Here is a 72089-nt window from a genome sequence, read left to right as displayed (position 1 = left end):
CAGATTCTGTATGTGTCATTGGCACATCTGACCTCAATGCATTTGGTCTTCGCACAAAGAGAGAAAAATCATAGCATGTACTAGCAAGAGGCCCGCCATAGTCATATTCATCCAATTTTGATTTAAAAAGGATCATGTAATCTTCTTCTCACCATACAAACTATTACTAGGAATGAGATACCAGAAATTTCTGACATCTCACAGAGTTTCTCTCTTCCTTGTCTCATCTGTTGAAATATCTCATCACCTGCTCTGCAGCTTACGCTTGTTTTGTCAACTAAGGTCAAAGAGTGAAGGAACTAAAATACAGTTAAAGAGCTCAATATTGTCGACCCACAATGCCAAATGCACCCGTGTGATGTATGTAGAATTAGCAAACCTCAGAAATCATTTTCATTCTCCATTAAAGTTACCCATGTGATGACTCGGCCCGACTCCTCAGGACTCGCCCAAATTTGGTGTGATGAGTCGGAGTGAGTCAAATGTATTTCTTGTAGTGGGGGTGCCACCTGGACCAGTTCCAGCCAAAACCGATACGACTCGGCTGAAACAAGTCGTGTTGGATGGCGTTTTAAACCACGCCCACAATCTTGGTCCAACATTATCAGGTATCAGTAGTGGGGAATTCATTTTTATAACAGAATGTCTCTAATGGTAATGTCTTGTCTAGGATTCTCTTCTTCTTCCACTCATCAACAGTATTTCTTAATGACTACCAGTTAGTCCTGTATTTATTAGTGGAAATTGGCATAAGGATTCCCTCTTTTAATGTGATGCCATACCAATTTTCCAGAAATTGGTTTTGGCAATATTTTCAAGACATGTTCAGTGATACATACAGACTGCAGTAAAAAATTTTAAAAATAAAATAAATAAAGGCACCTTATTCTATGTTGTGCTTTCTGGTGCATCTCAACCTGACATTTTGTAGTGTTTTTCATGAACTCAGTTTTTTCAAAGGGATGATGGCTTACAAAGGGACGCATACCAGATTGCACTCTTCTTGGCGGTTCTATATTTTGTTGTACAGTTCTTGAGGACAACCCTGTGAATGTGAAAACCCAACAACTTCATATATTCTCCCATTTTGTAATTATTAGGTTTTATTTTGTATACCCTATTCATCACCAATGCTTGTATTATATCTAGATTCAAGACTCCCATGATTAGTCAAACTCATTCTTATCCTGTTTGGTGGAAAATTACCATTTCTTCACCTTTAAAAAAAATGCATTTGGCAAAATTTTATGATCTTTATCTCTTCATGTTTGTCTACCATGTGGGCTGGCATTTGGTTCCCTATCCCTCTTGATTGGATGATCTAGTTATTCAATCAATGGGTAGCGAAATGAATGGTCCACATTAACTATAATAGAGGTCTGGCCATTGACCTGGACTCCCCATAAAGTGGGGTCCACCTTTGATTGCCATTTTTGACATGCAGGGTTGGTAGAGAAAAGATTAGATAGGATGTTGGGAGTGTAATTTATGTTAGCGTCTTGTTGCATTATTTTATAAAATACGAGTGGAAAATGATGAACTAAAAAGGGAGGTCTATACCAAGTTCAAATCCTCTCTCTCTCTCTCTCTCTCTCTCTCTCTCTCTCTCTCTCTCTCTCTCTCATTGTTGGATATTATTAGATCTTATGGTATGAATGATATTTTTCAAGGCTCTCTCTCTGTCATTGTTGGATATTATTAGATCTTATGGTATGAATGCTCTTTTTCAAGGCGCGTGAATCATTGTGGATTTCTTTTCCCCTTTTTTCTCTTCCCATTTGGGAATTTTTATTTTTTTAGGCCATTTGAGCCATCCTGATTAGACCATTGGGGTGTTTGGTTGCACAGTGGTTGCATCATGCTCTGAAAATCTCTTTCATGCTTTCAAATTGGCGGCCATGATCAAACCATTCAAACATTAAGGCCCTAATAGAGATTTAGCACAGGTCCTATCTGAAATGGGTGGTCTAAACTCTGAAATCGGTCCATGAAACTAAAAAGAAAGGCCTAACATTGGTATCTAGGGCTTTCAATTTTGGAGACTTACTTTTAGGGCAGGGCCCATTTAGGGTAGACGAATAATGTTTGGACCGTTGGTTTTTAGGGCGACACCATGGGTGGACAATCACATAAAAATCTCCCAGATCCGATTACCCCATTGATGGTTTTTAGGGCGACACCATGCATGGACAATCACATAAAAATCTCCCAGATACGATTGCCCCATTGATGGTTTTTAGGGTAACACCATGGATGGACAATCACATAAATATCTCCCAGATAGGATTGCCCCGTTGATGCCATTTTCAGGGCATTATTTGCCTTAAGAGGGTGGCATGGATCAATGAAATGGACAACAATCCATTGACCCACGAATGCATTGTAGGGGTGCACATGGTTCGGTCCGGTCCGGTCCGGTTCCAGGGTGAAACCGGAACCGAACTGTTCCTTACGGTTCTAGGATTTTTAGAACCGGAATTGGACTGTTAGCACCCTAGAACCGAACCGGAACCGGACCGTGAAAACCGGATCGGTTCCACGGTTCTGGGCTTTTTATAATATAGCCCAATTGCATGTTCTATTTTATAATTTACCCATTTTCATTCATGTTGTGATCCATTTGATGAATGGTTTAGATATTGTATATGGCGTGAAAAAATACATTTATAAAAACAATCAAAGGATGCATTGTAAACCATAAATCACGAGTCAAATATACAACTAAAATATATTGTAAACTCACAGTTCCAAGTTCGGTTCCACGGTTCGGTTCGGTTCTACATACCCCCAAACCAGAACCGAACCGAACTAAACGGATCTTTAATTTTTGGAATTAGAATCGATGCACCCTATAACCGGACCAAATCGGACTGTTTGGTCGGTTCTGGTCCGATTCCATGGTTCTACCGGTTCGATGTGCACACCTAATTCTTTGCATGGTCAGACCAAAAGAAGCCCAAACAAAAGTGGAAGTAGTCCGTCAGATCCAAGCCTCAACTGTAACTTTCAATCTAAGCATCGTCACGAAAAGCACAACCTATCGATCTTTTATGTAACGATGGTTTCGGGGTCATCCGACCTACACGGCAGGTCACGTCCGTTTGTTTGGTAAGAAAACACATCCTTCCATTCAATAATTTTAGGAAAATTATTTATTTTTAGAGTTTTCTTTATATATATATATATATATATATATATATATATATATATATATATATATATATATATATATATATATTTCTTATTTTTAGAGTTTTAGAATTTTTGTCTTTTTAGAAATTGCTTGTAATAATACTAGAAATGCTTCGGTAAGGTTTATTTGGATGTTTTTATTTGTGGCAAATTAGTGTTTAGAAGAATTTCTATTTTAGGTAACTTTTTAAAAAATAGAAAATTAGGCTTTTGAAGAGTTTCTATTTTGGGTTACTTCTAAATGAATTAGGGTTTGGGTTATTTATTTATTTATTTATTGGTGGTGTAATGGGACATTATTCAATAATATACCTGAATTTTCTCTCTTATTTTCGTATGGATTCAAGAACTTCCCTTGTAGATTCAAGGCTTTAATCACTTGAGGAAGACGTTATCTTTCTTATTGTTTCACATTCTTTTCTGCGTTAAGTGATAACATAGAGAAGTTTTTTCTTGATTCAATAGCATCTAATAATGATTCGAGCAACAACCACATGGATGATGCTTCGGGGAATAATTCTATAACGGCAGTGGCAATAGAATTTGAAGCTTTCCAACGAGAGAATCTGTGAGCCATGCAAGGGCTGTTGGCAGCGATCGACCGTTTTACAAGAGCTCTAGGACAAACCCGTGTTCATAATGATAAGCAACATGAGATTGGTGATGGAGCTTACAATCATCATATTCATGGTGTGACACCAGTGATGAATTGCAAGCTACCACCCTGATCGTAAGGAAGTTATTGTATATGCCGATTGAGGAGATAGATCCGCAATAACACAACATCCTTCGAACGAAGTGCACTGTAAATCAAAAGATCTATGATCTAATCATAAATGACGGGAGCAATGATAATATTGTGTCGAAGACTATGGTAGAAAAGTTGTAACTATCGACAGAGAACCACCTATCTTTATACACGATTGGATGGATCACTAGAGTCATTAAAATAAAGGTAATTGAATGATGTCGTATTCCTTTCTCCATTAATAAATATTATAAGAACAAAGTAATATATGACATGGTTGATACGGTGGATTGTCACATTGTAATGCCCCAGATTTCATAGCACGAGTTTGGTACTTGTGTATAGAAACCAGGATGTTAGCTTTGAATACTGCATTTTTATTCAATTATATTTGCAAACATTCATTAGTGGCATCAAATTCAAAGTATCAAAACTATGTATAAAGAAAGTATAAAGTCCACATCCAAACACAATCAAGTAAATGACCATAGTGCTTATACAACGCAATATGAAAAACTAATAGGGAAATGTGTCAGTTAGGTTCAAAAGTCTCCAGTGAAATGAAAGGTTCATTACGTCTAATTGCGGCTTGTGACTCGTCAAGCTCCTCTTGGGACCAATAGGGTCATTTCTGTCTAGCATCAACAATCGATTCCACTTCCATGGGTGTTACTTCTTCATCTACAACGCCTATGGTTGGTGCAATTTCACAATAGTATCCATGAGTGGTCATCTCAATAAGAAACTCCCCTCGATATTACAATCAATAATAGCAGTTAAGATTATTTCGAAGTAAACATTCAATCAAAGCAACATTTTACAAGATAATTTTGTTAAATGAATGAATGCATGAAATGCACCTTAGCCAGTGGATGCACATCCAGTTAACCATTGAATGGGTCTTTCAAATAGTTGGCTCATCTATGTAAGAGAATAAGTCTTTCAAACAGTTGATTCATTCAAATGAAATTAGGGTCATTCAAACAGTCAACCAGGTACTCGATAACGCCCACATGCCATGTATGCATGATTATTAGTCCGGTTTACAAGCAACTATTTATGTAAATCTTTACAACTAGTGGCCATACTATTTACATAATTCCCAAGTAATCCTACCATCCAAATCATCTCTGATAATATTAATCCACAATCCCTCTAGGGCAACAAGTTCATTCTAGAATACCGACTCAAAATTTAAATAAAATGCTACTTGAGCATAACAAGATTCCAAGATGGTGGTTACAATAATTTCATTTGAATTCTACATAATGAGGCCACTGGTTCGAGGAATATTCTCCACACATTTCTCCACAATCCAATGACAATTTCTTTATCCTCTGATAGAATCAAAACAATCTATATTTGCCATTTAATTTTACAACTTAGGTCACAAATCAAATAATCTTTTAACATTTTCTCGCGACTTACAATCAAATCACAACACATGCATGCATTACCATACCACTTGCACACATTCATACACTATTACACACATTCGCACTCTCTTGCATACATTAACTCACCACTACACACATTAACCTACACTTGCACACATTAGCACATTATTTCACACATTCACACACACTCGCGTACATTAACTCACTACTATACTCATGAACTCATACTTGCACACATTAACACACTATTTCACATATCAAATGTTCTATGACAAGACTTTAATACTACACCCATCCAAAACATGCAAGTGCCACATCATTCACACAAATGACACACAATGTGGTGCGGGAAATTTGCGACTGTACGACCCATTTATGGCCCATTTAGGAGACTAAGCCCACCTCATTTTCCTTTTCGAGAATATGCCCCAGCTGTACGGATGGCTTGCCAAAGGTCGAAAATGCCCCTGCTTGTTCCTTCAAGCGGATAGGTGGTGCTCGAAGACGAGCGCTGACACTCCTCGAACTCTGAGTTGTACGAACGGTTCAAAAGATATCAAAGTTACATGGCCCCACAGTTACGTATTTATTATATCCACAACGTTCATCCATATTTCGAGATCATTTGGGAGCATTATCCAAGCAAAAAAAAATCATATCCAAAGAGCAACTGAACCACACCACAAAGAGCAGCAGAAAATTGATTTTCACCGTGGAAACTTTTGTAGGGCCCACCATAACATTTATTTTCCATCCAATCTATTCATAATGTCACAAAGACCTGGATGAAGAGGAAAAACAAATTTTGTAATGATCCAAAACTTCTGGAACCCCTAAAAGGGTTTCAATGGTAGACGTTCAATCTTCCACTGCCTTTTACAGTGTGGTCCACTTGATAGCTAAATCTATCTTATTTTTCTTCCCAAGCGTTAGTACGAGTTCGCCAAATAGATGGACGGTTTGGATATAACACATACCTTATAAAAGGACCCACAAAGGCGGTGGGGATTACAACAGGGAAAAAAAAGAGCCTGGTATCTATGGCTACGGATTATAACCCTAGAGATAACCGCAGCCAATGCTTTTTCAATATGTCCTCTACTATGCATTGAAGGTCTTTCGATATGTACTTCGATATATCGAATGTCTTTTGATTAATCGAAAAAAGTCCAAAACTGTCCAGCAACTTTGCATAAAAAATCCTGCAATTTTTGATTAATCGAAGTGTATTCGATATGTATCGAAGATATAGCTACAGATTATAGCTGTAGCCATAACTGCAGTCCGTAAAAGTCTATGCAAATTTTTTTATTTTTTATTTTTTATTTTTTACATGGAGAACTTTATTCTACCTGCAATTTTCTCTAATACATAGTTATATAAATATGTATATATAAGCATATAAAAAAAAATTCTCTCTTTTTTTCATTTATTTCTCTATTCATTTAACAAGAATATCTTCTAAACCAAAATTAGTTACTTGATGTACCCTATATGATTTTGGGTAGGAGAAGATACTTTAGCCAACTAACCTAGTTATTTTCCAAGATTCCATCAGGTTGATGGTCGAAAATCCATTTCATTCACTTTGCGGTCAATTTCAATCAGTTCGTGGTCATTTCCATGCATTTCACCATCAATTACCTCCACTTCACGAACAATTCCATGCATTTCACGGTCATCCCAAACTATTTTGTGTTGATTCACGGTCCTTTCCAGGCATTTCACGGTCATTTCCCTTCACTTCACGTCATTTGCATGCATTTCACGGTCAATTCGCATCAATTCATGATCATTCCCATGCACTTCACAGTCATCCCAAACTATTCCGTGTTGATTCACGGCCGTTTCGAGGCATTTCGCGGTCAATTCCCTTCACTTCATGATCAATTGCATGCAACTGACCGTGAAGTGAAGGGAATTGACCGCGAAATGCCTCGAAACAACCGTGAATCAACACGAAATTGTTTGGGATGACCGTGAAATGCATGGGACTGATCATGGTTTGATGATTTTTGAGCGCGAAATGCATGCAAATGACCGTGAAGTGAAGGGAATTGACCGCGAAATGCCTCGAAAGGACCGTGAATCAACACGGAATTGTTTGAGACGACCTTAAAATGCATGGGAATGATCATGGTTTGAAGCGATTTGACCGCGAAATGCATGTAAATGACCGTGAAGTGAAGAGAATTGACCGCGAAATGCCTCGAAACGACCGTGAATCAACACGGAATTGTTTGGGATGACTGCGAAATGCATGGGAATGATCATGGTTTGAAGCGATTTAATCGCGAAATGCATGCAAATGACCGTGGAGTGAAGGGAATTGACTGCGAAATGCCTCAAAACGATCGCGAATCAACACGAAATTGTTTGGGACGACCGTGAAATGCATGGGAATGATCATGGTTTGAAGCGAATTGATCGCGAAATGCATGCAACTAATCGTGAAGGGAAGGGAATTGACCGCGAAATGCCTCGAAACGACCGTGAATCAACACGGAATTGTTTGGGACGACCGTGAAATACATGGGAATGATAATGGTTTGAAGCGATTTGACCGCAAAATGCATGCAGTTGACCGTGAAGTGAAGGGAATTGATCGCGAAATGCCTGGAAACGACCGTGAATCAACACGGAATTGTTTGGAATGACCGTGAAATGCATGGGAATGATCATCGTTTGAAGCGATTTGACCGCGAAATGCACGCAAATGACCGTGAAGTGAAGGGAATTGACCACGAAATGCCTCAAAACGACCGTGAATCAACATGGAATTGTTTGGGACGACCGTGAAATGCATGGGAATAATCATAGTTTGAAGCAATTTGACCGCGAAATGCATGTAAATGACCATGAAGTGAAGGGAATTGACCGTGAAATGCCTCGAAACGACCGTGAATCAACACAGAATTGTTTGGGATGACCGCGAAATGCATGAGAATGATCATGGTTTGAAGCGATTTGACCGCGAAATGCATGTAAATGACCATGAAGTGAAGGGAATTGACCGCAAAATGCATCAAAACGACCGTGAATCAACACGGAATTGTTTGGGACGACCGTGAAATGCATGGGAATGATCATGGTTTGAAGCGATTTGACCGCAAAATGCATGCAAATGACCATGGAGTGAAGGGAATTGACCGCGAAATGCCTCACAACGACCGTGAATCAACACGGAATTGTTTGGGACGACCGTGAAATGCATGGGAATGATCATGGTTTGAAGCGATTTGACTGCGAAATGCATGCAAATGACCGTGGAGTGAAGGGAATTGACCGCGAAATGCCTCAAAACAACCGTGAATCAACACAGAATTGTTTGGGACGACCGTGAAATGCATGGGAATGATCATGGTTTGAAGCGATTTGACCGCGAAATGCATGCAAATGACCGTGGAGTGAAGGGAATTGACCGCGAAATGCCTCACAATGACCGTGAATCAACACGGAATTGCTTGGGACGACCGTGAAATGCATGGAAATGATCATGGTTTGAAGCGATTTGACTGCGAAATGCATGCAAATGACTGTGGAGTGAAGGGAATTGACCGCGAAATGCCTCAAAACAACCGTGAATCAACACGGAATTGTTTGGGACGACCGTGAAATGCATGGGAATGATCATGGTTTGATGCGATTTGAGGGCGAAATGTATGCAAATGACTGTGAAGTGAAGGGAATTGACCACGAAATGCCTCGAAACGACCGTGAATCAACACGGAATTGTTTGGAATGACCGTGAAATGCATGGGAATGATCATGGTTTGAAGCGATTTGACCGCAAAATGCATGCAAATGATCGTGGAGTGAAGGGAATTGACCGCGAAATGCCTCAAAACGACCGTGAATCAACACGGAATTGTTTGGGACGACCGTGAAATGCATGGGAATGATCATGGTTTGAAGCGAATTGACCACGAAATGCATGCAACTGACCATGAAGGGAAGGGAATTGACCGCGAAATGCTCGAAACGACCGTGAATCAACACGGAATTGTTTGGGACGACCATGAAATGCATGGGAATGATTATGGTTTGAAGCGAATTGACCGCGAAATGCATGCAACTGACCGTGAAGTGAAGGGAATTGACCGCGAAATGCCTCGAAACGACCGTGAATCAACACGGAATTGTTTGGGACGACCGTGAAATGCATGGGAATGATCATGGTTTGAAGCGAATTGGCCGCGAAATGCATGCAAATGACCGTGAAGTGAAGGGAATTGACCGCGAAATGCCTCGAAACGACCGTGAATCAACACGGAATTGTTTGGAATGACCGTGAAATGCATGGGAATGATCATGCTTTGAAGCGATTTGATCGCGAAATGCATGCAAATGACCGTGAAGTAAAGGGAATTGACCGCGAAATGCCTCAAAACGACCGTGAATCAACACAGAATTGTTTGGGACGACCGTGAAATGCATGGGAATGATCATGGTTTGAAGCGATTTGACCGCGAAATGCATGCAAATGACCGTGGAGTGAAGGGAATTGACCGCGAAATGCCTCAAAACGACCGTGAATCAACACGGAATTGTTTGGGACGACCGTGAAATGCATGGGAATGATCATGGTTTGAAGCGAATTGACTATGAAATGCATGCAATTGACCGTGAAGGGAAGGGAATTGACTGTGAAATGCCTCGAAACGACCGTGAATCAACACGAAATTGTTTGGGACGATTGTGAAATGCATGGGAATGATCATGGTTTGAAGCGAATTGACCGCGAAATGCATGCAACTGACCGTGAAGTGAAGGGAATTGACCGCGAAATGCCTTGAAACGACCGTGAATCAACACAGAATTGTTTGGAATGACCGTGAAATGCATGGGAATGATCATGGTTTGAAGCGATTTGACCGTGAAATGCATCCAAATGACCGTGAAGTGAAGAAATTGACCGCGAAATCCCTCAAAATGACTGTGAATCAACCCAAAATTGTTTGGGATGACCGTGAAATGCATGGGAATGATCATGGTTTGAAGCGATTTGACCACGAAATGCATGCAAATGACCGTGAAGTGAAGGGAATTGACCGCGAAATGCCTCAAAACGACCGTGAATCAACACGGAATTGTTTGGGATGACCGCGAACTGCATGGGAATGATCATGGTTTGAAGCGATTTGACCGTGAAATGCATGCAAATGACCGTGAAGTGAGGGGAATTGACCGCGAAATGCCTCGAAATGACCTTGAATCAACACAGAATTGTTTGGGATGACCGTGAAATGCATGGGAATGATCATTGTTTGAAGCGGTTTGACCGCGAAATGCATGCAAATGATTGTGCAACTTAAGAGACTAGAAGAAATACACTATGAACACAACTTAGATAATATGGAGTGTGTACCGACATGGGTGTGTACTAACAAGCTAACTTAAAGAAGCAAAACAAAAAAAAATGTATAAAAAAAATAATAAAAAAAAACACATTAGAAAAAAAAACGGAAAAATTACACTATATCGAATAGAACACGATATATCGAAACTTTTCGATATAATCAAAACGTAATCGATTAATGGTAGAGTAAGTTGTCGATTATATCGAAATCTAGTCGATATAGTAGTAGTAAGTCATCCTTACAACCGACCGATATATCGACTATTATTCGATTGATCGAAAATGGTCACTCACTGTCCAGCGACAAAATACTTTTAAAATTGTATTATCGATATAATCGAGTAGATGTCGATATATCGGGGTATCGATATATCGACTAAATTTCAATATATCGGAAATTGTCAAAAAATGTCCAGCGTCGAATTGCTTTTTTAGTGCAATTATCGATTATATCTCCGATATTTCGATATATCGAAGTAAGTATATATCGAGTAAATATCGATATATCGAAAATGTACCTCAATGGTCCAGCAACCAGAATCTTATTGACTAGGGAAGGGTTTCAAGTGGAGGAGGTGGGCCACCATTCACTGATCGAGAAGCTCGATTTAAATGAAGAAGGGGGAGGAGATGGTGATGGAATCGAGGGTATGTTGTTGTATGGGTCAATTGAGAATGATTGCCCATCATCATCTGGTAAAGAATCTCTATTGATCGAAGTGCTCAAAGAAGGATATGATAATGGACTGGAGGATGTGATATTGCATCTGTCAATAGAGAAATCATCAAGTGAAGGATTTGAAGTGGAAGTGGACCACCATCCACCAATCGAAAGGATTAATTTGCATGAACAAGGGGTATGAGATGATGACAAATGCAAGGATATATCATTTGATGAGTCAATAGAGAGAGGGCCAGTTTCATCATCTGGTGGAGGATCTGAAGTGAAGGAGGTGGGCCACCATCTTAAAATTGAGGATATCTATTTGCATGAAGGGGGAGAAGGAGATTGTAGTGATTTAGAGGGTGTGTTATTCCATGGGTCAATAGAGAACGAACCACTATCATCATCTCAAAAAGTATTTGAAGCGGAGGGAAGCCACCATCCACCAATCAAGGGTCTTGATTTACATGAAGGGGTAGAAGGAAATTATAATACATTGGAGGGTATGTTACTCCATGGATTCATAGATAAAGGGCCGTCATCATCTTCTGGTGAAGGATTCCAAGTGGCGGAGGTTCCCTACCATCTGTCTAGCAAGGAACCCGGTTTACATACAGATGGGGGTACAAGAGATGTCAATGGGCGAGAGAGTGCATCATTCAATACATCAAATGGGAAAGGATCCCAACCGTTGCCTAGTACAGGAAGTGAAGTTGACAAGGTGGGTCATCATCAGCAGATTGAAGAACTTGGGTCACATTTAGCAACCACAAACGGTGTGGTAGCATAGCCAAGGAAATGTTCCCAATCTGACCAACAAAGGCATTGGATGATAGGAGGTAGTCGATCACAGACAATTTCAATTTCTTTCAAGTGTGGGAAGGTTGGACACTCGAATGCACGGAATTGTCGGAATTGACCGTGAAATGCATGGAATTGTCCATGAAGTGAAGGGAATTGACCGTGAAATGCATGGAATTGTCCGTGAAGTGGAGGGAATTGACGGTGAAATGCATGGAAATGACCGTGAAGTGAAGGGAATTGACGGTGAAATGCATGGAAATGACCGTGAAGTAAAGTGGAATCGTCGGAATTGACCATACATTGCATGGAAATGAGCGTGAAATGATATAGTAATTGATTGAAATACTTGAAAGAGAAGTGCCCAGTGTATATTCTCTCAGGTCAGACTAAGCGTTTGCTAGGGTGATGCCGTTGAAACCAATATCGATATCTGTACAATTATTCTATAATCTTAAGAGAATAGAACGATCACCACCTACAACCAGTAGTACGCCACAGCTACTTTTTGCCTTCAGAAATTTGTATGTGCATATGTATCTCGGTTGCAGGTGATCAGTCCTCTAAAAATAAAGGGAACTGATCGCGAAATGCATGCAAATGACAGTGAAGTGAGGGGAATTGACCGCAAAATGCCTCGAAACGACCTTGAATCAACACGGAATTGTTTGGGATGACCGTGAAATGCATGGGAATGATCATGGTTTGAAGCGATTTGACCGTGAAATGCATGTAAATGACTGTGAAGTGAAGGGAAATGACGGCGAAATGCCTCGAAATGACCGTGAATCAACACGGAATTGTTTGGGATGACAGCGAAATGCATGAGAATGATCATGGTTTGAAGCGATTTGACCGAGAAATGCATGCAAATGACCATGGAGTGAAGGGAATTGACCGCGAAATGCCTCGAAACGACCCTGAATCAACACGGAATTGTTTGGGATGACCGTGAAATGCATGGGAATGATCATGGTTTGAAGCGATTTGACCGCGAAATGCATGCAACTGACCGTGAAGTGAAGGGAATTGACCGCGAAATGCCTCGAAACGACCATGAATCAACACGGAATTGTTTGGGATGACCGCCAAATGCATGGGAATGATCATGGTTTGAAGCGATTTGAGTGCGAAATGCATGCAAATGACCGTGAAGTGAAGGGAATTGACTGCGAAATGCCTCGAAATGACCGTGAATCAACATGAAATTGTTTAGGATGAGCATGAAATGCATGGGAATGATCATGGTTTGAAGCGATTTGACCGCGGAATCAGCGAAATGACCGTGAAGTGAGGGAATTGACCTGAAATGCCTCGAAAACGACAGTGAATCAACACGGAATTGTTTGAGACGACCGTGAAATGCATAGGAATGATCATGGTTTGAAGCGAATTGGACCGAAATGCATGCAATGACCGTGAAAGGAAGGGAATTGACCGCGAAATGCCTCGAAAGGGATAGTGAATCAACACGAAATTGTTTGGGACGAAGTGAAATGCATGGGAATGATCATGGTTTGAAAGCGAATTGACCGCGAAATGCATGCAACTGACCGTGAAGTGAAGGGAATTGACCACGAAATGCCTCGAAACGACCGTGAATCAACACGGAATTGTTTGGAATGACCGTGAAATGCATGGGAATGATCATGGTTTGAAGCGATTTGAGCACAAAATGCATACAAATGACCGTGAAGTGAAGGGAATTGACAGCGAAATGCCTCGAAACGACCGTGAATCAACACGGAATTGTTTGGGATGACCGTGAAATGCATGAGAATGATCATGGTTTGAAGCGATTTGACCGCGAAATGCATGCAAATGATCGTGAAGTGAGGGGAATTGACCGCGAAATGCCTCGAAATGACCGTGAATCAACACGGAATTGTTTGGGATAACTGCGAAATGCATGGGAATGATCATGGTTTGAAGCGATTTGAGTGCGAAATGCATGCAAATGACCATGAAGTGAAGGGAATTGACCGCGAAATGCCTCGAAACGACCGTGAATCAACACGGAATTGTTTTGGATGACCGCGAAATGCATGGGAATGATCATGGTTTGAAGCGATTTGACCACGAAATTCATGCAAATGACCGTGAAGTGAAGGGAATTGACCGCGAAATGCTTCGAAATGACCGTGAATCAACACGGAATTGTTTGGAAAGACTGCAAAATGCATGGGAATGATCATGGTTTGAAGCGATTTGATCGTGAAATGCATGCAAATGACCGTGAAGTGAAGGGAATTGACCGCGAAATGCCTCGAAACGACCGTGAATCAACACGGAATTGTTTGGGATGACTGTGAAATGCATGGGAATGATCATGGTTTGAAGCGAATTGACCGTGAAGTGATGGGAATTGACCGTGAAATGCTTCGAAACGACCGTGAATCAACACGGAATAGTTTGGGATGACCGTGAAATGCATGGGAATGATCATGGTTTGAAGCGATTTGACCGTGAAATACATGCAAATGACCGTGAAATGAAGGGAATTGACCATGAAGTGAAGGGAATTGACTGTGAAGTGATGGGGAATCGCCGGGATTGACCATGAAATGCATGGAATTGATCGCGAAGTAAATGAAATGAATGAAATTGACCGCGAACTGATTGAAATTGACCACGAAGTTAATGAAATGGATTTTCGACCATAGATCTAATGGAATCTTGAAAAATAACCAGGTTGGTTGGCTAAAGTAGCTTCTCCTACCCCAAAATCATGTAGGGTACGTCAAGTAACTAATTTTGGTTTAGGAGATATTCTTGTCAAATGAATAAAGAAATTTAAAAAAAAAAAGAGAGAGAAATTTTTTTTTATATGCTTATATATACATATTTATATAAATATGTATTAAAGAAAATTGTAGGTTGAATAGATTTATCTATGTAAAAAAATAAAAAATAAAAAAATAAAAAAAATTCATAAACCAGCATAGACTACAGTTATGGCTACGGTTATAATCCGTAGCTATTGGTCATATCATCTTTGATACATATCGAATACTCTTCGATATGTATTGAAAATTGCAGGATTTTTGAGGCAAACTCGCTGGAGAGTTCTGGAACTTTTTTGATTAATCGAAAGACCTTCGATACATATAAAAGGACATATCGAAGTAGCAAGGGCCACGGCTATGGCTACGATTATAATCTTTACCTATAGAAAACACCATACCCATAAGTTCCTGGCCTATTTATTTATTATTATTTTATTTTTAACTTTTGTAATCCCCATCGCTTTTTGTGGGTCCTATGATGAGGTATGTGTTATATCCAAACCGTCCATATATTGGACGAACTCGTATTAAGGCTTGAGACAAAAAATGAGATAGATCTAGCTATCAAGTGGACCACACTGTAAAAGGCTGTGGATGGTTGAACGTCTACCATTGAAAACCTTTTAGGGGTCACAGAAGTTTTGGATCATTATGAAATTTTTTTTCCCTCTTCATCGAGGCTTTTATGACCTTATGAATAGATTGGATGGAAAATAAATGTTATGGTGGGCCCTACAAAATTTTTAACGTTGAAAATCAATTTTCCCGTTGCTCTTTGTGGTGTGGTCCAGTTGATCTTTGGATATGATTTTTTTTTTGATAATGCTCCCAAATGATCTCAAAATATGGATGAACGTTGTGGATATAATAAATACGTAACTGTGGGGCCCATGTAACTTTGATATCTTTTGAACCGTTCGTAAAACTCGGAGTTCGAGGAGTGTCAGCGCTCGTCTTCGAGCACCACCGATCCGCTTGATGGAACAAGCAGGGGCATTTTCAACCTTTGGCAAGCCATCCGTACAGCTGGGGCGTATTCTCGCAAAGGAAAATGAGGTGGGCTTAGTCTCCTAAACGGGCCATAAATGGGTCGTACACTCATAAATTTCTCAATGTTGTACTTATAAACCCATACAAATGAACTATGCAAATGACATACAATGCCACATAATTCTCTCCAATTACAATCCTAGTCCATATATTTCCCACATTGTTCACTCCCCAAGTATAGGGTTGTGATGTAGTAATAAACTCGGTAAGACCGAGGTCGAATCCACAGGGACTGATACCTGTACGTGTCCTGAAACTAGATAGAAATAGAACTAGGCTAAGATGAAATCTAAACCAAATAGAATTTAGGAAATAATTGTGAAATAATTATTTAAAACTTTAAGGAATTCAGAGGAAGAGAAACTAGGGATTCAGAGGATCCACTTGTAGAGATCAGGGAGGTCTTATGCCTGCATTAATATTTATGAAAATCGAACTGAACCTACTTGATCTGATTTTCAAGAGATGAAAGATATATGAATTAGAATGGATTCCATCATCTAACCATGCCCAGGAGACAAAGCAAACAACAGAATTAAACTAATTACCAACCAATCAACCATGTATGAGGATCAGGAAGGGTACTGTCATCCGACCATGCCCATGGAGCAATGATGAACAACAGGGCTTCCTGACTTCATAAACATAAAAAGGAGAAAGGAATACTCAAGGCCATTGCAGATCCATTGTAATTTTAGTCACAACTGACCATTAAAGACAAAAAGAACATTTCCCGAATAAAATTAAATCAAAATCAATTCAGTCTAAACAAAGGCGCAAGCGAAGACTTATCCCATCACGCTACAAGCTTCACCTCTTAGCCCCAGCTAAGAGGTTTAGCCACACATGAATGAGCTGAACAAATCAAATAAAAATAATAAAAAAAAAGAAAAGAACAAGAAGGAAAGAAAACAAAACCACCTAAGCTCCTGGTAAACTCCACTGGTCCCAAACCTCGCTTCACGTTTCAGCCACTGTTGCTCACGTCCTCTCCTGCGTGCTCCACGGCTCCCCCACACGCTGCCTCCCTCTGAAAAACCGATCCCTCTCTCTCCTTTCTTCCTTCCTTTTATCTTTCTTCTCACCTCCCTTCTGTGGAGTCCTGGCAGGACTCAGCTGCGGAAGTTTTCACGAGCCGGAAGCAGTTAAGTAAAATCCCGCTGTTGCTCTGATCTTACGCAAGGAGTGCTTGCGTTCGGCCCGCGTTCGGTGCGGTTTGGCCCACCATTTTGACGATCTGACTTCTTGGGCGTAGTTATATCAGAACTTTCACAAGATTGGACGGTCTGGAGCATGTATCCGACCATCATCATGGATGCATAACGGCCCGAGAGAGCCGGGCGGCTTCCGGTTTTCACGGACGTACGCAAGCAGAGCAGGCGCTGGTGTGTGGTGGGGTCCACTTTACTGGTGTTTTTTTTGGAAATCCATGCCGTCCACCGGAATCTACTCACAAAACCGTTCGGGTATGGTCGGTTTTGGATCGACACTGAAGCGGCCCACCTGATTTTTCATATCACCGTTCAACCTAAGTTTCGACGGTCAAAATCCGCTACCCGCTGCTTCCTAGAAAAATTCCACCTAGGCATTGGTAATGTGGACCAATATGATCTAATGGACGGTTTAGATTGGTCTTTGGGACCGTGATGGCGGCCCACTTGATCGAACCGCAATCCCTGTTTTTTTTTTCGCTGGAGAGAAGTCGAGTCGGAGAGGGAGAGCTCGGTCAGCGCTCGCTGACCGAGATTCTGAATTTTGGTGCGCGCCCTGTGCTTCACCACCCCGTATACACGCTTCACGTGTTCGGGTTCCAAGGCGATGTATGTGTACAATCTGATCCGTCCATCCATTCACTCATCTTATTTTAACCGTGGGGACTGAAGATGAAGCGAATTCATACAGCAGGTGGGCCCCATATCACTGTTTTAGGGGCTGATCTGTTCATTGGGCCACTTCCACAGTGATTCAGGAGCTGAATTTTTATGTGTACGGTTCATTTATGGTCCTTAGGCCACGTATGAAGTTTTGAACTGATCAGATGGTGGGAACCCTATGATCTTGCATTCTGGACACTTTTCAGGCCACTTGAACTTCAATTCCTCGATTTTCTTGGATCCCTGACGTGCAAATCAGTCGATCTTGATCTCCTGGGGTCCATCCCATGCTTTGGTGTCATCAGAGCGTTAAATCAATGCTTTTAGTAGCCTTTCCCAGTCCAGGCCCGTAAACACACCCTGCATTACAAACATGATTAAATTAGTCTGATAAACAGTATCATGCGTGTAAATCTATGCAATAAATGGGTCTGATATGCAATATTTGACCCTCAACACAACCCCCAACCAGCATTTTGCTAGTCCCGAGCAAAGTATGCGAAAAATAAGTTGATAATTACAGGAGAATTTCTATGAACTCGAGTGATTTTGGAAAACAATCTAGATATTCAGAATTCAACAATTCATGAATGTTGGGCCTTACTCTCTCCTAGACTCAAACACACGATAAACTTCATTCAAAGTATTAGTCCCTTAATTAGAAATAATCCTAAACATTGAGTTCCACAGATGTAAAGTGTAATCCCAACTTCCAACATTAATATTCAATTCTTTATTTCAGGATATCGTTGGTAATCAACAAGAGAATTTATAATAACCAAAGCTTGCCTCAAAGATCATCTTTTCATTCCTTCAGTTTTTTTTTTTTTTTTTTTTTTTTTTTTTAAAAACTGAAAACCAAGAAGGGGAATGAAGTCCACACTTATAGGGAGCAAACCTATAGTGAAGATTCTTTGCCTAACCTTTTTCAACGGTATCTCTTCCTTTTAATTGATCTTGACGGGCAATTGTTCAAGTTGGTTCCTTCTATGCTTACTGATCACCAAATTAACCCTTCAGTTTCAACTGAAATCTTAATGTGTAAGCGAGATGTGACATGTGAAATCATGACTCAATCAATGTTTACAACTTCTAATCATGGATTAATAATTAAACTTAACTGTGAAATCTAACGAGCAACTGAATCCAAGAGCAGTAAATCACCAACATTCCATATCCTGTAATTCTAAATCAAAGATGGTCGTCCAATCACTTTGAATTCACCAGAAAGTCCAGAAAAAATTTGATTATGTAACCTAATCTCCCACCCCCAACTTAAAAGCTACATTGTCCTCAATGTAAAGGATATGAGTATGAAATGCGCATAGGACAACAAAAGTAAAGAAAGAGTGAAGGGAAGATAGTACCTGGATGATGAATCGTGAGAGACTTTCCAAGAGATTGCAGCATGGAATCCGGTCAGCAAGAGAGAGAAAGTGACACAGAACTAACAAAAATAAAATCCTACCTATACCACTTTCGCAGGTGCTCTCGATTGCATTTAGCGCATGCAACAAGCCTTTAAACCCCTAGTGGACGAGTTGTAGTCTCGTGAGGGTTTGCAGTAATGTTACCCACAAACATTGAACTGACTAATGAAAAAAATGACATGAAATGAAGAACTGGGTTGCCTCCCAGGAGCGCTAAGTTTACGTCTTCAGCCAGACAAAAGCAACTACCATAATCCTATGAAAGCGATAAACCTACCTATACCTCCATCAGACTAGGAGATCAGTCCTGGTAAACAGGATCAGTCAGAGGCATGGACATGTCCTCTGAATCAAATTTCTCGACAAATGGCTTTAAACGATGTCCATTTACTTTAAACTCCTTGCCATTGTCGGGATCTCTTATCTCGACGGCCCCATGAGGATAAGCAGTAACAACAATGTAAGGGCCGGTCCAACGAGATCGAAGCTTACCCGGAAAGAGATGTAATCGAGAATTATACAAAAGGACTTTCTGGCCTGGTGTGAATGATTTTCGTAGAATATGTTGATCATGAAACGCCTTCATCCTGTCCTTGTAAATTCTCGAATTCTCGTATGCGTCGTTCCGGATTTCTTCAAGTTCATTTAGTTGAAGTTTGCGTAGCGAGCCAGCGTTGTCTAGATTGAAATTAAGATTTTTGATCGCCCAGTACGCTTTATGTTCCAGCTCCACAGGCAAGTGACAAGCCTTCCCATAGACAAGTCTAAAGGGAGACATTCCAATAGGAGTTTTAAATGCAGTACGGTATGCCCATAAGGCATCGGTCAATCGGATTGACCAATCCTTACGATCTGGGTTAACCGTTTTCTCCAAAATGTGTTTAATCTCCCTATTGGAAATCTCAGCTTGTCCACTTGTCTGCGGATGGTATGGGGTGCTTACCTTATGAGAGATACCGTATTTCTTCATTAAGCTCTCGAATGGTCTATTACAAAAGTGTGAGCCCCCATCACTAATGATGGCTCGAGGCGTTCCGAATCGAGAAAGGATGTTCTCTTTCAGGAATTTAATGACCGTGCGATGGTCATTCTTTCGACATGAAATCGCTTCAACCCATTTAGTGACATAATCCACGGCGAGCAAAATATACAGATTTCCAAACGATTGGGGGAATGGTCCCATGAAATCGATGCCCCAGCAATCAAATGCTTCAATGATAAGGATGGGATTCAAAGGCATCATATTTCGACGGGACAATGCTCCCAATTTTTGACAACGCTCACAAGCTTTGCAAAACTCATGAGTGTCCCTAAACATAGTGGGCCAGTAAAAGCCACACTGCAGAATCTTGGCCGTGGTCTTTTTAGCAGAAAAGTGACCACCACAGGCCTCCGAGTGACAGAAGGAGATGACGCTCTGATGCTCATCGTCCGGTACACATCTCCTTAGAATTTGGTGGCAATATTTAAATAAATAAGGATCATCCCGAGAAAAGTTGCGCACCTCGGTGAAAAATTTCTTCTTATCTTGCGGAGTCCAATGTGTGGTATAGCACCCGTAGCAAGATAATTAGCAATATCGAAAACCAAGGTGAATGGGAGACTCGAGCAATTGTTCATCAGGGAACATGTCATTGATATGAGTCGTCTCAAGGGACTCGGAGGTATTTAGGCGAGAAAGGTGATCACCACTACGTTCTCTACTCCCTTTTATCTTTAATTTCCAAATCAAATTCTTGGAGTAGAAGGATCCATCGTATCAAGCGGGGCTTAGAATCATTCTTAGAAAGAAGATGCTTCAGTGCTGCATGATCCGTATAGATAATGATCTTGGATCCGATCAAGTAGGACCGAAATTTGTCCAAGGCGAACACTACAGCTAAGAGTTCCTTTTCCGTAGTCGAGTAGTTCACCTGGGCAGGATTTAGAGTCCTACTCGCGTAGTGAATGACGTAGGGCTTCTTGTCTTTTCTCGGCCTAGGACCGCCCCAAGAGCATAATCGAAGCGTCGCACATAAGTTCAAAAGGAAGGTTCCAATCGGGTGGCCGCATGATAGGTGCGGTGGTTAACGTGCCCTTAAGCTTGGTGAAAGCTTCCTGGCACTGCCAATCCACTCGTATGGAGCATCCTTTTGAAGAAGATTACATAAAGGGACGAGAGAGAATACTAAAGTCCTTTATGAATCTCTGTAAAATCTGCGTGTCCTAAGAAGGATCGCACATCTCGATATTCTTGGGTGGAGGTAGGTTAGAGATAAGATCGATTTTTGCCTTATCTACCTCGATTCCTTTGGACGAGATGATATGCCCAAGGACAATTCCCTTCGAACCATGAAATGGCACTTCTCCCAATTTAGTACCAAGTTCTTTTCTTCACATCTTTTTAGTACACATTTAAGACTTTCCAAGCACTTGCTGAAAGATAGACCATAAACAGAGAAATCATCCATGAAGACCTCTAGATATTGCCCCACCATGTCAGAAAAAATACTAAGCATACATCGCTGAAAGGTGGCAGGGGCATTACATAGTCCGAATGGCATCCTTCGATAGGCAAAGGTGCCGTAGGGACATGTAAATGTGGTCTTTTCCTGGTCTTCAGGGGCTATCTCTATCTGGTTGTAGCCCGAATACCCGTCAATGAAACAGTATTATGAATGTCCAGCTAACCTTTATAGTATCCGATCAATGAATGGTAAAGGAAAGTGGTCTTTCCTCGTGACGGTATTCAACTTCCTGTAGTCAATGCACATTCTCCAACCAGTAGTGACTCTAGTTGGCACGAGTTCATTATTGGCATTGGCTACGATGGTGATTCCGGACTTCTTAGGGACCACTTGAGTTGGACTCACCCATTGACTATCAGATATAGGGTATATAATACCCACATCTAATAGTTTAAGAACCTCGGCCTTAACCACTTCCTTCATGTTGGGATTTAGTCTACGTTGTGGTTGCCGAGCGGTTTTTGCATTATCCTCAAGATATATGCGGTGAGTACAAATCGAGGGATCGATTCCCTTGAGGTCCGCTATCGTCCATCCTAGGGCTCCTTTATGCTCAATGAGAGTAGATATAAGCATACTCTCCTGTTCTTTCTCCAGGTGGGCAGAGATCACCACCGGGTATGTCTCATCTTGACCCAAATATGCATATTTCAAATCAGAGGGCAAAGGTTTTAGGTCAAGCTTCGGCGGCTTGAGGTTAGACGGTAGAGGCACTACATCAGTTTGTGGTAATTCTTCAAATTGTGGCCTCCATCGGTTAACTTCAAGTACCGGTGCAGTATCAAGCAAGGCGCACGTCTCCCTAATCATGTCATCATCAAAATCATGGGAGTGGGCCAGGCACGTCTCTAGATGGTCGGAGGATAAGGTCAGAGGTGTCGTATCTTCCACGAAAGAGTCAATCATGTTAATGTCGTGGAAATCGTCATCATCCTCCAAGTTTCTTATTGAAAAAGATATTTGACTCCAATGTCATATTCCCAAATGACATAGTCATGACACTATTCCTGCAATTGATAATTGCATTTGAAGTGGCAAGGAATGGCCGGCCAAGAATGATGGGGATCTGAGTGCTTATGTTATTGATAGGTTCGGTGTCTAGGATGATAAAATCTACCGGGTAGTAAAATCTATCAACTTGGACTAACACATCCTCAATTATCCCTCTTGGTACACGAACAGAGCGATCAGCAAGTTGTAGTGTGGTTAGGGTGGGTTTTAATTCTCCCAAACCTAACTGTTTGTATACCGAGTAGGGAATCAGATTGACGCTCGCTCCTAAGTCAAGAAGTGCGTGATCAATTCGATGGTTCCCGATTACACATGATATGGTTGGGCTACCGGGATCCTTGAATTTCTGCGGCACGTCTTGCTTCAGGATGGCACTCACTTTCTCAGTCAAGAAGATTTTCTTTTGAATAATTTTCCGTCGCTTGGTCGTGCATAAGTCTTTTAGGAATTTGGCATATGAAGGTATCTGTTTAACGACATCAAGTAGAGGAATGTTGACTTTCACCTGTTTCAACACCTCTAGGATATCCTGAGAGTTAGAGAGAGGTTTTGGTGAAACCAACCGTTGGGGGAATGGAGCAACTGGCTTCTCTAGAAGTTCCGGTTCCACTTTTTGTGGGACATCACTGGATCCATCATTGTTGTCCTCTTTTGGTTCTTGAGGCTTTTCGGGCCTAACCGGAAGAGTTTTATCAATGATCTTCCCACTCCTAAGAGTGGTGATGGATTTAGCATGTCCCATCTGATTTGAAGAGCTGGGATCATTATTCTCGTATTGCGGTTTAGGATTGGGGAGAGGTTGTGCGGAAGCATCCCCTTTTCTATAACCGTCATACGAGAATCTATCTTTTGCATAAAATCTGTGATTCCCCGCATTGCCTGAGCCAGCTCTTGTATGGGATTTTGAACCGGTTCCTCTTGAGGTTTCACTTGATTTGGATTTTGATTGAAGAAACCTGGAGGAGTCGCCGTTTGTCCATTCCTCCAACTAAAGTTTGGATGATTTTTCCAGCCAGGATTGTATGTGTTGGAGTTAGGTCCAGAAAAAGGTCTTTGATAGTTATTTACGGCATTGGCTTGTTCATTCAACACTCCTCGAAAGGCAGGTATTGTAGGACAGTTTTCAGAGTTGTGTGAATGTTGCAATCACAGATGCCGCAAACGATTTCATTGACCTTATCCTTCTTTCCTTCCATGGCCTCAACTTTCCTTATGAGCGTAGTCACTTTACACTTGAGATCATCCTCTTCTTTCAAGAGATATAATCCACCTTTCTCCTTTAATTGAGTCGGCCTAGACGTGGTGTTCGACTTTGGGTAATAGTCCCAAGATTGTGTTTTTTCAGCCAAACTATCGAGGTAGTCCCATACCTCGTCGATATCTTTATTAATGAACTCTCCATTACACATTGTCTCGACCATTTGGCGCATGGAAGATGTCAGTCCATCATAGAAAAAATTTGTAATGCGCCACGTTTCAAATCCGTGTTGTGGGCATGAACTGACCAAATCTTTGAACCTTTCCCAACATTGAAAGAATGTTTCATCTTCCTTTTGGGCAAAGTTCATGATCGCTTTTCTGAGGGTAATCGTTTTATGATGTGGGAAGAATTTTTTTATGAATTCCCTCTGCATATCGTTCCATGTGCCAATGGATCTAGGACGCAGTGAATGTAACCACGTCTTAGCTTTCTCTTTTAAGGAAAAAGGAAAGAGTTTCAGCCTAATTGTATCCTCAGATACATTAGGAAAACATAATGTAGCTATTATCTCATCGAACTCTTTCAAATGTAAATATGGACTTTCAGATTCAAGTCCATGGAATTTGGGAAGGAGTTGGATAACTCCTGGCTTGATGTCCATTTGTCCTGTGTTTTCAGGAAAAATCATGCATGAGGGCGTACTCACTCCCGCCGGTTGTAGAAAATCTCGTAAAGTACGAGGCGGGGGTGCCTGTTGCACCTCATTCTCATCTTGGGTATCCTCCACCCTGGGTGGAAGTAGAGGAGGTTGGTCTTCAGCCATAACCTCAGTTAACTCAGGGGATTTTGAGCGGTGTCTAGTCCTGCGATGGATAGTCAACCCCTCAACCAATCCTCCTTCAGTCAAGAGACGTCGAGTGTTGTCACGGGCCCACTTGGGCATGAAACACTCACAACCCTAAATTAAAAACTTAACCCTAAGAAAGGAAAAGAAAAGCTAGAAAGAAAAAGAGAGTTGGAAAGAAATTACCAAATTGAAGCCCCTAAGTTAAGGACCTGCAAAATAAAACAAAATAAGTTAGATTCTAAAAAGGAGAAAAACAATCCTTAAAAGAAAGATAGAAGTGAACTAGCTTCTAAAAGAAAGAATTCCTAAGAGAAGATGAAAATTTCTAAAATAAATTAGGAGAGTCCTAACTTAGAAAGTAAATTACTAAAGGAGAATTTAAAAAAAATAGAAAGTAGGGAAGGAGTGTACCGAATTAGAGATTTCTATCTTAAAGGCCTATAAAATAAGAAGGTTAGTTTCTAAACAGATATTCTAAAAATAAATTAGGAAACAAAATTAGTTTCTAAAAGTGTTAGAATTAGAAAGTTACTAAAATAAAACAAAAATAGAAAGTTAATTTCTAAGAAGGGAAAGAAATAACCTAAATTCTAAAAATATGAAAAAGTAGAGAGATTAGGAAGGAATTACCAATTGAGAAACTTATGTCCAGATCCTATAAAATAGGAAACAAGTTAGTTTTGAACTAAAAATAGAAATAAATAAATAAATAAATAAAAACTAAGGTTAGTAAAATCCTAATCTTAAACTAATCCTAAAACCAATTAATTTCAGAAAATCGTAACCGTCAGTCCCCGGCAACGGCGCCAAAAACTTGTTCACTCCCCAAGTATAGGGTTGTGATGTAGTAATAAACTCGGTAAGACCGAGGTCGAATCCACAGGGACTGATACCTGTACGTGTCCTGAAACTAGATAGAAATAGAACTAGGCTAAGATGAAATCTAAACCAAATAGAATTTAGGAAATAATTGTGAAATAATTATTTAAAACTTTAAGGAATTCAGAGGAAGAGAAACTAGGGATTCAGAGGATCCACTTGTAGAGATCAGGGAGGTCTTATGCCTGCATTAATATTTATGAAAATCGAACTGAACCTACTTGATCTGATTTTCAAGAGATGAAAGATATATGAATTAGAATGGATTCCATCATCTAACCATGCCCAGGAGACAAAGCAAACAACAGAATTAAACTAATTACCAACCAATCAACCATGTATGAGGATCAGGAAGGGTACTGTCATCCGACCATGCCCATGGAGCAATGATGAACAACAGGGCTTCCTGACTTCATAAACATAAAAAGGAGAAAGGAATACTCAAGGCCATTGCAGATCCATTGTAATTTTAGTCACAACTGACCATTAAAGACAAAAAGAACATTTCCCGAATAAAATTAAATCAAAATCAATTCAGTCTAAACAAAGGCGCAAGCGAAGACTTATCCCATCACGCTACAAGCTTCACCTCTTAGCCCCAGCTAAGAGGTTTAGCCACACATGAATGAGCTGAACAAATCAAATAAAAATAATAAAAAAAAAGAAAAGAACAAGAAGGAAAGAAAACAAAACCACCTAAGCTCCTGGTAAACTCCACTGGTCCCAAACCTCGCTTCACGTTTCAGCCACTGTTGCTCACGTCCTCTCCTGCGTGCTCCACGGCTCCCCCACACGCTGCCTCCCTCTGAAAAACCGATCCCTCTCTCTCCTTTCTTCCTTCCTTTTATCTTTCTTCTCACCTCCCTTCTGTGGAGTCCTGGCAGGACTCAGCTGCGGAAGTTTTCACGAGCCGGAAGCAGTTAAGTAAAATCCCGCTGTTGCTCTGATCTTACGCAAGGAGTGCTTGCGTTCGGCCCGCGTTCGGTGCGGTTTGGCCCACCATTTTGACGATCTGACTTCTTGGGCGTAGTTATATCAGAACTTTCACAAGATTGGACGGTCTGGAGCATGTATCCGACCATCATCATGGATGCATAACGGCCCGAGAGAGCCGGGCGGCTTCCGGTTTTCACGGACGTACGCAAGCAGAGCAGGCGCTGGTGTGTGGTGGGGTCCACTTTACTGGTGTTTTTTTGGAAATCCATGCCGTCCACCGGAATCTACTCACAAAACCGTTCGGGTATGGTCGGTTTTGGATCGACACTGAAGCGGCCCACCTGATTTTTCATATCACCGTTCAACCTAAGTTTCGACGGTCAAAATCCGCTACCCGCTGCTTCCTAGAAAAATTCCACCTAGGCATTGGTAATGTGGACCAATATGATCTAATGGACGGTTTAGATTGGTCTTTGGGACCGTGATGGCGGCCCACTTGATCGAACCGCAATCCCTGTTTTTTTTTTTTTTTCGCTGGAGAGAAGTCGAGTCGGAGAGGGAGAGCTCGGTCAGCGCTCGCTGACCGAGATTCTGAATTTTGGTGCGCGCCCTGTGCTTCACCACCCCGTATACACGCTTCACGTGTTCGGGTTCCAAGGCGATGTATGTGTACAATCTGATCCGTCCATCCATTCACTCATCTTATTTTAACCGTGGGGACTGAAGATGAAGCGAATTCATACAGCAGGTGGGCCCCATATCACTGTTTTAGGGGCTGATCTGTTCATTGGGCCACTTCCACAGTGATTCAGGAGCTGAATTTTTATGTGTACGGTTCATTTATGGTCCTTAGGCCACGTATGAAGTTTTGAACTGATCAGATGGTGGGAACCCTATGATCTTGCATTCTGGACACTTTTCAGGCCACTTGAACTTCAATTCCTCGATTTTCTTGGATCCCTGACGTGCAAATCAGTCGATCTTGATCTCCTGGGGTCCATCCCATGCTTTGGTGTCATCAGAGCGTTAAATCAATGCTTTTAGTAGCCTTTCCCAGTCCAGGCCCGTAAACACACCCTGCATTACAAACATGATTAAATTAGTCTGATAAACAGTATCGTGCGTGTAAATCTATGCAATAAATGGGTCTGATATGCAATATTTGACCCTTAACACACATTAGTTTCTATCCAAAAATCTCCCACATTACAAATAATTGCAACATAAATTACTTATAAGCATAAATACATTACTAATCGATAATTATTCTACATAATAAGACTTAAAGAAGAGAGTTCATAATATAAGAATAAGAGCATATGTATGTTCTACTAAAACCATTGATTTAATTATGTTCAAATAATTAACTAAAAGACTATGTAATAAAATTTCTAAACTCAATATTTTAACCAGACAATTATATTTGAAATAAACCCTTACTACCATTATGAAGGAAGCTTGAAGGGTAGATCTCACCTCAAGCTCGGATCTCCCTTACTAAGAGGTAAGAAAAAGAACTAGAATTTGGAAAAATCCTAAACTCCTACAATCAAGGGGATACACTAATTAATAAACTTATTAAGCAATAAACAATGTATTCTAACCTAGGAAATCTAAAGAACATGAGAACTCACCTCAAATCCGAGTTGACTTGGATCAAAATCAACTCAAGGTGATTTGAGCTACAAAGGTGCCAAGATCTACAATAAGAATACCCAAAGACCCGGAACTAAGAACTAAAACTCAAGATGTAGATGAATAAATTGGAGTTTCATAGAAGAACATACTTAGTTGATTCACCTAGCCAAAACTTGGCTCAACTCAGTGATACCATAAGAGTAAGATCCAAAACTCAGCTCTTAAAGTGTAATTTCCCTAAGATCCAAGTCGAGGAAGGCATGCGTTGATTAGATTTAACACAACAACAACTTAACACACCGAGTCATCAACTTAGTATCCCAGTGGAATGTGTGGAACAAAACAACTAGATAACTTATATTCCAACCGAGTCGGCTAGCACTTAGCAAAGCAATGATTCAACAAGTTGAATTAACATCTTTAAACTGAGTTAGTTGTAACTAATAGAATGAAGTTTGATAACTCAATTATCTTTTAGGTGCAACTTGGTTTAGAAATACCCTAACACCAATAGTTCATAAATCGGGTTAGATCACTAAACTAACATAGGTCTTAATCGAGTTGAATCCAACACACAACTAAGTTAGCATCTAATGACCAGAAGAAAGCAATGGTAAATACGAGTTGAAAATCATCAATGATTCAATTGGAAAGAAGCCTAACTCGGCTAGTTTCTGAGTTAAGGAATGAAAAGATAAACCATACATCAATCAAAGAAATGAATGTATCTCCACGCTCCATGCAATAGATGATCAGAGAAGATCTCAAACTTGACTCAGTGCATAGAGATGAACTAGATAGAAGTGGAAGTAGATAGAGGTAACTAGGTTCAGAAACCTAGTGCGGTTGAGTAAACCAACACAACCTAACGACTCAACAACACGACTTGCCACCACCAGCTCATTCTTAGCTCTTCCTTCTCCTTCACAGCTTCTCCTTGTCAGACAACTCAATGTCTGGATAGGCCCAAACTCCAATAATGAACTGAGACTTGGTCGAGTGGACCTGATGTAACCCAACTCAGACACACGAACTTGCCCCACTAGAGATGTACACGAGTTGAACCAAATTGAGCTTGGCACAGCTTGACTCGGCTCAGTCATTAGCTGACCCCATCTCGAACTCGGTTCGGCTCGGTCCTTGAGCTTGACTGGCCAGCTCAGCTCGGTTCAGTCAGCAGCTTGGGCCAATTCGGGCTAAGTTCGAGCCTGTGTGGCATTTTCTCAAACACATGGAGTACGCACCTTCAAGTTCTCATAGTATGCAAAACAGTAACAGCAGTTTACAAGTATTTCATCAAACACTCAATAGGTAACATCAAAATCAAGATACAAGGGTAGTTTTATAATGTAATGTAATGTTTTGGTTTTTTTTTTTTTGTAGTGATTTGTTTCATATCCATACCTTCCTCGCCACCAGATCCCGCGGAGAATGTATGCACCCAAAACAACACTTCATTGAGTCATTTCATCGAACACTTGGTGAGCAACATCAATGTCAAAATAACCGAGTCACCGAATTGGTTCGATCCGAGTTCAATTCAAGTTGGTTTGATTCGAGCTCAGACAAGCTCGAACTCGGCTCGAAATTTTTTTCAAGCTCCAAAAATCAGCTCAACTTGGCTCGAACTCAGTTTCGAACCGAGTCAAATCGAGCTTTTTCGAGTCGACTCGATTGAGTTAACCGAGCTAACTCGGTTAGTGTACAGCTCTATGCCCCACTCTAAAGTCTCTCCCCATATTTTCCAATTCGAAAGGGAATGACTGAGAGAGTGATGAGGTATTTATAGCTCTCGAACCCCATCTCTAGATGATTCCACAACTAATCTAATCATTAGTTGAGTCATTAATCAAAGCACTCTTAGACTCGGTTGATGAATAATTCACTAATATGGTGATTATTTGATGGTGTTACCCTCCAAATGGACATACCTGATCAGCAAATGGACCCCACCCCCAACTGATGGGTTTCTTAGCTAAACAAAGAAGATTACACGATCAATAATGGAAAATTTGTATTTGACTTGTCATCACACGATTTGACTTGTTTGAACGGCTTAGATGGGACCATGAATACACATGGGACCCATTTTTTGGACAGTAATCCTTATTATATTGATGGATTCGGGTTTATCATGTGGCGGCAAGTGAAACTCAAATGGATGCTAGAAACCCTAATCGTTGAGAACAAGGTCTCTAGACTCGTTATTTGTTTGAAATGAACGCCCATGATTGTTTAAAAGGTTAACATATGGCTCGGATCACGTCTAGGGTGACACACTGTTGGAAATGGAAAGATCCTTTCTGCCTTCTGTTTAACCAAAAGAACTTTACAGTCAAGATGAATTGAAAATGAAGGGCAATGATTAAAAGATTCTTCCCAAACAAGAATCACAATGGAAACAAATCTCGTTTTCAAAAGATGTCGCACACAATTCTTGCTTGTGCCAGAAATTGTGAACACGTACGTGTCTTTCAAGTGCAGTAAGAGACTGATTTTGGTTGGAAATGACCACTCTACAAGATGAACAGCTCATATCTTCCAACAGTAAATAGATGGTGGGCCATCATAACCACAATGAACAATCATCCATTTAAATGCTGGTTGGTCGAAAAACGAAAGAGAGGAAACCTCTCTTTTTTGTGAATTTACCGGTCGACACCCATTTGACCAGGTGTTGGGTCTAGTACACCTCCGTTGCATGTGCATAGTATGAACATGCACCAGAAAATGGGATCCACAAGGAGGTGTGATCCAATCCACACCATTCATTCGATTCCAAGTGTTCAAATAGGACATTTGACCCAAGATGAGGATATTCCACAATTCAGGTGGACCATGTGTGCCAAAAAGATGGGGTGTTACACATGTTATTTGGTCGACCATTGCACTATGATGTTGATGCCACGTATAGAGGTCAGGAGAAAGATTATCTTTGACCCTATGAGAACGGAGAGATAACCCACGACTTCTAAAGTTAAGGGGTGATCTCTTATAACCATATTGAATTTCATCAAAGAATCTAAGGAGACAGAGGAGATCAATGCATTAGTTATAAAGTGGAAAGAAGTAGAACCCATGAACATTCCAAAAAAGCTTAAACCAATGTTACAAGAGTTCAAGGGGATTATGCATGATGAGCTTCTTATCGAGTTGCCTCTCATGCATATTATTCAATACCACATTAATCTTGTCCTAGGAGTAAATATGTTTTATTGCCCACATTATTGGATGAGTCCAAAAGAATATGAAATTTTATAGGAATAGGTGGAGGAACTGATCTGTAAGGGTCTAGTGTAACGCCCTAGATTTCGTAACTTGAGTTTAACACACGTTTTCTGAAATTCCAAGTGTTAACCTTTAAAGATAATTCACATTTCACCATATATTTTTTTCTTATTAAGAATGAGCATTGGAGCAGAAGAGAAACAAATCAGGCATAAAGGGAAAGTCTATAGATACATTCTAGATTTTCAAGATATACAAGTGGCTGCCCATAGGGCTTATACAAACTAATGTCTCAAGAACTACAAATACAAGAAAGTACAAAATCAATTAAATCTAGAATCTAAAATCGCAAGATTATTCAGCTTCTCATGCTCCACGTGAACACCCACCTGCACATCATTTACACCTCCTGCACCAATTGAATATGGTTCGATAGTATCAATGTTTATCCCAGTGAGGTATACCCCTCAAGATTCACCAAACCATCACAATAGTTAAACACAGTTTACCAAGATATGTCTACACTAAATCATTCATAATGATCATAACAAATGAGATTACAATCCATTACAGTAGTCAATGATAGTTCTAAAATGAGGGTCATACAAAACAATTCATAATGAGATCTTATTTAAATGAATAGATGTATGCATATGCATATCAACCTAGGGATGCTCTCCAGCTAGAAATAGGGCAAAAACCCGCCATGTGGGGCAAAACCCACATGAAAACTCAAGTGGCCAGTCACCATCGAAAGTAAAACAAGTACATGCTCAAGTGACAACTCTCATAAAATTGGGTCGATCGACAATGTTTTGCGAGCCGGTAAAATACCACAATAAAAGGGTACGTGCTACCACAACATCCAGATAAGCCACCCGATATCGCACATATGCCATAAAATATATGATTAGTCCAACCATTATTAGTTTGATTTACAAACAATCATTTTAGGGAAGCTCAGGGTCATTATAGGGGGGCTCGTCTCCTAGTATTGGCTAACAGCTTGAGCATATTGTCTTATACCCCCATGCTCGGCTCACGAGACTTTAACAACTAGGATGTTAAGGGTAACCTCTACAACTAGTGGCATATCATGACACAACAAGTAGAACTTACCATTGCAAGTTTATACCAATGTAGTCCATCAAAGCCACATTGGGCGACAAGTCTATTTAAGAACCTTACAGAGATGGGTTACCCAAAAGCCATATAAGCACAAATGATTCACGAGATGGTAAGTCTATATTAAAATTTCATCTAATCTATTACACAAATGGCCACTAGTCCGAGGACTTCCAAAAATATCATCCAGTAATCACAAGTGGCAAAACAAGCCACATACAATATCGATATCAATTACACATGTAAAGCGTTCATCTTAAACTAGAATAGAGATATTTGAGATCCATAACATGTTCAAATACTTGAATTTAAATCCAATCATTAATCATATATGAAGAATTACTCAAATAGGACTAACATTTATCATTCATTCCACTAAATACTATATTAAGTGAGTAATAAAAATAAATGAATTAAACTAACTATCATAATGTTGGAAAACTTGAAGGGTGATCCTCACCTTAGGATGCGGATTTTGATCTAGAGTCGCTAGAACTTGCGTACTCGCTTGAAATTCAAGTCTCATCCTATGGTAGACAAATTCCTCAATTAGATTGAGATATTGCACATTAACTTGCATTAAAAATTGAATTTAGGTGTGACACTACATTCTAGAATTAGATGAACCTAGCATTTACATAAAAATCCTTACATAAAGACAATTAGAGACCTACCCTTTTGATTTTGTTGATTGAGTTAAACTCCAATTGAATATGATTCGACACAGATGATCCCGAGTCGACATGACTTGATGCACATCGATTCCCAACTAATAACTCAACTTCATTGAAAACTACTCAATGTACTTAATATAGAATATTTGAAACCTAAATCAATGATCTACAACATAATCGATGGGAATATATACCAACTTACTTGAAAGATTGATGCCCTTCGACTAAACTCAACCTCAATTCGAACTAGATTGACTCAACTAGGCCACAACTCATAAGAGTTCTCACATGCACATGAACCAACCGCAGCTCACTAAGCAACACCCAAACAAAACAAGAAAAACTCAACTCAGGAGTCAAATTGGTGAGTTGAGTTAACTCACTCATTTCTTCCTCTACTTCTCTTTTCTTTCTCTTTCCTTTTTTGTTGCCACGCCTGACAACACCTTTGGATATACCAGGCAACTAAGCAGTACAAGACTTGGTCCGAGTTGGACTCAGTCGACTCAGCAGCGAGTCGATCCAAATCGGCTTCTCTCCATCTACATATTCTTTTATCCTTCGTTCTTCTATTGTCCTCTCTTTCTTCCATCTTTCTCAGCATTTCTGAATGCCAGCAGAGCTTTGGATGTGTGCCCGACCCTAGAATTGTTCAACTCAGTGAGTCAGGACAGTCCTGCGAGTTAACTCAGGAGGACGAGTAAAGTCAATGACCCGATTCTCCCTCTCTCTTCCATTTCTTCCTTCTATCTACACACCCGTCCTCTATCTACTCTTGCTCTCTTTCTCCATCTTTCTGCAACTCACGTCCAACAATTGGACTCAGCAAAACTTGACCCAACTTGCAGTGAACTCTACCCGACTCGGACCGCGACTTAGAGCGACCCACTTCAGTAGACTCGACAGCACGATCTGGTGCAGCAGTGGGACTCAGTCACAGCCTCCACTCCTTTTTCTCCTTCTACTTTCTTTCTCTCACAACTCGATTAGACAAGGTCTAGTCTCAACCCAAACGCGACTTGATTTGTTCCAACAACCCGACTCACAACTACTCGAATCGAGTCGACTCAACTCAATGTGGCAAGAAAAACGATGCACCCTCTCTCTTATAATATTTCTACTTTCAGAAACAGTTGCCTTAGCAAGTAGCCTTTTATAGGCTCTATTAATCTCATTATAGAGGGTTTGAAAATAACTAATCCATGAGATTAGTTACAAGTTTAGTTGTGCAATTCGACGATTTCTGAGATGATCTAACTGAATCTTATTCGAATGGATGAAATCTAGTCATCTAGATGGATATCTGGAGCTGTAGGCCACTTGATGAATGTCTCTAATTTGAAGATAGGACCGACCCAAAGATGGGTTTTTTGGGTCATGTGGGGAAGAAGGATCGGTCGATAATGGTGGATTATTAACGAACGGTTGACCTTATGATCTAATGCATATGGACAGCCAAGATTTTATCAGAGAACACCATGGGACCCACCTTTTGGACAATAATCAACCAAATTTTAGTGGGTTCCAAGATTTGGCGCTGCGAACAATAACTCGTGCACAAGTGCAAGAACTTCAAAACCATGCTTAGAGGGTTTTTTAATTCCCTAAATCGGATGCGTAAAACGAGTTGGAGGGCTTCAAAAAGCAAGTGAATGGCTAGGATTGAGCCAACACTCTAACAGAAGGATTCCTTTCTAGCGGCAGCTTTGCTAAACGATGGAAGCCCTAACGGGGCCCTGTGAGATCCAAGGCGTGGCTAATGGGCCCACTTGCACCAATTAAAAATCTGAGGACATCATAATTTGCTTGGTTGAGATTATTCGTAAGAGGAATTATAGGAGCCTCTACCCCAATTGCATGCAACGGATCTGGGCCTTCAGTTTGTACAAGAGGACCCATTTTTTCATGATCTAGACCATTGGTTTGTTGGAGCCCACCATGGATAGACCATACCCCAAACCTCCCCTGGTTACTACAATCTATCCTAGTAGACTGCAGCCTGCAAATATACGGTTCCGCAACACACACACACACACACACACACACACACACACACATATATATGGAAAGAGAGGGGGGAAAAGTCCATACGCAGTGGGTCCCATTAAATGAAGTCAGGATCACTGAACCATGGGCCAGTGGTGCTTTAGGTCCATGACCATAGAGCACCTTCTCCATGTCTACAGAGACATGCATTTCATTCCTATTGATGCAGTCCGATCACCGACCTCCACCAGTTTCTGATGGATGGCCTTGAAAAGGGATGATCGATTCAAAGAGAAGAAGAAAGAGCAGCAGCCATCCATGTTCGAGGTATAACAACTGACACAATCATGATAAAAATTATCCAACACTCCAATTATCAGCCCATGGCCTAATCTGTTAGTGGCCCAACAGATCAACGGTACCAATTACCATACATTGGTTGATTTGCTATGGTCGGATGGTGAACTTTGTAGGAGCTAACAATCCCTTCTCTAAAATTATTTTTCTTCGGATTTCAAAATTCCTCAGTAGTGATTTTGACTGAAATTTCGAGGTTGAGATGATCCAAATGCCATCATCTATCTTTTTTCCCCCACTGCTTTAAGTCAGGAATTGTGGGACCAGCATGAGTTTTGGTATTCTCATCATCATGCTAGGATGCATCTATTTGACGGGTTGGATGTGACACATGCACCACGTAACCGCCATGTCACCATCATTTACAGGGGATTATAAATAAATAAACAAGGACAATTGAGTCATTTCAACCCCCCAAAAGCACATCTTGTAATTCTGTTCCTCAAGGTTTGGTAAAATAAAAATAAAAATTTATGAGTTACTGAGGAATTTTGCTGTAAAAAATCCCTTATATATTTTTTATGGATGACAAAGAATTTCAGTGCAGGTGTTTTTAAATGTATTAAGTTACATTACTCCTAGTTGCATTATGACACTTGGACAATCCAATTGATCAATCTAAACTGTCCATTAGGTGCAGAATACATTTCATGGGCCATCACGAAAAGATTGCAGACATTATACAATCCTAAGCATCTTATCAATTGCCTATAAAATGGACAGTCAAGATCACTTAAGAGAAAGTAAGTCCAGTCAGTAACTTGAACAAAGAGCAATTTTTTATCAGAACATCCCCAGCTTGGAAAATGAATGACTGTAAAAAAAAAGTCCAAGCTTAGACGATAGAAAGTCCAGACTAGTTGTAGATGATAATTTAAATAATGCAAAAGCTGGGTGTGGGCCCACTAATGGATGGAATCCAATCCGTCTAGCAGGTTTGCTCCACCATGGAAATGGGACACCCAAAAAAAATCAGGCTGATCCAACCATAAGGTGGGCTATCAGTAGACTTGGAGCGTTTTGGGTGGTTTCCCACTGTTTTCTACGGTGTGGCCCACCTAATGATTGGTTCAGGCTTATTTTCAGGGCACTCTGTTTTTATGATGGAGTGATCCTACAGGATGGATTGGATGTTATACAACCATGGAGCATGCCACATGCAACTAGTTGCATAGTTTTCTCATCTACCCAACTAGTTGGGCATGGGATGTTCAACATCATAACCAGGGTAGCAGTAACGGCTTCAATCATTCTGGATTTTTTTTTATTTTTTTTCCAATTTTGGAGGTGTGACTTTCTTCATCCCAATCCATCTGCAGCTTTCAAAACTCTTTTCTTCTTTAATAGGAAGGGGCCAAAAAGTCGGGAAAAGCAACCTGCCCAATGAGTTTTTTTTTCCTAGCAATACAAATACATCCATTTCCTGCCACACATCTGCAATACTCACATGAATACGAAGCTGGAATAACTAAGCGCTCGTGAAAATGAATTTCTAACAGCTGCTTACCTTTGAATCTCTCTAGCATGAGTTGGTTGTCAGGAAAAAAGACCAAACCATGTAATCAGAAGTGCCACAAAGATTGTTCTACTACTGGCATTAGTAACCACCACTGCTTCAGAAAATCTTACTCTTTGGGACTGCTCTCTGCAACAACAACAAAAAACAGAAAAAAAGGGGGGGCAGAGGTGAGGGGTTAGAATTTTATCAGAATAAGGATATGAATCAATGTCATCTGGAACCTCAGTTTGTGTTGATTTGAGAGCTGGAAATTAAAGAATTTGCAGAGCCGCCATTCAAAACAAAAACAGACAGAGAAAGAGAATGGTTATTGGTGCCATTCAACACACACACACACACACACACACACACAGAGGTTATTGTCATCTTACTTTTGTAAGCCTGAAAGTTCACCACAGTACAGTATGTTGTCAGGCAAAGGAACTTCAGTCTTGTTGTTGACCTCTGTATTCACCACGCTGACATATGTTTCCTGTCCCAGATACCATGATTTCAGGTTTTCAGAGCGCAGGTTCCAGATGCCTACATTGTCGAGAGATACTAGTATTGCTGTCCAGGCCCCAGGAAACACCTGCAATAAGAGATATTTAATAAGCGTGCCCAAACATGATCGGAACATAGCACAAGAATTCCAGAAATTAATTTACAATTTGCAATGGCCCCACCTTTCTAGGAGCTCTAACCATTATCATTATCATCATCTAAGCCTTACCCCAATTAACTGGGGCCAGCTACATGAATCCTGTGAGACCCGTGTTCAACCTTCCGTACGCCTATTTCCTAAGACGGGATCAACCGGCTTCTCGATCACCAATCGCGCCAGTGTTTTTGTACCACAAAGACCTGAGACCTATACTATAACAACCGCATCAGCGTTGCGAACACAGTGTTGCGCAATGGGCTCCATTGCGATACCCAGATTGGAAGATATGGACCCACACATGATTGGAGACGGGCACGCATCCCAGTGTGGACCCCCCTTGCTAGGAATCCAAAAAAAAAAAAATCTCTACAAGCACATTTAGCATATTCCCTCCCAAATGGCAAAAGACACCATTACCACCATGCTTTTTCTTTCCTCCCATAAACCATCATTTCCTAGCAGTGTCAAAAGACCAAAACACCCTCACTTTCCCTACCCCCTATGATGGACCGAACTACCCCTGCTAATTTCCTCTTTCTCATGTCCAAGTATACCAAAGTCAAAAACTTCTTACACACCTCATACCTCTCTACCATGCCACCACTTTTGTCCCCAAAACCCCCCCAAAAAAAAAAAAAAAAAAAACATATGTAAGGGGCATTCCAAATGAGCAAGAGAGAAGAAAAAGCGAAAAAAGAAAGAAAAGAAAGCAAAAGAAAATGAGAGAAGAAAGAAAGATGTGTTGGGCTTAGATCCTCAATTAATGGAGATCCCAACTCACCCTTTAAGCCTATATGAAAGATCCTAACCACCGTAATGGTGAGTGCATAACTAAAATATCACACATGCATTTACACTATGCTCTTCTTCTTATTTTTTGTTGTTTTTTGGAGAGGAAAAGAGGTGTACCCCACTTCTGATTTGTGAGTGTTAGGGCAACCATCCACACCCCTTTAGAGGCCATCCATTGGGTCCTACAATCTATACCATCTGGACCGTGTGGACTATGAGATGGTACCATGGAGTGGACCTTTTTTGTGGGTCGTTTTAGTCCCCAATGATGTATGTGTTGTATTTACACCGTGGGCCCCATAATGGCGGGTGCCCGCCCTCTTGTGTATCTCTCTCCTTCTCTTTCTCCATCTATCCCTCTTTCTTAGGCCTTGGAACCCACAAAGTGGGCCACGTTGTGAGACAACGTGCAACCACATGCTGTCCAGCTCCACCGTGATGTTTATTTGCCATCTAACATGTTGCTTAGTCCCACAGTCATGGAAGAAGGGAAACCACAAATATTAGCTTGATTTAAAGATGGCATGGGGCCCATTCCAGGTGGCCCACGCTGATAGAACGATGTTCGTTTGCACGCTGTCCAGTCGGCATGTGGCCCACGCTAAGGGTTACACCGTGATGTTGTATGCCATCCAACGAGTTAATGAGGTCACACAAACCTAGATGGAGGGAAAGCAAGAGCATCTGCTTGATCCCCAGATCTTCGTGGACCCCACTGATGTGGGGGTTATCATATTGTCCATCCATTTTGAAATGCCCAGGAGGCCCCGACAGTTGAAAGCCTATTGAAGCCCACCATGATGTTGTTGCCCAACTTATTGATAAGGTCACGTACACCTGTATATAGAGAAAACATAAATATCATCTTGACCTAGAACTTAGGTGGGCCCCACTCCAAAAAAGTGGGGATTGATGCCACCGTGAAAACCTCCTAGCGCCCTTGAAGTATGTGTTTTATAACCATGCGGTTTGTTTTTATTTTATTTTTTTGTAAGTGGGCCCACTGATCCGTGGGGCCCACAAGATGTGTGAGTGATCCACACCCATCCATTGTCCAGCCACTGTAATGAGATAGATCCAAATCCTAGTTAGACCCCACCACTAGAAACAGTGGAGATTGAATGACTATCGTTGAAACCCTCCTGATGGCCTACCGTGATATGCGTGTAGTACATCCTCATCGTCAATTCCATCCTCAACCCATCCCTGGACATGTGTCCAAGGATAGGGCAGGTACACTGACGCAGGACAGCCCTAATTATGATGCATGCTCATGGAGATAATTAAACAGCGGAAATAAAAGGAATAAATGATCTAAAATTCTAACAGTAATCATCATAACTGAGAAAATCATAAAGGAAACATGCAATGGAGCGGGCCATTACTACAACCATGGAGTATGGAATTCAATTACTACTTAGGTTGGATCCGGCGAGGGATGAGACCTCCCGATCTTGCATGGTCACACCCAATCGATCAATGAAGATCACTAGTCCGAAGAACCAAGAAGTTTCTCGGATTAGGGATTTGAGAATTTGGGGATTTAGGGTTTAGATCGGTTCTCAAGATTTTGATCGAAAAAGAATTAACCAAAACTGAAAAATAGAAGGAAGAAAGTTATTACCTTGAGGAAGTTAGAGAGGCACAAGAAGAAATTAGAAGAAGAAGATCAAGGGGAGAGAAGAAGCACCATTAGAGAGAAGAGAGGAAGGAGGCAACCAAAGGGTTTGCTTTTCATTAATCAATAGTTGAAATTCGTGTTTAGGGCTTTACCCCACTTAAATAAGCAAATAAAGACATAAAATTACTAAAATACCCCTAGGATAAGAAAATAAAGATATAAGATTACTAAAAGACCCCTAAGTCAAAAAACGTGCAAATAACATAAGTATGGGAAAGTTTGGGCGCTCGGTCTTCTTTCTCCAATCTTCCTTCACATGTGTCTTCCCTAAGTGGGGTCTTCTATATGTCCAATCACATGTGAAAGGTCTTCAGCTCCTCAATATTCGCCTATCCACAAGGACGGCACTTGTGGTTGGCGCTTTCTTCATTGGTACACCTTGAATGCACCTGTGTCCGCATCATACACGTTCTAGGTGGGACCCTTACATAGTAGTTAGGGCTTGAGAGGCCTATCGTTAACACTTTCTTGGAGTCCACCGTGATGGGTGTGTTGTATCTCCACCGTCCACTCATCTGGTGAGATGAATTTAAGGGAGGGTGGGGCCCACCACGTGGGACCCCATGTGGGGTTACCTGTCATTCAACCAACCTCAGGTGGACCCCACCAGCTAAGCATTGGACACAAATGTCCACCATTACAACCTTCTAGGTACTACCCTGGTGAGTGTGCTTTAATCAATGACGCCCATAAACAAAATAGGCTTTCTACATATGCATCGTCCAAAGCAACGATTTTTATCAACTGTAGCAACGAAAGAGACTTCTTGCGGTTGACCCAATCATGATATTGAAGGATGGGACATTTTCTCGAAAAACTCCGGATCCCAAGAAGAGATCTTTTTCCTGCTCATTCCAGTGGTCGGTCCCATCACGTGGGACAGTGGAACCCACCGTGATCTTTTGAGAAATCCACCACCATCCATGACCCCCACTGATGGGCAAATCCAAAGCTCAGATGGACCACTCTCAGGAAACAGTGGTGAGTGATGTCCGCTATTAAAAACTTTGGGAGCCCACCATGATTCTATTTGCCGCCCATTCCAAGGACTATGGGGCCCACTATGGAGTTCCACCATGATATATGTGTGATCATCCAGGCGGCCCACTTAAAATGTGTACCCGCCTCATCCCTGGACAGGTGTCTAAGGATGGGCTAGAGGAAAGAATGGACAATGAGGGTATACTACACATCATGACGGGCCATCAGGAGGGTTTCAACGACAGTCATTCAATCTCCATTATTTCCAGTGTTGGTTACAATGGCTAGACAGTGTGGATTCATACACACATCATGTGGGCCCCACAGATCAGTCGACCCACTCACCAAAAACAAATGAGATGCATGGTTATAAAACACATACTTCAAGGGCGACAGGAGGTTTTCATGATGGCATCAATCCCCACTTTTCTGTGGTGAGGCCCACCTAAGTTCTGGGTCAAGATCATATTTATGTTTTCTCTACATACAGGTGTGCATGACCTTATCAATAAGCTGGGCAACAACATCATGGTGGAGCCCAGCGGGCTTTCAATAGTCAGGGCCCCTAGGGCATTTTAAAATGGATGGGCAATGTGGTAACCCACACATCAATGGGGTCCACGGAGATTTGGGAATCAAGCAGATACTTGTGCTTTCCCTCCATCCAAATCCATGTGACCTCATCAACATGTTGGATGGCATACAACATCACAGTGGGACCCTCAGTGTGGGCCACAGGCTAATTGGACAACGTGCAAACGCACGCTGTTCCAACAACGTGGGCCACCTGGAATGGGCCCCATGCCAACTTTAAATCAAGCAAATATTTGTGGTTTTCTTTCATGACTATGAGACCCAAGCAATAGGTTAGATGGCAAATAAACATCAAGATGGACCCCATAAGGTGGGGCGCACGTTGGACAGTGTGTGGTTGCACGCTATCTCACAATGTGGCCTTTGTGGGTTCCAAGGCTTATGGGGCCCCGCCACTGTAGGGCCCACATTATAAATACAACACATACATGACGAGGGGCTAAAACGACCCACAAAAAAAAAAAAAAAAAAAAAATGTCTACTCCATGGTGCTACCGCACTGTCCACACAGTCCAGATTGCATGGACCGTGGGACCTAATGGATGGCCTCAAAAAGGGGCGTGGATGATGGCCCCAAACCCTCACATATCATAGGTGGAGTCCACCTCCTTCCCTCTCGCAAGAAAACACAAAACAAGAAGAGAATATTGTAAATGCATGTGTGACATTTTAGTTATGCACCCACCATTTCAATAGCTAAGATATTTCATATAGGCTTCAAGGGTGGGTTGAGATCTCCATTAATGGAGGTTCTAAGCCCAACACACATTTCTCTCTTCCTTTCTTTCTTCTCTCATTTTCTTTTGCTTTTTTTTTTTTCTTTTTCTTTTTATATTCTCCCTTGCTCATTTGGAATGCCCCATATATGGGGGGATGGAAAAAATGAGAGAGGGTTTGGGGAGAGAAAATGGGCATGGGGAGTGGTGTTGCATGGGAGAGAGGATATGTGAGGTAGGGGCCATAAAGTGGGGGTGTTTTGGTCTTTTGACATAGCTAGGAAATGATGGTTTATGGGGGGAAAAAGAAAAAGGCTACGAGGGTAAGGGTGGTTTTTACCATTTAGGAAGGAATATGCTAAATGTGCTTGTAGAGATTCATTTTTGGATTCCTAGCAATTGGGGTCTATAGAGAATGCTAGTGTATTATGTATGTGGTTAATGGTGGTTAGTGGCCCCTTTTAATGTAAGTGCATGCGCACACTTCCCTCTTCTCCTGCGGTGTACTATATGCTTTATTATAATAAAATATTATGTGTTAGGGCAAGTAAGCCTAACACATCTCTCCTAAACTCTCCCTTTTCTTCTTCTCTCTCAATATTTTCCTCTTCTTCACATTATCATCATCAAATCATTCTCTACTTAGTATCAAAGCATAGATCCAGGCATTCCGCATCCAACAGATTGAGAGGCGACACGTCACCTTGCTAACGTCAGCAGTTGTACGGACACATGGACTCCGTTTGAGCTAAAAGTTTAGGGGCTTGATAGATCTTGATTTTAAAAGATTTTTCATGATTTTTTTAGAATTTATTAGACCCCCTTTCATGGTATTTTGGGCGAAATAGAGAAATTCGAAAATCGGGCCCATCTTCCGTTTTTCTTCGATCTACCTCAAATTGGTAAGCTTTTCTTTGATTTCTTTGCTCAAGATGGACCGAAATCGTCCTCCTAAGCTACCCATGGTGGATTTTTTTACTTAAGATCAATGTTTGAGAGTTTTTTAACCTCATACGGACGTGCGGCTGGGCCGTTTTTCACTCGGCTAAAGGCATTTGGGATACGCCTCATGATATGTTCTCAGAATCTCAGAATTTTTCACGGGTATTCCAGTTTATTCAAGAAATGGTCGATTCCAACAAAACTCCAGATCCTTAAAAGATTACTATTCGACGCTTCGGGGTATGTGGGATGAGTTGAATATGTATCAACCTCTTCCTTCCAAATGTAAAGAGGATCATGAACATGCTCATAAGCAGCAGGATGATACTCGTATTATGCAATTCCTAGCTGGGTTGAATTCTGATTATCTTCATGCTCGAGATCCGGTTGTTATGCAGGATCATCTTCTCCTATTGATGACAGTCTATGCCATGTGTCAGCGAGCTACCGTCTCTACTCTTCCTTCTCATTCATTTGTGCCACCCGAGAGTTCGGCACATCTTGCTAGCGATCAGTCCTCTCTTGGTCAGTCCTCTCTTGGTCTTTGGGTATCATCTTTGAGTTTAAAGCGCATTTCTGGTTTTGGTGGTCGTGGTAAAGGCCACGAGGGAGATTGCAGTCGTGGCGGCCATAGTCTTCGTAGTCGTGGTGGACGTGGATGTGGACGTGATGGTTCCCGAATTTATTCACATTGTGGTGGAACTAATCACACTATTGATTATTGCTGACAGATACATGGTCGTCCTCCGTTGTATGCCGCTTTTTCTGTTGCATCCACTGTTGCTTTTGAGACACAGTCTTCCACCCCGACAGCTGAGCAGTCTACTTCAGGAGAGTCTCTTATCATTTCTCGAGCTGCATATGATGCCCTTATGCGGCTTCACATTCGTGATATTCCTGAGCCTTCTCACGCAGCTTCGGCCTAGTTAGGTACTACCCTTCTTGCGTCATCTTCTCCTACCTCCTGGGTCATCGACTCTGGAGCTTCCTCCCATATGACTGGTAAGTTTCAATTCTTTTCTTCTTATTCTCCTTCTCCTCACACTCTAGTATGTCACAGTCGCAGATGAAACTCAATGTCCCATCTCTGGAATTGGCTCCATCCCTCTCTCTTCTTCCTTGTCTTTGTCCTCAGTCTTGCATGTGCCTCGTTTTCCATTCAACTTATTATTTGTTAGCTCTCTTACTAAATCATTCAATTGTTCTATTACCTTCTTCCCTTCTTATTGTGTGTTTCAGGACCTACAGACGAAGAGAGTGATTGATGGGGGCATGAGCGAGGAGGCGTTTATCTTATCAAGGATACACCCGTTGCCACTTCTAGTGCCCTTTCTCTAGATCGAGTCCATGACTCGGTGGCATTGCCGCTTAGGCCACCCATCCATAGCTAGATTGAGACTTTTGTTTCCCTCCTTATCTATCATTAAACCATTATGTTGTAATATTTGTGAATTGTCTAAACATCATCGTGCTACGTTTCCTCCTAGCTCTTCTGGGAGGAAATCTCAACATTTTCTTCTGATTCACTCGGATGTCTGGGGACCAGCTCCGGTTACCTCGACTTTTAGATTTAGATATTTTATTACCTTTATTGATGATTATTCACGCATGACTTGGATTTATCTTTTGAAATCTAAAAGTGAAGTTTTTGATATGTTTAAAGTGTTTTATCATGAAGTGTGCACTCAATTTCATTGTTCCATCAAATCCCTCCATTCTGATAATGGGGGGAATACATGTCTACTGCCTTTCTGTCCTTCTTGCAGGAACGTGGTATTTTGTCTAGGACGTCATGTGCTGGCACAGCTCAACAAAATGGTATTTCCGAACGAAAGAATCACCATCTTCTTGACGTTGCTCACACCCTTCTACTTGGTATGCATCTACCTAAACATTTTTGGAGTGATGCTCTCCTAACTGCTACTTTTCTTATTAATCGTATACCCTCACGTATTCTGTCTTACAAATCTTCATTTACTATATTATATCCTCATGATAATTCATTTCCTCTACCACCTAAAGTTTTTTGTTGTGCATGCTTTGTTCAAACTTTGGATGAAAGTAATGATAAACTTAGCCCCAGGGCAATTAAATGTGTCTTTCTAGGGTATACTCGGACTCAGAAAGGGTATAAATGCTTTGATCCATTAACTCGCAAGAAATATGTCTCTGCCGATGTAACCTTCTTTGAGGATATTTCTTTTTTCTCCGCTCCAGGCCGATCCCTCTGTGATCCTCTTGCCAATCAGGGGGAGTATGACTCTTATCCTCTTTCCACTAGTAATCAAGGGAAAACTCATTTCCCCTCTATTCAGCATCTTGTTGGTGATATAGGTGAGCCTAAGCCTCTGCAGGTGTATCATCGTCGAGATAAATCTTCACACGCTCAGCCATCCACCCTTCCGCTCACTTTGGATGTTGGCTCAGGTGAATCTCCTTCCTCGAGTTTAGATCTTCCCATTACCTTGCACAAAGGGTCACGATCTTGTACTCAACACCCCATTAGTAATTTCGTTTCATATGATCATCTTTCACCGTCTTTTCAGTCATTTGCAGCTTCCCTTTTATCACAGACTATTCCTAGATCTCTCTCACATGCTCTTCAGAGTCCTAATTGGACGAAGGCGATGATAGAAGAAATGTCTGCTCTTGAGAAGAATCATACTTGGGACCTTGTGCCACTTCCTTTAGGCCATAAACCTGTTGGTTGTCGATGGGTTTATACGATCAAGTTTCTTCCAGATGGCTCAATTGATCGCTATAAAGCCCGTCTTGTTGCTAAGGCCTACACATAGACTCATGGTGTGGATTACTTCGAGACATTCTCTCCGGTGGCTAAGCTTAACTCGATTCGCATTGTGCTCTCCTTGGCCGTTAATTTATCATGGCTCTTATTTCAGCTTGATGTCAAGAATGCATTTCTCCATGGGGATCTTGTAGAGGAAGTTTACATGCATCAACCTCCTGGCTTTGTTGCTTCTCACAACCCTGCACTTGTATGCCGGTTGAAGAAGGCTCTTTATGGACTCAAACAATCCCCACGTGCATGGTTCGAAAAATTTAGTTAGGCTCTCTTGGAGTTTGGATTTGTTCGTAGTCATGCCGATCATTCTCTCTTTATATGTCGACGATCGACGGGCATCATGGTTCTCATTGTCTATGTGGATGATATTGTTCTGTCTAGTAGTGATTCTGCTGGAATGAGGGAGGTCAAAGATTTTTTGAAGACCAAGTTTGAGATCAAGGATCTTGGTCCTCTTCGCTGCTTTCTCGGAATTGAAGTTGCTCGCTCATCATCCAGATTGGTCTTATTACAACGAAAATATGCACTCGATCTTCTAATGGAGACCGACATGTTGGGGTGCAAGCCTACAACCACTCTCATGGATACTTCACAGAAGCTTTGACCAAATGATGGTGCTCTCCTTACTGATCCCAAGATGTATCGACGACTTGTAGGCCGGCTTATTTACCTGACTATTACTCGCCTAGATCTCTCATTTGCGGTGGGGGTTGTTAGCCAATTCATGCAAGCTTCCTGTACTTCCCATCTCACGGCTGTCTACCGCATACTTCGGTATTTAAAATCAACCCCGGGTCTTGGCCTCCGCTTTCAGTTACATGGTCATCTTCATCTTCCTGGCTATTCCAATGCTGATTGTGCAGGTAGTACTTTTGATCGCCGCTCTACATCCGGCTTCTGTACCTTCCTAGGTGGCAATCTTATAACCTAGAAGAGCAAAAAGCAGCCAATTGTTGCCCGGTTCTCGGCTGAAGCAGAATATCGTGCCATAGCTCATGCGACGTGTGAACTCGTGTGGCTTCGTAACCTTCTTGAAGAACCTGACTATCCTCCTTCGGATCCTGTTCCTCTTCACTGTGACAACCAAGCGGCCATACATATTGCTCGTAACCTAGTTTTCCACGAGCGAACCAAGCATATTGAGGTCGACTGTCACTTTATTCGGGAGAAAGTCACTTCTAAGGAAATCGTAACTCCTTTTGTTCGATTTGGGGATCAACTTGCTGATGTTCTTATAAAGTCCTTGAGTCGAGATGCTCTTCATCGTATTCGTGACAAGTTGGGCATGATCAACATCTATGCTCTAACTTGAGGGGGAGTATAGAGAATGCTAGTGTATTGTGTATGTGGTTAGTGGTGGTTAGTGGCCCCTTTTAGTATAAGTGCATGTGCACACTTCCTTCTTCTCCTGCGGTGTACTATATGCTTTATTATAATAAAATATTATGTGTTAGGGCAAGTAAGCCTAACACAACATCTCTCCCAAACTCTCCTTCTTCTCTCTCAATATTTTCCTCTCTTCTTCACATTATCATCATCAAATCATTCTCTACTGGGTCCACACCTCGTGTGCGTGCATTAGGATGCTTGCCTGCCTTGAATCACATGCGGGTCCATATCTTCTAATCTGGGTATCGCAATGGGGTGTGCCGCATAGCGTTGTGATCGCAGCGCTGGTGCGACCGCTATGGTATAGGTCACGGGTCGTTGCGATACAAAAACACGAGCGCAATTGGCAATTAACAATCCGATTGATCCCGGCATCTAAAACAGGAGTATGGAAGGTTCCAATGGAACAGGGGTCTCACAACGGAAATGTTAGAGGGCCAATGGTCAAAAGCAAGAGGCATCTCACATGATCATGAAAATGCCTTTGGATTAGTTCTTTGAGAAGAAATCAATTTATTCGTTTTCCGAGGAAAAGTTTAATCATAATGATAAATTTCCACAGCTACTTTTTACAATACAAACAGCGAAAGACACCATATGTGGAAATGAAATCAGCAAGAAGGAATTTATTTCCATTTTCCTCTATCTTATATTTATATTTAAATCATAAGGTGTACTTCACATACTTGTAATCAGGATAACTAGGTTTTTTTGGAGACTCATGTGTATCTTTACTACATGTCTTCTTTTCCTAAAAAAAAAAAAAAACCAAACTGCTATCAGAGCTAAACCCCAAATAGTGTTGGTTGGCGTACTTCACATACCTGTAATTAGGTCGCTTGTGGCTACTGTAGTGCTGGTTTTTGTCTTTTGCTTTGTCATTAGGAGTGACTACATGTCATCCCTGTGCTCTGAGTTGGTGTATCTATTTTCTGAGCCGCTAATAAAAATTTTGTGACCCTTCCTAAAAGAAATTTTTCTTTAGATTTTGAAACAATGTATTATTAGAATATCTTTATTTCATATATGCACAACATACAGAAGAACATGTCTACACAACTAAAGATATGGAAAGGACTATATACGCAGGATATATATAGTTAATTACTACTAAAATACAAGAAGAGATGGTCTTCCTAACATGAGGCCTCTTGGGTACTGCACATGGCAATTTTTTAGAATATGGTGTCCTTGTTACATAGGAATTAAGGACTGATAGCTTCACATTCAAACTTCTTTGTATAGAAAATTCGAATCTGGAGTTAGGTCAAGATTAAGAACAGCCACAAACTATGGTCCAACATGCATACCTGTGTGGTGCAGCGGGCAACTCCATCCCACTTATTGTAAGTGCCTCTGCTATTCTCTGTCCACGCTCCATAATCCATGCTACATTCCAAATCAAAACGGAAAAGCACTTAGGTACCTGGCTCTCAAAGCCTTCTATCAGAAACAAATGAACAAGAAGGCTGGCACCTAGAGCTTACCCCACAACAAAGAATGCATATCCATCCAAGTGGTAGCTTTGAACGATAGTATCATTGTTCTGGAATATAATTTCCATGAAACCTCTATAAGTACCATTTATTATAGATGTGTCAACCTTTGCAGGTCTGTTCATCATTCTGTTCGGAAAATCAAGCTTGTAAACTCCTGATATATCATATTGCAGAGCCAGCTTTAGGGGAGTAGCAGGTGCAATGTATGAAATTCCATTCAAAGTAGCCCTCAATTTTCCATCTATAAGCTCTGGAGGTCTGTTAAGCAGCACATACACATCTGTGACAGTGATTTGACCATATTTAAAAGATCCTTGAGGATTGGGACGAGCAGCACCAGCAGAGACATTCCATCTGGAGATTAGTTCACCATCACATGAATCAAACTCGGATCAAGCCCAACATTAAAAAAATATAATTAGGGGGAAAAAAAAGCTATAGAAAGCATCAAACAAACCACTGAAAGAAGAGATGCATAAGCTTCACTATGAGAAATGTAAGGCATGCGAATTCATGGGTGGATGCACTTGTATGTGACCAACCTACCTGATGGACCTTGCTTGGTTCATCGAGAAATATGTGTCATACTCAATTGGGGGTTCTGGAATTGGACCTGAAGCAGGGGCCTGGGAATTGGAGTAGTGCAAGATGGCAACACCTGTGGCTCTCGTCCAGTCAGCTCCACTGACAAACCGAGGACTTGCCACCATATAGTAATCATTGCTGGCATTTTGATCCATCGTGACCAGGAATGAGTACGATTGACCCACATGGATATCCATGTTTGTATAGTTCTGTTGAACTGTATAGGACCCTTCCGTCTCCACGAGGAGCATGTTATGATCTTGGATTCTGAAATTAAGGCTAGTGGAGATGCCAACATTGTGTACCCGAAGACGGTAAGTTTTTCCTGTTTTAAGCAAAATGATCTAGTGAGTCAATCTAGATGCAAATACAACTATCTAATCACATTTGATCATCAGCAGCATCCTACAAACACAATGAAAATGGTGAAGGGAAAGAATACAGTTGTGTCTGGATGCTCCAATCGAGTTGAATCAAATTGCAGTAGTTCAATTCATTAACATAGAGATGACCAAAGTGGGGAAGCCCCATGCTATATACAATGAGGGACAGACCCCAAATGGCAATTCCTGCTGTTTCAAGTTGAAGTTAAAACACCTGGAATTGCAATTAGGGTTTGGTCATCATTAGGAACTGAAATGATCCTGTTTCCAATTTTATCGTTTCCTTTACATATATTAAACTACTTCAATTCACTTCAACTAACTCTGCTTAAGAGCAAAGCACCAGACAGTCCCAGCAGGGCTATCAATGGGCCAGATTTGGGCCAGGCCAAGGCTTGTCCAAGCCCGATCTGCAAGGTTAAAACCCAAGCCTGAGCCCCTACACAGGCTCATGATTGACAGGCCTGAGCCCAGCACATGATGATCATGCATGGCCGGGTCAAAGTCCAGCCTTAGCCCAAGCCAGCCACCCTCAAGATCTAGGTTGTTTGTTAAGTGCACCCAATGATGCACGATATTAACAAAAATGCCCTTGAAACCTTAAACAGATGGGGCCAGGCTGTTGGCCTCTTAGACACAGCCCAAGCCCAGCCCAATTAATAAACGGGCTCAAGTTTTAGGCCTGGGTCCAACCATCAGGCCTAACATTCAGCCCAAGCCCAGCCGAAAGTGGGCCAAGCCTGAAAGCCCAGCCTGGCCCATTGATAGCCCCAGTCCCCAACCTAGGAAAAGGATAGTCAATGTCAGGTGGACGGGCAACCAGTCATCAACTTTTGCCAAGCAACAATGAGAATTCACCATCATCATCGTCGTCCTCATCACCACAAACCAACCCAAATAGCCAGGAGAAGGCATCATAGTCATAATCCAACCCTAGATATCCGGTACAAGTGTTGATGATCAAGATTCAGTATGACTGACCACAAAAGAAATTTCTCACTAGGATAGCCACTTACAAAAACAATGTGCAGCATGGTTACATATAGAGCCATAAGCTACAAACCTGGTTCCACATTTATCGTCTTGTAAGGAATTCCAGCAGGCACAAGTGAATCATTGTAGCGGTATGGACCTAACCCATTAAAGAGAACCCCATCCGGCACCCCAAGGTCATTACCATCTTCAAGGGCTTTTCTTAGCTCCTGTGGTCGATTCAAGTTAGTAAATTCCCAAGTGACCAAGTACCAAAACCTGCATCTCCCAAAGAAATTAGTCTGACCTTGTGACTCTTCGTATACCAGTCACCAATGAAGATTGCAATATCTCCATCTGGAGTCCCAAAGGGAACTGGAATCACCGGTCTGTTGTTTATGATGATTTCTCCGTACCCACCAGAAGCTTTCTGGAAACCAGTAGAAGGGAAATAAAAGAAACTCCCTATTTGATCCTTAACCTGAAATTCATATGTCCAATTCCAACTAGCCGGAATTGGACAATTTGTCCCCAAAACACCATCCTGCCAAGAGTTTCTCCTTTGTTGTATACCATTCCTAAAACATTACAATCCTTTATCTTCAATGGCCATCATAAAGTATATCAGACAAAATGTGAAATTGCAGAGCATACATACCATGTGAGAAGGATTGGCTCATCCAATTTGTTGTGGACGTTCACAACAACATTCCAGTTTGTAGTCAAGTTGACAGTTGGTCCTGGAAATTGCCCATTAATTCCAATTACCTGCAACCATGATTTAGCGTTGATCAGCGATCAAGAATATTATGCCAAGATCTGTTGGCAATGAAATTTCTTGTTACAATTGGCAAGAATAAATGCATAAACCCTACTATTGAGTACATTCTAGCGTCTTAAACTTCAGGTAATTAGCCAGCATGCTTTCTCTTAATGCCTACTCACATTAATGATGGGATCAAGGTGTTCCATAATGGTAACAGTGGCTGTAATGGCCACCAGCCTTACTGTTACGATATTGGTCGTTAGTTGTTACGGCTCTTCCTTCTTCTTCTTCTTCTTCTTATTCTTCTTCTTTTTTCTTGAAAAAGGAAAAGTTTCTGGACCATTACGGCTCGTTTTTTTCTATAACGGTTGTTTCAGCCCCATAACGCATAACAGTTATGACCACAAACGTTACGTAACAGCCGTTACATAACCGACTTGGGATGCCATGGATGGGATTAATGATAGGAAGCACGACAGTGATCACAATAAGAAACTTCCAAAGCTCGATAGGACACATTATAGGAATCCTTGCTTGGATGCCATCTTTCTAATTCCCATCCTACACATCCACGTCCAAACTATGCTATGGACTTGAGTCTAAGCCCAGCCTAGCACATTTGTAGGCCAAGTAATTGGGCTCAGCCCGGTTGGGGAAAGTAGGAAATTACTCAGCCATCCTTGTAAGAATTCTTTCAAGATGCCAATGTTGTAATTCCCAACTTGCATGGGCAGATTTATTTGTGTCACACATGCATGAGGTCTCTAGTCCATGAAACCATCTAGCGGCGAGTAGGTTGCGCAAAAGCATGTCCATGTCCAACCCATAAGCTTAGACATGTCACATGAGTCAGCACAACCAGAGCCAAGTAATCAGACTCAGCCCAGGACAGGACGCCTAGGTAAGTATTCAGCTCCTCATTGTATGAATCCTTGCTTGGAGCCCATCACTGTATCTCCCCACTTCATTACATAGGCAGATTTGTTGGCTTGTCCACATACATGAGATCTCAGATATGAAACATGAAACAATCTATGCTTGCAACTAGGCCTGGCTGAAGCATATGTCGATGCAGTCAGGCCTAAAACCATACGTGTATATAATAGAAGATCCAAAGTGGAGCCCACTTGATCACTTGTGCGATGAGATCCATTAGATACCATTTCATGTGCTAGAATTATCACACATTCCAGTACGCCTCTTGTATACACCAACCATATAAACAGCCATAGCAGTTCATAAACATGATAATTGGAGACTTCTGATAGTGTTTGAAGTTTTGTTAGTTTGTTTCTTGTTAAACTTACCACATGTGAATTGGATTTTCTGCTATTAGTTTACTTGTTATTTTAGTCCCATCAGTTTGATCTCAGAGCACATTTGCTCCTCGGGATTTGCTCAGTTTCCAATGCTAGAATTTTCTGTAACTTTTTTGTACTTTCTTCAATTTCTTTTGTAACCCTTCTGCAACTCAGCAACTGTGACACTTAATAGAAACTTTCAGCTACTGGTTTTCCTTCTTTCTGTTTGTTTACGTCCCCCTATAAAAGCCTCCGATCAGAAATCCTAGCCCCAAATTCCCCAACCTTATACACATAACCGTAAGTTAATTTCCGCTTCAACGTGAGACCTTAAACACAAGTTCCCAAGGTATTCAATAACAGCAATGGCTAGCTATGAAGCTGTTATGTTACAGCCCTGTAATGGTCGATTTTTTAAAGAAAAAAATAATGAAATTTTTGAAAAAAATAAAAAAATAAAAAAGACAATTCCAAATATGTATTCTTCAAGTTTTGAAATATTTATGATAGTGTAAAGGGCTTCCCAGGCTGTCTGATGATTTTATTAACCTAAAAGGCTTGGACTAACAACAAAAATTTTATATTTAATTTCTAATTATCTAATATCAATGATTAAATATAAATAAGATTATATGAGCATATCCTACTAATGCATATCCCTAACCATTTGACACCAATTTCCTCAAGAAATTTGAGAAAAAAATAAAAAATAAATTCCAATAAATGGTGTTGTCAGGCTGATTTAAGAGTAATTGAATGCCCCCAAAATGGCCAGAAATTCATGCAATCTGTAGAACTCATCCCACTCATACATATGCCTAGCCATTTGACGGTATTTCCCTCAAGAAATTTGAGAAAAAAAATAAAATAAAATAAATTCGGATGAATAGTGTAGAGCCGATTTAGGACCACTCAAATGCCCCCAAAATGCCCAAAAATTGTGCGATCTATGGAAATCATCCCATTAATGCATATCCCTAACCATTTAACTCTATTTCCCTCAAGAGATTTGAGGAAAAATTAAAATTAAATTCGGATGAATAGTATTGGGCCAATTTGGCACCACTCGAGTGCCCTCAAAATGGGGTCAAAACTCATGCAATCTGTGGGATTCATCCTACTAATGCATATCTCTAAGCATTTGACATCATTCCCCCCAAGAAATTTAAAGAAAAAAATTAAAAATAGGAAAAATAAAACAAACTACAAACAGAAACAAAAGAAAAACAAAAGAAACCTAGGAAAAACTACAAAAAACCTAAGGGAACTAAAACTACAACAACAACCAGCCCCTTGGTTGGGAGAAACCTAAGAATACAGCCCAATTAAGGCGCCCAATCTCAAAAGAGCTAAACAACTCTATTGAACACCTCTGCTACGATAATGCTTTTGTTTTAGAAGCATCACTCGTTCCTTTCTACCCAGATTGTCGACACGACGGCTAGCAAAGCAAGTCTCCACTTTTTTCTCCCAAGCTTCCCCCCATCCATTGCGTGCCAAGCGAGAAAGAGGTCCTCTATGGAGGGCGGCATGACCTAGCGGACTGACGCAAGGGCAAAGATCCCTACCCACACTCCTGCCGTGAAGGAACGATGTAAAAATGAATGGTTTACCAACTCAGCTTGTTGGAGACACAACAGATAGACATTCGGGAGGATCATTCCGCATTTCCAAAGGTTGTCTATCATTAGAATTTTGTTTCTGCCCCCGAGCCATCCAAAGGCCCTAACTTTGGGGGGAGCACCATAATTCCAAATCTCGCTCATAGGGCAGCAACGGTTCAAAGATCTGATCAAAGCTAGATCTTTGTAAAAGGATCGCACCGAGAAAGAACCAAACGCAGACAGCTTCCAGAAGATCGAATTTAGCTGATTATGGGGGATAGGGTGACCCTGCAATTGTGACGAGAGGCTAAGGCATTGATTTCTCTATCACGCAAATTCCTCCTAAAGGGGGGAAACCATACCCTTTCTTCACCATTCCAAGAGAAACATGAAGCCACAGGGATATCGATATCCATGGCCAGGCTAAGAGAGGCAAGCTCGGGAAAAAGAGAAGCCAGCGGCTGATTGAGACGGGTCAGTCCGAAATCTGATTCTCTTTCCCTCACCCACCAGGAATTTGGATCTTTTGAAAACCAAAGGTGCAATTCTATTGTTACCTTTCCATATTAGATAAACGGTAGAAAGAGGAATTCTTAATCCACCAACCCATCGGGGTATCACCGTATTTATATAAAAGGCAATGAAAATATTTTAAAACATGAAAAATATATATATACAAACATGGCCAAATTGTCCACAAATTTAGCAAGATGTCATCAACTTGGTAATATCATGTTCAACAACACATTTGCAGCAAGAAAAAAAAAAAAAAAGAATTTTTACCTATTTTTTCGATTTTCCCAAAATTCGGCCGTGAATGTCTGATTCTTCAAAATGGCTTTTAAATCTTGTGTTTTAATCTTCAAGGATTGCACAAACCTAGTCAAAATTTGGTTTAAAATATTCCAAAGAAGCAATTTTTTCAAAAAATGGAGGATAAATGGTGAAAAAAGGAAAACAAACCCCTTTGAGAAGCTTATAAACGCATACCATACCAATTTGAATTTTCTAAAACAGACCGTTACAGCCCCATAACACGTAACAGCTAGAACCATTACCGTTATGTACAGCCGTTACGTAACCTTTTTTTAATACCCTACAAGTTTCCAAAAAAAAATAAAAATCTTTCAAACAAACCTCAATAAGCAGCCTATATATCAGTCTAAGCCTTGCCTTCACACTTTGTTCCATATAAAACCCCAACCACACACCCTCAGGTGAAGGGACTGACAGACCAGATAAAGGAAGTCGTGCTCGCATAATTAGGCACAAAAGGCGTTCCTTCATTATGACCCATGTTCGATGTGCCATGTTACCCAATGTACACACTCACATACTGATGTTGGAAACCCACCCAAAATGGTCGAGACTTAACGAGACAGCTTAAGCAGTCATCCAATCTCATGACAACCTTCCTAACAAACTATCCAGGTCCATCACTAGTTGTGAACCACTTTTAGGTAGAAAAGGAACTACAGAACCAAATCTCTCGGTGCCAGTCTCAAAACCAATGCACCTTAGTTGGCTAAAATGTTAGTCTGTGGACTTAACGGAATCACAAATACATTTTACAAACATATAAAACCCATATGATGCAATTCACTGGAATAAGAATAATTACTTCTCCACTAAACCAAGAGTATTAATTAAACGTGTGTGTTTGTGTATATAGTAGATGTATGATTGGCTTTCAAGGGAACACAAACTAACACTAGGTGCCAAGTGCCAAGCTATCAAATTTACCTACCCAAAATGAGACAAGCAGAGGACTACCAAAGGGCTTTACTTGTGAAAGCCTTAGGCCCTTAGCTCATGTTCAATGGTAACTGTTATGGGTGAAAATGGACGAGTCAAAGTTGTAAGGTCAGCTCGGACATCTGTGGACGCCGCATGGTCAACCAATGCCAATCACGACCAAGGAGCTCCTTAATGGCCAGAAAGTGGAAACCCATTGTTGGGAAACCTTGGTGTACATTAACCTCGATCGTCAGAAGATGAAGTATCTCTGCTTCTATCAGATACCGAGCTCTTTCCATGGTCCCATCCATTTCCGAGCTTCAGCTCGGACCATCTATTGGGAAGAACCCCCAAGCCGTGATCCAATTCGGTCTCAACGCTCGACTACAACCCTCACACACGAGCAGATTGAAGAAAGACCAAACCATAAGCCGCTAGAAAGCATAGCTTGGGATGCTCTCCCTAAGGAAGGCCATAGAGGGCAGCTCGGATGTTCGGTTTCGGTCTCATAGAGGGCAGCTCGGATGTTCAGCTTCGGTCTCCCACCACATCTCCCAACCTCGACCTCGACCGCTTGATCTTATCTCTACTGAAGATCTCATAAAACAATTGAGAAGCGTCTGCTAAACGTGCACCCCCGCTGATCTCGCGGAGAAACGTCCGCTAAACGTGCACCCCCACTGATCTCGCGAAGAAACGTCTGCTGAAAACACGCCTCTAATTCAGGAAACGTCCCTCTCTACGTAACTAACCCCACGCCTATAAATGGGGCCTTATCTACAGGAAAAGGTACGCAATTCACACTCTCATGCAACCCCTACGCTACCCTAATTTGACTAGACCCAGCTTGCTTTTTGACTTAGGCATCAGAGGGTCCCTCTGCTACAACCAGGGTCTCCTTTGTCTCTTTCGTCTTCCATTATTGCAGGCTCTCGAAGGTCCAGCAAATGGTGCACCAGAAAATTGTATCAACAGTTTGGCACCGTTTGTGGGAAGCGACGTTGAAGCCGTTTGCATCCTACCTAAGTTCTACAAGATCTACGATGGCAAAAGGAAGGAAGAAGACGCTGACCGTCATTCCAGCAACCATGCCCACTCCAGTGCAGTCATTCGCAGATCAAGGCGGTCAATTTTCTCAACAACGAGTTGATTTCGCCCTTGCGGCGCCTACGCCGAGATCCCGCAACCAGGCAGGTCGGCTCATCTCTCTGGAGAATCGAGTCGATACTCTGAACGATAATATGAACTAACTCATGTAGATGCTAGAGAGACAGAATCCCCTTCCTAGTCGTGCAGCAGCAGAAGATGCTGCCACCGAGCAGTCTCGACCTCCAAAAGTCCCACCAGTCCCTCAAGCGGTCAGATAGCAGTCAGGGCAACCTAACCACAAGTGCCTATCCGAAGTGCTTGAACGGCCGATCTCCCTGCTTCCGACCTATGACATGAGCTGGAGAATCGAAGACGTGGGAAGACCCCCGAGGCCATTGGAGAAAACAATGTCCCCTGGGAAGCAGAACTCGAGAAGCTAGGAGATCAGATCAGCGACATACATGAGGCCTACTGTGCACAAGTCCTGACCTCTGTAGAAGCTATGCTGGAGGAAACCGAACCACCACTCACCGACGACATCATGTGAACTCAGCTCTCGCCTGGATAAAAGATGCCACAACTCACCCCATACTCTGGATCCACCGACCCGGCATAGCATCTAGAGTCTTTTAGGGTGTGGATGGAACTCCATGGCACCTCAACCTTGGTGATGTGCAGAGCGTTCTCCTTAACTCTTTCAGGGGCAGCCCAGACATGGTTTCGTCAGCTGAAGCAGAATTCCATCAGCTCATTCACACAACTCAGCAAAGCCTTCATCAACAAATTCATTGGAGGAAAAGTTAGGCGGAAGCCTGCAACCCATCTCCTAATTATTACTCAAAAGGAGGACGAGTTGCTCAGAGATTACATCAAGCGGTTCAACCAAGAAGCAATGCAAGTAGAGGGCTACTCGAATTAAATAGCCCTGGCCGCCATGATGGCAGGGCTGAAGGATTCCCGATTCCTCTTCTCAATCAGCAAAAAACCTTCGACCACTATAGCCAACCTCCTCAATCGAGCCCATAAGTACTCCAATGCCGAGGAGTTGTTCAGCTCCCGCAAGGCTAATCGGAGTACCGGAAGCTTGGCCAAGGACAAGAAGCGGAAGGATGAACCCTCGTCCAGCATAAATAATAAAAGGAAGAAGGACGACGACTCATCCAGGCAAGGACCGAGTCGACGACTTAAGAGTAGGTTCCACTCCAACACTCCCCTCAGCACTACTTCCGAGCAGTTCCTCATGGAAGTTCGGGACAAAAGGCTCTTAAGGTGGCCGAACGAATGAAGACAGACGCCAACAAGCGAGACAAGCGCAAGTACTATCACTTCCACCGTGACCATGGTACCAGTGACTGCTTCGACCTCAAAGAGGAGATTGAAGCCCTTATCCGCGCCGGACAATTGCGCGAATATGTGAGCAAAAGAGAAGAACGGTCAAATCGGCCAGATCGGAGGAATGAGCAGCAGGTCGATAAGAACGACAACGAGCCCACTGGAGAAATCCGCACCATCTTCGGCAGACCTATTAGAGGAGGAGACTTAAATTGAGCTCGTAGAGCCCATGCTCGGAGCATCGCCCATAATAGCTCAGAGCACCATATCAACCTCACCCGCCACCTTCTGGAAGAGCAAAAGATGGTCCCCTTGTGAGCTAATGTTCACTAAAGAAGACGCTCGTGGGATCCACCACCCCCATGATGATACTCTGGTGGTGGCCATGATCATAGCTAACAGCAAGGTATTCCGAATTCTGGTGGACACCAGCAGCTCGACCAACATTCTCTTCACTGTTGCTTTCAACAAAATAGGAATTAGTAGATCCCGACTCCGATCTGTCCGAATTCCACTGCTCGGATTTGTCGAGGAAAAGTTCATTTCCGGGGGGGTCTATTCATCTACCTGTAACTGCAGGAGAAGGACCGAATCAGATCACGAAGATGATTGACTTTCTAGTGGTGGATTGCCCTTCTGTCTACAACATCATCCTCGGACGCCCATCCTAGAATGCCACGCGGGCAGAGGTGTCCAGTTACCATCTTACAATGAAATTTTCGACCAAGCACGACATCGGACAAGTCAAAGGAGACCAGCATGAAGCTCGTCAATGTTATTCCACAGCTCTGATAACAGGCGCGTAGCACCATGCCATGGCCATCACTTTCCTCGATCCCCGAGAAGAATCATATGAGAGGGGTTCTCCTATGGAAGATCTCATAGCAGTTCCTCTTTCGGAATTTGACCCGACTCGTACTGTACAGGTCAGCTCACTATTACTTCCCGATCTGCGAGACCATATTGTGGACCTTCTACGATGTCATGCTGACATTTTCGCATGGTCCCACCAGGTCATGCCTGGCATCAACTCTAATGTGATCGTCCACATATTGAATGTCGATCCTGACCACCGATAAGTAAGGCAAAAGTGACGAGCGTTCGACCCAGAACGATACGCCATCATTGGTGATGACGTCGGCAAGCTCCTAGAAGTTGGATTTATTGAAGAAGTTTACTATCCCGACTAGATCGCCAATGTCGTCTTCGTGAAGAAGTCCAATGGGAAGTGGTGGGTCTGTGTTGATTACACCAACCTGAACAAAGCATGCCCCAAGGATAGTTTTCCCCTTCCACGGATCGACCAGCTGGTCGACGGTACAGCCGAGCACGAACTCTTAAACTTCATGGATGCTTACTCAGGCTATAATCAGATCGCCATGCACCCTTACGATAAGCAGAGCAGAAAACTACATTCGTCACCGACAAAGGGCTTTACTGCTATAAAGTCATGCCTTTCGGGCTGAAAAACGTTGAGGCTACGTACCAATGGCTCGTTAATAAGATGTTCGCCAGGCAGATCAGACGTTCCATGAAAGTCTACATTGACGATATGTTTATCAAGAGCATCAAAGTCACCGATCATGTGGCCGACCTACGAGAGATGTTCACGGTCCTAAGAAGGTACCGGATGAAGCTGAAACCAAACAAGTGCGCTTTCAATGTCAACTCAGGAAAGTTCCTTGATTTTCTAGTAAACCAGAGGGGCATTGAGGCAAATCCCAACAAGATACAAGCTCTGTTGAAAATGAGCTCACCCAAGACCACAAAGGAGATACAGTGCCTAACAGGCAGAGTTGCGGCCCTCAATCAATTTGTTTCCAAAGCTACCGACAAGTGTCTTCCATTCTTCTGATAGTTGAAGGGCAAGGCAAGAACTGAATGGACCGAAGAGTGCGAGCTGGCATTTCAGCAGCTCAAGCACTACTTGGGATCATCTCCATTACTCTCTAAGCCCGAGCAAAGAGAACCATTGATACTCTACCTGGCAGTCTCCGAGGCTGTAATCAGCTCGGCACTAATTTGAGAGCAGAGCAGCAAGCAACTCCCCGTATACTATGTTAGCAAAGCATTGGTCTTAGCCGAGACCAAATACTTGGACATCGAGAAGCTCGCCTTGGCCTTGGTCGTATCGTCTCGACGCCTCCGACCTTACTTCCAGGCCCACACGATCATTATCCCGACCAACCAACCTCTTCGTCAGGTGCTACAAAAGCCCAAGGTGTCAAGAAGACTCACAAAATGGGTCATTGAGCTCAGTGAATTTGACATCAAATATCAGCCCCAAACTGCAATCAAAGGACAGGTGGTGGCCAACTTCATTGCCGAATTCACCAGCGAGCCAAGCCTGGAGACTTTGACTGACTTGAACAAAGCAGCTGATCAACAGACCTGAATGTTGTACATCAATGGGTCGTCAAATTTCAAGGGCAGTGGAGCCAGAATCGCTCCTGACCAGACATGTACCCAGTACGCTCTACGGTTCGAGTTCCAGACCTCGAACAATGTCGCCGAGTACGAGGCACTGTTGGTCGGGCTTAGGTTGGCATTGGAAGTGGGAGCGCGGACCTTGAAGGTGCACAATGACTCCCAGCTCATTGTCAACTAGATAGCCAATGAATACGAAGCCAAAGAGGAAAGGATAATCGCCTACCTGCAGAAGGCTCGGGAACTTATCAACAAGTTCCTCGAATGCAAAGTCACCCCGATTCCCAGATAGGAAAATTCCAAGGCTAACGCATTGGCAAAATTGGCCACCGCTGCCAATGATGACATTCTGAGGTCGATCCTGTTCAAGTTCTTATTTGAACCAAGCATCAACAAAACCGACCCAGAGGTGGTTCTCCCGGTGACCTCAATTCCGAGTTAGATGGACCCGATAATTGAATATCTCCGGGAAGGCAAATTACCCGAAGACACACTCAAGGCACACAGACTCCGGTTCAAGTCAGCTCGGTATACCATGGTCGAGGACACCTTGTATGAGAAGTGATTCTCTCTACCCTATCTGAGGTGACTCTAACTTGACGAAGCCGAGTATGTCCTAAAAGAGATCCACGAAGGGATCTCATAAAGTCATTCGACAAGGATACTTCTAGTCGACCATCTGGGAAGCCGCCAAGCAATACCCTCAAAGGTGCGACAAATGTCAGATATTCGCAGTAATGCCTCGTTAGCCTCCAAGACGACTAACTCCCATGGCCGAGCTATGGCCATTCGCCTAATGGGGGATCAACATTGTCGGCCCATTACAACAAGTAAAGGTCAGACCAAGTTCGTAGTTGTCACGGTCGATTACTTCACGAAACGGGCCGAGGCCAAGCCGTTGGCCAAAATTACCTAGCAGAAAATCTCCGACTTCGTCTGGAAAAACATCATCTGCCGATACGAGATTCCTCATACAATTGTCTCGGACAACGGGAAATAGTTCGACAATGATCGGTTTCGTTGTATGTGTGGAAACTTCCGGATCTGAAATGCTTACTCATCACCTCGGCACCCTTAAGCTAACGGCCAACTGAAGGCGGTTAATAAGATCATTAAAAATCACCTCAAAACTAAACTCGAGAAAGCCAAAGGGACTTGGGCCGAAGAGCTTCCCTATGTCCTTTAGGCATATCGGACCACAGAACAGAAGACTGTACTACAGGAGAAACTCCTTTCTCTCTGGCTTTCGGAGCAGATACAGTTGTCCCCGTCGAGATAGGGCTCCCTACTACGCAGGTCAAGTCGTACGATGAGCCTCAGAATGCCTAGTAGATGGCTCTAAGCCTCGACTTGCTCAAGGAAAGAAGAGAGCGAGCTCAGTCAAGGGTTACAGCTCGACAGGGACAAGTCGCCCGATTCTACAACTATAGTGTCAAAGTACGGAGGTTCTAAGTAGGAGACGTGGTCCTCCATGAAACTTTCCAGAACACCAAGGAGCTCGGTTCATGGACTCTTGGGCTGAACTGGGAAGGGCCCTACAGGGTGACTAGTACAGTTCGATCAGGAGCGCATCAGCTCGAAGACATGGACGGGTGACCTCTACCACATTCATGGAATGTTGAACACCTGAAGATCTATTATCTATAAAGACCACTTGGGTCTCGGATTAAAACCGACTTACGAGGTCGGAACAACTTGTGTACTCATACTACAAATGTTGCAATAAATTTCTACTTGTTTATACTTGTTACTCTGACTACTCGGACTACGTATTCTACAATGAGGATTTCCTTTAATGCAAGGGAAAAAGTCTTCTTACAGGACTGCTCGACCTATTATGAATCCCTAGACGTTCTAGAAGGGTAGGGTTCCCCCAAAAAAGGGAAGGATTCCTCCCTGAATATCTCAACCATCAGATCAGCACGACTGATCTGCACGTATCTTGACCATCAGATCAAGATAACCAATCTGCAAATATTGCCAACATGTGATGTATGATCTACTGAATTAAAGACATAGAGCACGGCAAACAAGCACTAACCAAAAAGTCCCTTCTCATTGATAAGCAGAATGTTACAAAAGTTCAAAAAAAAAAAAAGAAAAAAAGAGAGAGACAGAGAGAGAGAGAGAGAGAGAGAGAGAGATAGAGATAAAAAGAGGCTAATCCCCCAGGGGAGTGTGCTCGGTGCCCATTGAGGTCGGTTGCTCGGCTTCAACAGGAATTGGGCCCTCGACTTCTGGTAGGATCGGGTCTTCAACAAGGCTTTCCTCAAGGGCGGTCAGGTCAAGCTCGGGATATAACCTCCTAACATCCTTGAAGCATTTCACGTACCCAAGGTTGTAGAGCAGGTCCTTCGCCTCTGTCCATTCCTTGAAGGCTTTAAACTCCTCCACCGCCGCTACCCGAGTTACCAAGATAGATGCCTCGGCTTCCGTCAATTTTGCTCTAAAATTGATCATCACCTCAGCCAGCTCAGCCTTCCACTTGGCGGCCTTCCCTTGAGCCTCATTCAGAAGTGAACCTATCGCTTTCAACTCGACCTTCATCTGAGCCTCTTTCTTTCAAGCTTCTTCCTCCGCCTGCGCCTCCTTCTTTCGGGCCTCTTCTGCCTGAGCCTCCATCTAGATCTTCAGAGCTGCAAGCTCCTCCCTAGACTCCTTTAGAGTAGATCAGAGCTGCTCAGTCTCGACGGTCTTCGCTAGAAGACTCGCCTCTGCCTCCTCACACTCCTTTGCGACGGGTATCATTTCGCAACGAGCAAGCTCAACTCCCCATGCGCCAATTGATCTGACCGCATGATATCGACTTAATTCACGAGCTTATGTGATCAACTCGGAAGTAGAGGGGGCTACTGTTATGGGTGAAAATGAACTGGTCAAAGTTGTGTGGTCAGCTCGGACATCTGTGGACGCCGCATGGTCAACCAATGCCAATCACAACCAAGGAGCTCCTTAATGGCCAAAAAGCGAACACAAACCTTGGTGTACATTAACCTCGATCGTCAGAAGACGAAGTATCTCTGCTTCTATCAGATACCGAGCTCTTTCCATGGTCCCATCCATTTCCGAGCTTCAGCTCGGACCATCTATTGGGAAGAGCCCCCGAGCCGTGATCCAGTTCGGTCTCGACGCTCGACTACGACCCTCGTGCGCGAGCAGATTGAAGAGAGACCGAACCATAAGCCGTCAGAAAGCATAACTCGGGATTCTCTCCCTCAGGAAGGCCATAGAGGGCAGCTTGGATGTTCGGTTTCGGTCTCATAGAGGGCAGCTCAGATGTTCGGTTTCAGTCTCAGAGAGGGCAACTCGGATGTTCGGCTTCGGTCTACCACCACATCTCCCGACCTCGACCTCGACCTTGACCGCTTGATCTTATCTCCACCAAAGATCTCGTAAAACGATTGAGAAACGTTCGCTAAACGTGGGCCCCCACTAATCTCTCGCGGAGAAACGTTTGTTGAACACACGCCTTTAATTAAGGAAACATCCCTCTCTACATAACTGACTCCAGGCCTATAAATAGGGCCTTCATCTACAGGAAAAGGTACGCAATTCATACTCTCACGCAACCCCTACGCTACCCTAATTCGACTAGACCCAGCTTGCTTTCTGACTTAGGCATCGAAGGGTCCCCCTGCTACAGTTAGGGTCTCCTTTGTCTCTTTCGTCTTCCATTACCGCAGGCTCTCGAAGGTCCAGCGAAGGGTGCACCAGAAAACTACATCAACAATAACCCTTTTGATGGCCAAGAAAGGCAACAGCTAAGTATTATGCATCGTGTGGTGTAGGCAATGCACAACTCAATGGCAATATTTCAGGAGGCCCTCATAGCTAGCCCCAGAGGTCATAGGTACATTGGGAAGGCCCAAAAGGAGATGGATGAAGGCAGTAAGAAAAGACTTGATGACCTATGATCTAACTGAAGTTATGGCCCTTGATAGAGAAGAATGGTGTAAAAGGATTCATGGAACCGACCCCAATTAATTGGGCCACAGCTAAAATGATGATGATGAGAAGTCATAGGTAAATTATGATGGAACCTTTACCTTCTAGCAATTTGTAGGCCTTCTATAAGGTAAAGAATGGCAGAACATTTAAGAATATATGTAAATTGGTGATCTAGGTATTTGATAGAGTAAGGTGTTCTACCAACTCCTGGATGCTATACATAAAGGAGTTCTCAGGGCACAAGAATGTTGAGTTAATCAAGGATTAGGAGGTCTTTCTTTTGTGACGTATTAGTTGCTCCACTTTCGGGTTGTGCTCGTCCTTGGGCTTCATTTTTAATAAAATCTTCTCATCGGTCGAAAGAAAGAAGGAGAAATTCATCAATAAAATAATATACTTAAAACCAATTTCATCAATGTTTGCATTTATGACAACCCAACCATGCTTCCTTCCTCCCCCTCCATTGCCACGTCTTAAATCTTAGAGCATCAGTCATCCTGCTTCCTGTTGCGCAGCACGCCAACAACGCAGTGAACCGAGATCCAATCTCCGATCTCACCCACAAATGATAAACAAGAAAAAATATAAACTAGAAGAAGAATCAAAGCATTCCAAACAAACCACAAGACAAGATATACGTGGAAAAATCCCAAACAAGGGTAAAAAACCACGGGTGCAAACTTCCACTATGAAGAAAACAAGATTACAAGCAACATACTAACCTTTTTCCCTTGGATGTATAGAGAAGAATAACTCCCATTCATACCTAGAAAAGCCCTAGGGACCCCTATTTATAGTTTAGGCAACTTTCCTTTCGCACCCTTGCGAATCCGCAGTCCGTGCAAAATCCGGAAACGAATCTGCATAACCTCGACTAGTCGAGCAGACTACTCGACTGGTTGAGCGGACCCTCAACTTGTCGAGCATGGGCCTCGACCGGTTGAGCACCTTGGACAAAAAACAATTTTGCTCGGTGGACTTTGAATCGAGCCAATCCACGACCGGTCGAGCGGGGCACTCGACTGGTCGAGCGTCCCTATCCAGATATGGCTCCACATCTCAACACTTCCACTACCAAAAAGCCTTCCTTTCACTTGACATCAAACCTCCCAAAATAGAAACATTTGTATCCACACCTACCAATTATCTATCCCCAAGTGTTGAATCTTGGTTTTGGGATTCATTAAAAATAAAAAAAATAAAAAATTGGTTTTGGGAGTTTGACTCACCCGATGAACAAAATCCCTTGGTTGGAACATAGACATTCCAACTTGGTTTTGAATGACTCACTTTTGAGAATTAGAGATCATTCCAATTCACCTGAAATCGTTAGGACTCATTCCAATTTGGTTGGAACATATACATGTTTTTGGAGAGGTGACCCAAAACGGAGACCAAAGAAGCCAAGTCAATTCAACTAATTCCAGTCTCATTTTTTGCGAGTTCTAATATCTTAATCTCTCCACACCCTCCGATCCGCTCATCGTGCACTTCCAATCTATACGGGATCAAGACATCTTTCAATCAGTGATTCTCTCGACATGTGCGACGAAAGACAAAGTGGAGAACAAAATCAACATTAATTTTCACATTTCTCATTGAGCATGGAATATCTTGAAAATTTGAAACTAAGCTACACAAAGCTCACACATCAGATCGTACTAAATCAATCACAACCTTCACAATAGTTTCCCATCTCATAAAATTCTACCAACTTACTAAAGACTGGTGAATTTGGGTATATGTCAAATGGATCTGAACCATCCATCTGTCGGGCCCCACTGTGGATTACCCACGGTAGCAAAATCTACATCCGACACTCAATCCTATCCGTCAATGTGCGGACGAAGATGAAAAAGTACCAATGGTCCAGATCCAAAACGGAGAAGCCTATTAATCAGATACTGGCATCGCTCCCATAACACGGGCCATCCATAGCATTGGAAACCAATAGATGGTCTGGACCCACCACCAAATGTACGGCCATGCGTACCAAAACGTAGCCCTCAGGACTTTAGAGTTGCAGAAGTAGATTCCAAGTAGTGAATGAAACTCCGGAATTGAAATTTCAAGAAGCAAATATGCAGAAGGAGATAAGGAAAAGAAGAGGAAACCTGCTGGGAAACTCCAAGAGGGGAAGCTTTGATGTACGAGACCTCCCAATTAAAGAAAATAAAAGGATCTCCTCCGATTGCGACATTCGCCAGCAAAGATGCGGAAATGCTTATGAGAATAGCAACGAAAGTAGAGTGGGAGAAGAAGAAGAAGACTGAGGAGATTATTCGCATTTTCCGCTTGAAGATTAAGCTGCTGTGCTGCTGCTGCTGCTGCTTCTCCTGTCCTTTCCCTTTCCTTCTTTCTCTTTCTCTCTCTTTACTTTCTTTCTCCTTTTTCTTTCTTTTCAACACTTGCAGTAGTCGATTGTCGCTATTTGAGTTGGAGACTGTGTGAGAGTGTTGGAGCCGAAAAAAGCTCGGTGGGAAATCGGGGGACGCGATTTTCTTGCAGCTACGGAGAGTGTGAAAGCAAAAGAAACGTGGGCCCCATCAAGATTCAAAACTAGAGCGGATTTGCTGCTCACCGTGACGTCACCAAGTTCTGTGGACCCCACCATGATGTATGTGTTTTATGCGCACCGTCCATCCATTTGTATAGATCATTTTAAGGCATGAGTCAAAGAAGGAGGCAGATCCAAAGCTCAAGTAGACTCGCCACAAAAACAATGAAGATTAAATTCCTACCATTAAAAACTTCTTAGGAGCCATTGTAGCTTTCAGTAAGTTAATATTTGTTTTTCCTTCATCCATATTGTGTGAACTTATTTATAACCAAGTTGGATCTCAAATAAACATCATGATAGCCCTAGAAAAGTTTATATGGTAAGCATCATTATCCCAGCTGTTTTATGCAATGGATTCCACATGAGCTTTTGATCTATTTCATTTTTTCTTGAAATGATCTCACCGAATGCACTGTGTGATAAGACACATTCATCATGGTGGAGCTTGCAGATCTTCTTATGTAATGTCACTTCAGCAGCTAAAGCTGTAATCCATCTCCAGAAACGTCCACCGGTGAAATCTTACCCGTCATGAAGTTCACATGCCATCTAGCCATTCTGACAGGGAATGGGAAATACAAATATGAGCTTATTAAAACCTCATATGCGAAAAAGGTTTCAATAAGGACGCCATGACGTGGGTGGGATCTAGATAGTGGGGCCTATCTTGATGTATCCGTTGTATATCTACTTCCAGCTCATCTCAGGGCATTTGCCGAACAATAAAGTAGAGCTACACAAGAAAAAGGGTAGCGAATTATGAGTTACCAAGTATACTATAACTATGGCGTGAGTGGTTTGAGTCTTTGCCTGAGTGGTAGACTCTGCGTAGTTTCGACACGAGGTCTTGGGTTCAAAACCATAGGTGGTGAAATCCCACTACAGCGTGCGGTAGGTGTGTAGCGGGTGCATGTGTGTCAAATAAAAAAGCATATTATAATGTAGTGAGCGAGTAAATTCTACAAGGCCCATTATACATGTATGTCTTATCTACACCATCTATCTGTTTTTCTGAATCATTTTAAGGCATGAATCCAAAATCGAAGCATATCCAAATAGTCTACCATTGAAACCTGCCTAGGGCTTACATTAATATTTAATTGGCATCCAATCGATTTCAATGAATGAAAAACACAAATATCAAATCATCCTGAACTCTTAAGAATTTTTATATGGTAAGCATTTAATTTACATTATTTCTTGTGGTGTAGTCCACTTTATCTTTGTATATTTTGAACTCATATTTTAAAATGAGCTAGTAAAACAAATGATCTACATAAATAAGACAATATATCAATGCGGCCCGATTTATTATAACATTCTAAGCTACTCAGTACACAATTTATATCTAAAAACAACAGTCATTGACCACTAAAAAGCTTTTGTCCGCCACAAAAGTTTTGAATCAACCTGATATTTTTGTTTTCCTCTCATCCATATATGTGTGACCTTATCAAGAGGTTGGATGATAAATAAACATTACAGTTAATCTTGTGAAGTTTTTAACGGTAGACAGTAACCATGGTTTCATCTAGTGTGGTTCGCCTGATATATGCATCTTAAAGTGGTTTTCCTCCTCAATTTAGAGGAGAGGTAGTGTAGCCGGTTGTAAAACAGATGTCTTTTACTGTGTTGCTCGATCGGTCGAGTAGGTTGCTCGACCAGTCGAAGGGAGCTGCTCGACCAGTCAAGGCTCGCTCGACTCAAAGTCCAGCAAGCTATATTTTTTTGTCTCGACTAATCAAGGGTTATGCAGATTCTGCGCGAATTTTGTGCGGACTGCGTAAATTTGAGGCGGTTTCGCAAAGGTGCGAAAGAAGAGTTTCCTAAACTATAAATAAGGGTCCCTAGGGCTATTCTAGGGTATGCTAAGGCGTTTTTCCGACTAAGGTGAGAGAGAAAAGAGAGAGAGGAAGCTTGTGAAATGGAGGATTTTGCTTGTAGAGGTAATCTACTGCGCAGTTTACGTCTCAGCGCTTTTACGTCCTCGTGATCGGTGAGATCTCTCCGTTTTCATTATTCTCTTATTTTTCATCCACTCCTACGTAAGTGAAGAAGGTTTGATTCAAGCGATGTGTGTTTGTGATCAGTTATAACGTTCTACTTCATAGTGAATTGTTACTCTAGAGTATGTCACGTAGTTTTTACCTCTTGGAGGGTTTTCCACGTAAAATCTCTTTTGCCGTATGGCTTGTGCTTTAATTTACTCCATTGCTTTATTATATCCCATAATTATAGTGTTTTGGGAGGCGAGATCCTAAAGTTTTTTGTGCAACGCTCCCAACATATCTGATTTATTTTTAAAAACATGTGCTAAAATAAGAGGAAAAACGGATGGACGACATAGCTATGCAAGTCACACATAAGGTGGCCCACGGTCAGGCCAGAAGTGCCTTTTCAATGACTGGTGCCGAAGAAGGTTTTAATGGAAAGCGTTCTTGAGATATGACCTTACATGAGTTTTTAAGAGCTTATGGTCTAACATTACCTGGCACGACAGTTAGACCCAGTGGAAATAAAAGACAGACATCATGGGGCCCCACAACTTTTCTTTTCACACGGTCCATAGGAGAAAAGAAAAAGAGGGGGATTTTTCCAAAAAAATTCCTCTTTAGTTCGAATTTTACCCACGGGCTTTTGGAAGCGGGAAATTACCAAAATACTTCATTTGTTTGTTTTTTTTTTTAATGTTGAAAAGATATGGTGATCGAAAAGAAAAAATATGGTGTATCTAATTGGGTGGGCCACACTATAAATAAAAAAATCATTTACACCAAAAAAAAATAATAATTTCAAAATACACCTGTAACCCATTCAAGCATTTGATTGGGCATTTGTTGGTTAGGTAAAACGGGTTGAGGTCATGCGTCTAACACACCGATTGGTTAGGCTGTGACCGTAGGCCCACTTTGATGTATGTGTTGTATATTCATGCCATTTATCTCTTTTTTTCTCCTGGCTCATTTTAGGGCATGAGTCCAAAAATCGAACAGATTCAAATCAGGTAAACCACACTATAAGAAATAGTGCCAATGGAACAAGCTTCATTAAAATCTTCCTAGGGCCCACCTTGTTGTTTATTTACCATCTAATCGGTTGATAAGGTAACATAGACCTGGATGAAGGGAAAACACAAATATCAGCTTGATACAAAACTTTTGTAACTGGCAGGAAGTTTTTTGAAAGTTAATCACCAATATTTTCTATGATGTGGTCCACTTGTGATTTGGATCTGCTTCGTTTTTTATCCCATACCTTAAAATGATCAGATAAAATGTATGGACGGAGTGGTTATACAACATAGACATCAAGGTGGGTCCTACAGTCATGGCCTAACGGAGTTCGGTGTGACCCGAATTGACCGAAGCCGATCCCGTTATATACAGAGGACCTAACGGAAGAAAAGCACGTGTGAACACATTTCGGTAATCCTCTTTCTCAGATTTCATTCGTCGTATGCATTGTTTGTGAAATAGGAACTTTTCATGAACTTGGTGGAAAATTTTCGAATAAAAAAAAAAATTACAGTAAAATTCCCTGCAATCAAACATCCTTGAGGTGGTGCTTTTTGGAAGCGGATTGCGTACTGAGTAAACTCTATTAGGTAAATCATGGTATTTTATCCACTCTTAGCATTTATTTTATTAGATAATTTTGGGGCTTGAGCCAAAACATGAAACATATCCAAAGCTCAAATGTACCACACCACAGGCAAAAGTGTGCATTAAACATCTACTGGCCACGGAAGTTTTGGATCAAGCTTATATTTGTGTTTTCCCTTCATCCATGTCTGTATGATCTTATGGATAGGTTGGATGACAAATAAAAATCACTGTGGGGCCTAGAAAGGTTTCAACGGTGTAAATTATTATTTCTACTATTTCCTATAGTATGATCCACTTGATCTTTGGATATGTTTTTATTTTGGGCTCAACCCTTTAATTTATCTGTAAAAACGGATGGACGACATGGATAGGCCAAATACATTCAACATGGGCCAACTGAGTTTACTCAGTACAATAAAAGCCTCGGTACGCAGTCCGATTTGGTGCTTTTTGAGAATCAAGTTACAAAAATGCCCTCGTTCAGGTTTTATCTTTTAAAAAATGATGATAAATGTTGAGACTAGTGGGCCC

General features: G+C 41.9%; 2 protein-coding genes, 1 non-coding gene and 1 pseudogene across 7 annotated transcripts in view; 2 read left to right on the top strand and 2 right to left on the bottom strand.

Moving 5' to 3' along the window:
- Positions 1-1251, top strand: part of LOC131239751 (uncharacterized) — a 21713-nt gene extending 20462 nt beyond the window's left edge. For both annotated transcript variants that reach the window (XM_058237606.1, XM_058237605.1), the window contains one exon: positions 950-1251. In XM_058237606.1, the coding sequence (XP_058093589.1) occupies positions 950-1051 (102 nt within the window). In that variant the 3' untranslated portion in view covers positions 1052-1251. The remainder of the gene's footprint in view (positions 1-949) is intronic.
- Positions 1252-16978: 15727 nt separating this feature from the next.
- On the bottom strand, positions 16979-23279 carry LOC131238842 (uncharacterized; annotated as a pseudogene).
- A 1019-nt stretch (positions 23280-24298) lies between these two features.
- On the top strand, positions 24299-24405 carry LOC131241855 (small nucleolar RNA R71). The gene has a single exon (XR_009169422.1). It is a non-coding gene; the product is annotated as a small nucleolar RNA R71 (small nucleolar RNA).
- Positions 24406-31753: 7348 nt separating this feature from the next.
- On the bottom strand, positions 31754-67902 carry LOC131239750 (monocopper oxidase-like protein SKU5). Of its 4 annotated transcripts, XR_009168369.1 has the most exons (11): positions 67508-67883; positions 51848-51957; positions 51497-51767; positions 51281-51419; positions 49796-50159; positions 49238-49603; positions 49061-49139; positions 37581-37780; positions 37198-37335; positions 33134-33200; positions 31754-31957 (listed from the first exon to the last, which is right to left on the bottom strand). XR_009168369.1 is itself a non-coding variant. In XM_058237602.1 (10 exons), the coding sequence occupies exons 1-9, from the start codon at positions 67679-67681 to the stop codon at positions 37227-37229; spliced, it is 1812 nt and encodes a 603-aa protein (XP_058093585.1). In that variant the 5' UTR covers positions 67682-67883; the 3' UTR covers positions 31754-31957; positions 37198-37226. The 4 variants fall into 4 exon arrangements, 3 of the variants coding, with proteins under 3 accessions (XP_058093585.1, XP_058093584.1, XP_058093587.1); XM_058237602.1 differs by lacking the exon at positions 33134-33200; XM_058237601.1 differs by lacking the exons at positions 31754-31957; positions 33134-33200 and adding an exon at positions 37005-37124.
- Positions 67903-72089: the final 4187 nt, after the last annotated feature.

The sequence above is a fragment of the Magnolia sinica genome, chromosome 3 (genome assembly GCF_029962835.1).
Source record: "Magnolia sinica isolate HGM2019 chromosome 3, MsV1, whole genome shotgun sequence".
NCBI lineage: Eukaryota > Viridiplantae > Streptophyta > Magnoliopsida > Magnoliales > Magnoliaceae > Magnolia > Magnolia sinica.
The sequence above is the reverse complement of the archived record's forward strand: the minus strand, read 5'-3'. Positions and strand labels throughout refer to the sequence as shown.

Bases quoted from the DNA above. Each gene is read 5' to 3' on its own strand.
- LOC131239750 (XM_058237604.1), bottom strand. From the start codon at position 67,681: ATGCGAATAATCTCCTCAGTCTTCTTCTTCTTCTCCCACTCTACTTTC. The intron at 51,768-51,847 runs GTATGTATGCTC...GTAATGTTTTAG, and splicing joins GAGCCAATCCTTCTCACATG to GAATGGTATACAACAAAGGA. The intron at 51,420-51,496 runs GTCAGACTAATT...AATCGACCACAG, and splicing joins GGTATACGAAGAGTCACAAG to GAGCTAAGAAAAGCCCTTGA.